Source organism: Hyperolius riggenbachi, chromosome 7 (assembly GCF_040937935.1).
Source record: "Hyperolius riggenbachi isolate aHypRig1 chromosome 7, aHypRig1.pri, whole genome shotgun sequence".
Lineage (NCBI taxonomy): Eukaryota > Metazoa > Chordata > Amphibia > Anura > Hyperoliidae > Hyperolius > Hyperolius riggenbachi.
This window is the reverse complement of record NC_090652.1, coordinates 30,266,160-30,338,248: the sequence shown is the minus strand read 5'-3', so window position 1 is coordinate 30,338,248 and position 72,089 is coordinate 30,266,160. Positions and strand designations below refer to the sequence as shown.

The following is a 72,089-nucleotide window of genomic DNA, read 5'->3' as shown; positions in this document are numbered from 1 at the left end:
TCTCTATCCAGGGATCTTCGGAGACTGGAAGAACCAATTCACGGTGGCCCAGAACGAGATATTTGATCAATATTACAGTAGGGAAATGTCAGACACAGACCTCACCTTCCGCATGTAGCAGTGACCCAAATGGACAACTTCCTAGAACCAGAATCACCTTCACCGGACCTTTCCGCAGCCGTCAGCCGAGCCTTCTCTACAACTGAAGAACATGCTGATGACACAAGTTGTCTTCCTTTATGTTATAAACAACTCCTCTGACGTCTGGGGCTTGTGGGCTCTGACGCAACATCTCCAGGAAGGACTGTGGTGTAAACAAGATCAATAAATTCAGTATAGTGAACGAGAATAGGTCATCATGTTTTGTGTGATATGCTATCTGATAATTTTGCTTAGTCCCTAGTAACAACTGTCTACAAGTATCTCTGTTATCATTTAGATATATTTCCTATACACCCAAGGAAGCCCCTCCTTGGGTTTCCAATGGGGGACAGAATGAGGCACAAAGAGGGACAGAAGGAGGCTCAGGAGCACAGAAAGAGGCACAAAGAGGGGCACAAAGGGACAGAAGGAGGCACAAGGGCCAGAAGAAGGCGCAAAGGAGGACAGAAGGAAGCACAGGGGGGGGGGGGCACAAAGGGGGCAGAAGAAGGCATAATGAGGGACAGAAAGAGGCATAATGGGGGACAGAGGGAGACACAATGGGGGACAAAAGGAGACACAGGAGGACAGAAGGAGGCACAGGGGGATTGAAGGATGCACACTGGGGGACAGAAGGTGGCACAAAGGGGGGGCTGAAGGAGGCACAATGGGGGACAGAATAAGGCACAATGGGGAATAGAAGGAGGCACAGAGAGACAGAAGAAGGCACAAAAGGAGACAGAAGAAGGCAGAGGGGGACTGAAGGGAGACAGAAGGAGGCATAGGGGACAGACGGGTGCATAGGGAGACAGAAGAAAGCACAAAGGGGCACAGAATGAGCCAGAGGGGGACAGAGTTGGCACAGGAGAACTGAAGAGGCACATAGAGACAAAAGGAGGCACAAAGGGAGACAGAAGGAGGCAGAGGGGGACTGAAGGAGGAACGGGGGGGGGGGGATTAGCACAAGGGAACAAAGGAAGGCACAAGGGGACAGAAGGATGCACAGGGGTAAAGAAGGAGGCACAAAGGGGTACAGAAGGAGGCAGAAGTGGCACGGGGAGACTGCAGGAGGCACAAAGGGGGGCAGAAGGAGGCACAGTGGGGGACAGAATAAGGCACATGGAAACAGAAGGAGGCACAAAGGGGGAAAGAAGGCTGCACAAGGGGATAGAGAGATGCACGAGGGAGGGGGAAGGTGGCACATAGGGACACAGTGGCAGCTGTCTGCAACTTATACTAAGCAGATGCAGCAGAAGCAGGTGCCCACCTGTGGGGGGGGAGGGCTTAGTCTGGACCAGGGCTTTGTTCGGGGGTGGGGCTTAATCTGAGGGCATGGCGCCCCCAGGACCAATGGTGCTCCAAGCAATGGCCTGTAATGCCTGTGCCTAAAAATGCCCCTGGTGAATAGCCATACGTACGCTTTATTAAACCTCTGCCCTAAATGACTATGCTGTAAGCGACTCTCGGTTGTTGTCTACAGCTTCTCATAAAGGTACAAAGGATTAATCTTCTGATTGCATAAGGTTATGTTATGAGGCCGTTGCAGATCAGAAGGTCTGGCTGGGAAGGAGATTAGAGTCCTGGCGGTGAAGTGTAGGTGAGAGGTCTTCCTGGAGGTGAAGTGCACAATAGGCTCATTGTTCCTCTGCACTCCTGCACCTCTCTGTCCTGCAGCCACACAGCTTCCTGATTCAGCAGATTTCCTGCAGGGCCTTTGTTACTCCCAGCCAGTGATATTACATACATCAGTGCAGGGAGTCATGGTGCTTCCTCCTGCAACCAGTGCAGAGCCTCTGGAGGGGTTAATAAAGTATCCTCATGAGTCATGACTATTATTAGATACTTCAACTCATTTTTAGATACCTAAATTCCTCTGCCAGGGGCGTAACTAGGAATCACTGGGCTCCCCTGCAAAACTTCGGATGCCCCCCCCCCCCCCCTTCCTTGCTTTCTGCACAGGTAAACTGAGAACAAATGTTCCCCATGTAGATAACAGACAGCAGTGAAGCACTGCATGCATTTTCTCTATCAATTACATTGGCTTCTGTAATAAAATGTGCATGTTTTCACACATACAGACACACATGGTATGCAGAAAACATATACAGAAAACTGACAGACAAGTGTGCTCCCACCCTCAGCTTATTACACTCACTCTGTCCATCTCTGATGGAGCAGAACTGGCTCTGCAGACTCGAGCATCACCACAGTACACAGCACTTGGGGAGGGGTACAGAAGTTGGGGGCTGTACACAAGAGCCTGCTGCACCCCAAATAGGGACTGTCTACAAAACTTTGCATGATTCCTTATCAGTGGCTGAGCAGATGCAGTCATTAGAACAATTGTGCAGAGAGCAGAAAGCTTTTTTCTCTCTGTGCCCTTAGTTGTCAGTTTCTCAGGACAGGAAAAATAAACTTCTCCCCCCAGGGGGCCTCCTGTAGCTTCTGGGCCCCCCTGCGGCTGCATCCCTTCCAGGGGCTATTGCTACGCCACTGTACTCTGCTTATAATACGCTTTTTTATAGCACCTAGCTGTCGATCTATTGCAGAGACAGTCCCTCTTTGGGAACCCAGTCCCTCTGTCCCTCTTTCTTCCTCATGTGTCCCTCTTTCAGGACTGATGTACAGATTTGAGTAAATATATGTATTTTTCTACTGAAAAATGTGTTTAACTGATAGTTACATAGTTACATAGTTATTTTGGTTGAAAAAAGACATACGTCCATCGAGTTCAACCAGTATAAAGTACAACACCAGCCTGCTCCCTCACATATCCCTGTTGATCCAGAGGAAGGCGAAAAAACCCTTACAAGGCATGGTCCAATTAGCCCCTAAAGGGAAAAATTCCTTCCCGACTCCAGATGGCAATCAGATAAAATCCCTGGATCAACATCATTAGGCATTACCTAGTAATTGTAGCCATGGATGTCTTTCAACGCAAGGAAAGCATCTAAGCCCCCTTTAAATGCAGGTATAGAGTTTGCCATAACGACTTCCTGTGGCAATGCATTCCACATCTTAATCACTCTTACTGTAAAGAACCCTTTCCTAAATAAATGGCTAAAACATTTTTCCTCCATGCGCAGATCATGTCCTCTAGTCCTTTGAGAAGGCCTAGGGACAAAAAGCTCATCCGCCAAGGTATTATATTGCCCTCTGATGTATTTATACATGTTAATTAGATCCCCTCTAAGGCGTCTTTTCTCTAGACTAAATAAACCCAGTTTATCTAACCTTTCTCGATAAGTGAGACCTTCCATCCCACGCATCAATTTAGTTGCTCGTCTCTGCACCTGCTCTAAAACTGCAATATCTTTTTTGTAATGTGGTGCCCAGAACTGAATTCCATATTCCAGATGTGGCCTTACTAGAGAGTTAAACAGGGGCAATATTATGCTAGCATCTCGAGTTTTTATTTCCCTTTTAATACATCCCAAAATTTTGTTAGCTTTAGCTGCAGCTGCTTGGCATTGAGTACGATTATTTAACTTGTTGTCAATGAGTACTCCTAAGTCCTTCTCCAAGTTTGATGTCCCCAACTGTATCCCATTTATTTTGTATGGTGCTAGACCATTAGTACGTCCAAAATGCATGACCTTACATTTGTCAACATTGAATTTCATCTGCCATGTATGTGCCCATATAGCCATCCTATCCAGATCCTGTTGCAATATGACACTATCTTCCTGAGAGTTAATGATTCTGCACAATTTTGTATCATCTGCAAAAATAGCAACATTGCTCACTACTGCATCTACTAGGTCATTAATAAATAAATTGAAGAGCACTGGACCCAGAACAGACCCCTGTGGGACCCCACTGCTAACAGTCTCCCATTTTGAGTATGATCCATTGACCACAACTCTTTGTTTTCTGTCCATTAGCCAGTTCCCTATCCATGAACACAGACTCTTCCCCAGTCCTTGCATCCTCAACTTTTGCACCAAACTTTTGTGGGGAACAGTGTCGAAGGCCTTTGCAAAGTCCAAGTATATCACATCTACAGCATTCCCAATATCCATATTAGCATTCACTACCTCATAAAAGCTGAGCATGTTAGTCAAACAGGACCTGTCTTTAGTAAACCCATGTTGATGCTGAGAAATAAGATTATTTTGTACTATGAAGTCATGTATAGTATCTCTTAGTAACCCCTCAAATAGTTTGCATACAACTGATGTTAAACTTACAGGTCTATAATTTCCTGGATCAGATTTTTTGCCCTTCTTAAATAATGGGAAAACGTGGGCTGTACGCCAATCCACTGGGACTCTGCCAGTTGCAAGAGAGTCACAAAAGATAAGATAAAGGGGTTTATCTATAACTGAACTTAATTCCCTTAGGACCCGAGGATGCATGCCATCCGGGCCAGGTGCCTTGTCTATTTTTAATTTATTTAGTCTTGCCTTCACTTCTTCCTGCGTTAAGTATTTAATATTACAGTTAGAAGATTGAGACTCTTCCGCCTCTGTAGTTTGCAACAGTGCTGTTTCTTTTGTGAAGACAGAAGCAAAGAAAGCATTTAATAACTCTGCCTTACCTTGGTCATCCACCATTGAGTTCCCATCCTCATCCTTTAGGAGTCCTATACAGTCAACCTTTCTTTTTTTAGAGTTAATGTACTTGTAAAACTTTTTTGGGTTAGATTTGATATCCTTAGCGATTTGTTTTTCAGCTTCAATCTTTGCCTGCCTAATTTCTTTTTTACAATTTTTATTGCACTCCTTATAATTGCTTAGTGCAGCCTCTGTCCCCTCCTGTTTTAAGACCTTATAGGCATTCTTTTTCCTCTTCATTTTATCTTTAACCTTTCTATTCATCCATAGAGGCCTTTTTTTTATTCCTAGACATTTTGTTTCCATATGGGATATACATACTACAGTATTGATTGAGTATAAGTTTAAAAGCTTGCCATTTCCCTTCAGTGTCTTCCCCTTGTAGTACATTATACCAGTTCACCAAACTTAGTGCCTGCCTAATTTGAGTGAACTTTGCTTTTCTAAAGTTCATAGTTTTAGTGGTCCCGCTGCCCCGTGGCCTATCAGTCACCAGCTCAAACGTTATCATGTTGTGATCACTATTTCCCAAATGTTCTTGAACCTGCACATTTGATACATTATCTGGTCTATTAGAAATGATCAGATCCAGTAACGCATTCCCCCTAGTTGGTTCAGTTACCATTTGAGTCAAGTAATTGTCCTGTAGTGCTGCCAGAAATCTGCTGCTTTTACCAGAATGGGTAGCCTCAATACTCCAGTCAATGTCTGGAAAGTTGAAGTCGCCCATAATTATGACCTCATTTTTACCTGCAGCTTTTTCAATCTGCTGTAGTAATCGCAGTTCTGCAGCTTCATTAATAAGAGGTGGCCTGTAGCATACCCCAATAAGCAATTGGCAACTTTTATTTCCACCATGAATATTTACCCAAACGGACTCCACATCTTCGCAATCTTCCTCCATCTCATCGTTGAGGACAGCTGTAAGAGAATTCTTAACAAAGAGACAAACCCCTCCACCTTTTTTCCCTGTTCTATCCCTCCTAAACACATTGTATCCTTTTAAATTAGCTATCCAGTCATGGCTTTCATCCATCCATGTCTCGGTTATTCCCACAATGTCATAGCCTTTGTCATTCAGAATGAACTCTAGTTCGTCTATTTTATTTGCAAGGCTCCGAGCATTGGTTACCATGCACTTTATATTTTTACCTCCACATTTTCCCAATTTTGTTTACACGAAATGGGCTACTTGAAGTTTTACCAACCTCCTTAATCTTTACACTGTCCCCACCCCCCTCTCCACCCTCCATAATGATAGGTTCCCACTGTCTTTTTACCTCATCTTGTCTATGTATTGAGACTTTATCCTCCCGCCTCCCCCCAGATCCTAGTTTAAAATCTAATGATGCTAAACTTTATTCCAATCCTTTAAATTGATATATACTTATTTACACATGTTAATGTGAGGGAAAATTAACCAGGATAGAAAGGACCAGTGTAGTCTGAATAATAAAACAACATATTTTTCTTATAAAATCTTTATGGTATGCATGACGAGGGGTATGGTGGGGGCGTGATTAGGGGTGTGGCAGGGGTGTGGCTTAAGTGTCCCTCTATCGTATTTCAAAAATTTGGAGGTATACGCCTTTATATGTGGGTGAATTCAGGTTTAATCACACTTGGGGTTGATACACTAAACCGTCCTATGACAAATATCACACCTTATCAAAGATATTATGCCTTATCAAAGTGAACACGCCTTATCAGAGTAGCATAGCGAGCGCTGCGAACCCGCAGCGGCTCAGGGCAGGACGAGTGCCATTGCCAATTACCAGGTATACGTTTGTAGCGCTCGCTATGCTACTCTGATAAGGTGCATTAACTTTGATAAGGTGTGATATCTTTGATAAGGTGTGATATGTGTTATAGCACAGTTTAGTGAATCAACCCCTTGGTGTGTCGTGGTCTGAGCTTAAAGCTAACCTGAGGCTTACTTTTGTTTTGTTTTTTAAAACCATGCTACCTGATCCGGATCAGGTAGCGTCAATTACCTCTACTGTCACCGCTACTTTGTCCCGCAATTGCGGATTTACCGAAAAAACAAAAACCAAACATGGCCACGACCCCTGAGTTCACAAAGCTGCAGCTCTGTGTTCTGTCTCAACACAGAGCAGAGAGGCGGGGGAGCAGCATAGGAGAGGCAGAGCTGCCCAATCAGAGCAGGGGAAGGGGTGTGGCTAACGCCAGAGTGGGTTTCGCCAGTTTCTGGAGGAGGTGATATCGTGGCGCTTGGCAGGCAGAGAGCGGCCTTAGGGGAGGGGGAGAGGAACATAGAGGTATGTCATGCAGCAGGAACATGGTTTGTGTCCATTTGTAAAATGTTAAGAACCTTAAAGGGAACCTAAACTGAGAGGGATATGGATGTTTCCTTTTAAACAATACCAGTTGCCCGGCAGTCCTGCTGATCTCTTTGGCTCCAGCAGTGGCTGAATCACACACCTGAAACAAGCATGCAGCTAATCCAGTCTGACTTCAGTCACATCACCTTATCTGCATGCTTGTTGCGGGGCTGTGGCTAAAAGTATTAGAGACACGTGATCAGCAGGAGAGTCAGGCAACTGGTATTATTTTAAAATGAAAAATTCATAGCCTTCTCAGTTTAGGTTCCCTTTAAGGTGGCTGCTAATGATCCAATTTCGAAAAATCGTTCAAGCGATCAGATAATTCTAATTGGAAGAAAAATCGTTCACTACGCCATCAGCGAGGCAATCTTTGCTTCCTATCTATCACGACTAACAAGAAAATCCAAATTTTGGTTTGATGGTTTGGTTTGATTTGGTCGGATGACTATTTTTATAATCGTTCATAATTGATTGTGCTCATCAACTGAGATTATTTACAACCAATCCGATAAGAATTTTTGATCACTCAAACGATTTTTCGCTAGAAATTTGACTGTTAGTGGCCACCTTTAGTAAGCTGCATGGTCTACAGACTTCTCCAACACTATTAGATCCTGGATATTTTGGAAATGTTTGGGCCCCATATTGGGCAAACCTACTGGATCCCCCTCACAGCAAATCACAATCTTTGATGGCCACTTATCACGTGCTCCCATGGCTGTGATCTTTGCATATGATCAGTTTGTTAAGACTGTAACTGCACTTGCCCAAATCGGTCACAGCTATGGGAACACGATGGAGGAGACCAGTGCATGTGCAGTGGCCCTATCACGCTGGTGTGTGAGAGGTGCTAACGTAGTAATAACAAAATACAATTCTAGAGTGCAAGCGTAGTCAGGATCAGGCCGCAGTCGTACATAAAGTCAGAGGTATCGAAGTATAGAGTAGCTAGGCAATATCGTAGTCAATAAACAGGCAGGGTCATACACATAAGTCAGATGTCAGTCATATTGGACGGATCAAGCAATAGCGAAGTCAGGGACATGCCGAGTCAAACACGTGTATCAGATGGCAGCGGTACAGTAGGACTACACAAGAGCGAGGTCAAGAGGCAGGCAGGAAGTCGGTACACAGATAAATATACAATAAGATGTTACTAAATTATAATATTATGAATATATTTTACTACAAAATAATAGGACTGACTGACTAGAGTACATATATATTGTGTGGAGCGCAATATATAAATATAGCTCTAAAAATCACGAGCTAGGCCAAGAACCAGCGAACTGATTAGTATCAAGGCCAGTGAGCAACTGACTCACTTGGCCTAATATATTCACAGGATGATCCAAGTCCCATCCCCAGGATGACAGACCCCTCCCTCAAACATGCCTTCTCAGCCTATAAAGGCTGCTCTGTTCCCCGCACGTGTGACTGGAGGGTCTGCGCACGTGCACAGCTACCGGAGGGACGCCGGGGATGGCAGAAGATGACTGGGGTGGAAGTCTCGCCGCCGGAGACGCCGCGGGACCCGCCGGTGGAAGGTAAGATCGTTACAGGCCCACAACCCAGCTGGATTGTGTGGACTTCACAGGAGCACAACAGATTGGGGGGAGCTGATGGACGACAGGGAGCTGGAAGGAGGCCCAGGTAAGTAAAAATCCTTTTCCTCCATTCGTCTCAGGTTTGTTTTAATCACTAACTGACTAGGGTAACTACTGGATGAGCCTCCCGGCACCTCTCATCTCATTAATGGGCAGGCCACTGTTCACTGGGCCCCAGATTCACTCGGGCCCCATACAGCAGTCCATGATGCCCTGAAGGCGGCCATGTCCCCCAGGCACCTAGGGATGAGGATTCTGGAAAGATATGTGCTGCCGAACACTGGAGAACTGCACAAAGGGTGTGTCAGTCAAGAGCCTTGAAGGTACTTAAAGAGAAACTCCAACCAAGAATTTAACTTTATCCCACCCCCTTTTACATGAGAAATCTATTGCTTTTCACAAACAGACCATCAGGGGGCGCTGTATGACTGATATTGTGGTGAAACCCCTCCCACAAGAAGCTCTGAGGACCGCGGTACTTTTGACAGTTTGCCACAATGTAACAAGGTTCACAGACAGGAAATAGCTGTTTACAGCTGTCTCCAACGGCCAAAACAGCTAGGAGCAGCTACATAACCTGCCCACAGTAAAAATGTCACCATGTAATAAATGTAAATCGGGGAGAGGAAAGATTTTACAATGAGCAAACACTGACTAAATCATTTATACATAATTATTGTAAAAATGAAGCACTTTTTATTACATTATTTTCACTGGAGTTCCTCTTTAAAGCCCTCTTCTTTACCAAAAGTTTGCAAATTACTTTGATTACAGTAAGACATTCACCCTTATGTATTAATTTTGGAGAACAATGGAGGACAGTAACATTCCTGCATGAGGCAACAAACCAGAAATATATTATTTTTAAAGGGAACTGGAGGTGAGAGGAATAGAGGCTGCCATATTAACTTCCTTTTAAACAATACCAGTTGCCTGGCAGTCCCTTCTGGCCTCAGTAGCGTCCTAATCACACACCTGGACCAGCATGTCGCTTCATTCAGGGTTTGAACACACTAAGGGCGTTTTTGCCCTTTTTTCACTGCGCCAGGTTTTCTCAAAACCAGACTAAAACCGGTTACACCATGCTTTGCTATGGTGTAGTTTACATCTGAGCGGTTAGTTTCCGATCCGCTCAGTAAAGCGTTGCATGGGCCATTTTTGAGGCGATTCCGCCTCCATTGAAGGTATAGGAAAAGCACAAAACGCTCACAAAATCGCTTTGTGCAGTGATTGCATTCGCGTTTATAAGAATAAATACATTGTATTTATTCTTTTCTGGATCAAAGAGTTCACTTCCGGACTTGCGTCAGGGAGTGAATGAAAAAAACGCTCTGGGAAGCGTTTACAAAAACGCTTACTTAAAACTCCCACTGCACAGGAATCGCCAGAAAATGCTTTTGAAAAAGCGTCAACAAACGCCCAAACACGGACGGCCACGCAATTGGAACGCAATGTGAACAAGGCCTTAAAGGACTTACGAGGCGAACACACAAAAAAAAGTTAATAACCTCATGGCCATTGCAGTGCTCCTAGCAGACTATCAGCGCCTGGCCTGTCACTGTGTGGCCCTCTGTTAGCATTATCCAAGCTGTAGTTCAGGCCCCGACCCTGCCCAGGGTCGCCCTATCAATTTACGATCAAAAATGCCGCTTTAAAAAAATCCTGCGTCTGCGCAGTTCTTAGCCACTAGTGCGGCTGCGCAGGTTCTCTGGCCTGTCCCCGCTCCCTTCACTCAGCTCTGTACGTCATGTAGGCGTGCCCGCACGGCCGCCCACATGACTGATTGAGGGACAAGTTACGTCTCCCCACGCTCAGCACTGCTTGTCTCGGCTGAGGGGGCTCGGCTGACTTGTCCCTCAATCAGTCATGTGGGCGGCCGTGCGGGCACGCCCACATGACGTACAGAGCTGAGTGAAGGGAGCAAGGACGGGCCTGGGACAGGCCAGAGAACCTGTGCAGCCGCACTAGTGGCTAAGAACTGCGCAGACGCAGGATTTTTTTAAAGCAGCGTTTTTGATCGCAAATTGATAGGGCGACCCTGGGCAGGGTCGGGGCCTGCACTACAGCTTGGATAATGCTAACAGAGGGCCACACAGTGACAGGCAGGCACTGATAGTCTGCTAGGAGCACTGCAATGGCCATGAGATAATTCACTTTTTTTTTGTGTTCGCCCCGTAAGTCCTTTAATGCAGATGGTAAGGATTTTTCCCTTTTCCTCTTCTCTGGGGCCTCCTGCTACTTGGGTAAACCATTGCCCTGTGTGAAACCTCCACTCTAACATAAAAGACTTCCCTTTCTCCCCTTCTCTGGAACTCCCTTCAGAACTAATATTTATTATTCTACCTTCCAGAGTCTGAGTTTTGATACTCTTAATGAGTGTTGCTCATCACAAGCTCGTGATCACAGGTAGCCAGTGATCATGAGCTGTTTTCCTGATCACGAAGTCGGATTCCGAATTCGTGATCGCCTCTCGATCACAGGTTCAGTTCCAAATGCACCCGTGATCGTGGTCCAAATCCGGCTCGTGATCAAGGATTTAGCAGTGATCACAGCCGTGATTATTACCTAAAAACCTGCCATCTTTAGCAGTTAATAGCAAAGCTACCTTACATGCTAGAAACACCAAATTTGCTAGATATGTTAAGAAGAACAGTGGGAACAATAGGGGAAAAAAATTCAAAAAGACCTTATAGTTTCTGAGAAAATCGATTGTAAAGTTTCAAAGGAAAAAGTATACATTTAAAGAGACACTGAAGTGAAAAAAAAATTATGATATTATGATTTGTATGTGTAGTACAGCTAAGAAATAAAACATTAAGATCAGATACATCAGTCTAATTGTTTCCAGTACAGGAAGAGTTAAGAAACTCCAGTTGTTATCTCTATGCAAACAAGCCATTAACTCTCCGACTAAAGGCCCATACACACGTCGGATTTTTGCGAACGACCCGTCGTTTGCACGTCAAATCCGGAGTGTGCACAGACTATCGTTCGGGTGATAAGACTAGTTTTCACTGAAAACCAGTCTTATCACCCAAACGATAGTCTGTACACACGCCGGATTTGACGTGCGAACGACGGAACGTTCAAACGACGGGTCGTTCGCAAAAATCCGACGTGTGTATGGGCCTTAAGTCTTGTAGAGAGGGCTGTTATCTGACTTTTATTATCTCAACTGTAAGTGAACTGTTTACTTTTTCTCTGCCAGAGGAGAGGTCATTACTATACAGACTGCTCTGAAAGACTCATTTTGAATGCTGAGTGTTGTGTAATCTGCACATATTATAGAGTGATGCAATGTTAGAAAAAAACACTATATACCTTAAAATAAAAGTATGAGAATATTTTCTTTGCTGCTAATCTTCTAGTAATTATTCAAAGTACACAACCAATTCACTATATCATATTTTTTTTTCGCTTCAGTGTCTCTTTAAATGCGGTAAATACATTAACTGTAATTTACCGCATTTGAATGTATACTTTTTTTCCTTTGAAACTTTAAAATTGATTTTCTAAAAAACTATAAGGTCTTTTTTTTTGTAAAAAAAAATTTCCTTCTGTTCCCACTGTTCCTCGTAACATATCTGGCAAATTTGGTGTTTCTAGCATGTAAGGGGGCTTTGGTATTAATAATCGCTATTGTCGGACGTGATCTAGATTTTACAGGCAGTCATGGCGGAAATCAGAATCGAATTCGGAACTCCGCTTCAAATCCGGATCACGATCACTGCATATCCGGATTTGGATACTGCCGTGGTCGGATTTACCCGAATTCGTGATCGGAGGTATCCGAGCACCACTGCACTTGCAATAAATGGTTAAGGAGTCTGGCCAAAGACCCCTAAAATGTTCTGCACACCTTAACATAGCTAATCAGTCATTAACGCTGCATTGTAAGAATCTGCTGCAAATTCCAGCCACACTTTCTCAAGCATTCAGAATACTTCATAAAGGCTTCTCAGAAGCAAAACATAAGCAAATGTGCTAGTCAGAAAAAACATCTGCCACTGCACATGTGCCACGCCTACCATCCGATTGCGCTTCGGTGTATTGGAGCATTCTGCCTACAATCCACAACTGCATATGTGCAGAACACCTGTGTCTATGGGAGCGCAATCAGGGAGTGCGCATGGCCGGAGCCACGCATGCGCCCAGGGCTCAATTGAGACTTTACAGGGCTTATGTGGCACAACTGAGGGGACTGGGAGGACAGCAACAGAGCAGATGGGCGGGGCTGGGAAAATCCCTAGGTAAGTAAAAAGCCTTTTATGTTTTTATGGAAGGTACAAGCTACATACTTATGTCACTAGCTAGTCTCATCCAGATTTTGTAGAAAACCATGTTCAAAAAAGAATCAGATCCTTCATCAGGCCGGCTCACAAGTTAGAAGGCAGTCTTCTCTATGTGACTGATTACTCTGGTCTATGGGGACATCACACCTTCCAAAAACATGTGGCATATGGCAGCCAATGCACAGCTCCTGACCTATTGACCTGCCTCCTTATTACCATCGGGATATCACACCCTCCAACATCATCCTTCATAATGTACCGACTGCTCTTTTCTTGGGCTTGCCAAGTGGGATTGGCTCGGACAAACTGGGGCAACCCTGCTGCCTAAAGGTCATAGAAAGTGGCAACAAAAAATGGCTATTCAAATATTTTTTGGGAACCTAGTAAGGGTTTAATTATGAATAAGTACAGTAGTGCCCTCACCCCTCCACCATTGACTATAACACTTTGGTTGAAGACCTTCTCTTTGAAAAAACAAAATTGAGCCTTAACTACCATAATGAAATCAATGGTATATGTATTGTGTTCCATCACATCCAGTTGTAGAATCCAAGAATGTAACAAACCAGAAATAGCCCCTCAAACAGCATAATTAGGCAGCATGTCTGTCTAAACAACATAAATAACATAAATAATAGTGTTTATCACCAAACAACATAATGCAGCAGCATGTACCTCTACAAAACATAATTACCGGTAGGCAAAATTTCCCCCATCATAAAAAAAAAATATATATATTAGGCAGTGTACCCATCGACCACATGCTCCCCAGAAGCAACATTCTTTTTTTAGGCAGAATTCCCCCACCCTCAAACATAATTAGGAAGCATGTACTCCTCATATAACATAATTAGGAAGCATATACCTCTAAATAGAATAAAAAGTCAGGGTTTGCCCCCAAATATTACAAATAAGTAGATGGTCCCCCAAACAACATAATTAGGCAGCATATATCTCCCAGATGAACTACAGTGACCATGTTAGGTGATATGATGCTGCAAATATCAATCTGCAGCATTCATGGGTGTTGTTTTCTGTGCTGCAAGATTGATGCTGCAATGCCTATTGCCTATTGAAGCATAACTGCTATTATTAGACTTTATTTATAATGTGCTAACATATTACGTAGTGCTGTATATGATAGACATGGAATACATTACAGCATCAAATAATGTTACACAGCGACATGCGTTTTAGCCAGGGCCAGCTCTAGACTTTTTGCCGCCTGAGGCAAACTTGTGAGGATGCCTCAGGAGGATCCCCCTCACCTGGGTCCTTCCTCCGCTCTCCCCCTCCAGCTAATTGCGCAGTGTGTGGGGGAGCAATTACTCACCTCTTCCTTTTGGGTTCCAGCGTGCGTACCACCGCTCGTCATCACTTCCTGCAATGTCGCTCAAGTGGGCAGCATTGCCGGAAGTGACAAACGATGGTACGCACACTGGAACCCGGAAGGAAGAGGTGAGTAATTGCTCCCCAGTCTGCTGCCTGACCACACGCTGCGCAATTAACTGGAGGGGGAGAGTGGACGGGTGAGGACCCAGGTGAGGGAGGGGAGGTCCGACCCCCTTTCCCACCTGGCTGCTACCCCCTCCAGCTTGGCGTCCCCCCCCCCCCCCACACACACACACATACTTTTGCCACCTGAGGAACCTTCCTCATCCCGCCTCATGGGCGGCCCGGGGCTGGTTTTAGCATTCAACAATGGTACACAGTATAGTGATGTAACAATGTAGGCATAAGTATAGCAGATGAGTCACTGTGTCCATATGGTGGGGAAGAAGAGCAAGTGGGAAATACTGCTAAATATTATATCAATGCATATGAAGTCTATGCCTGAACAGGAGCTCTGCTCTGTGCTTTGTTTAGCAGTAGTGATGGGTAAACCATTAGTGTATTTCAGTTTTTAGTTTTGGCAGCTAAAATACGTTTTCCAGGGAAGCCAGTGTTTCAGCTTGATGGTTACATGCAGCCGGGTCACTCTGAGTTCATCTGGGTAATCCGGCGATTGCTCGGTCACCTGATCTGCCTCGTGTTCATTCCTCGTCGAGACCGTGCTGCGAGTACAAAACTTATTTAAAGAGGAACTGTACTACCACTCCAGAGTAGCCAGATGTTCCCCCAGTACAAGTCTGCACCTCTCCCCATAGCCAGATGTCCCAGTATCATACAGCTGTGTCTCAAGAAGCCTCTAGATGGCGTCAGATATGAAACACAGCGATTGCCACATAGGAAGAATCCCCGATCATTGCTCATCTGACATGTTGCTTGCACGCTCCGCTCCACAAGCCAGGGGACACAGGTAGGCTCGAGCAGCGCACTCTGCACACCACGTTGCAGGGGATGGAGGGCACAGACACAGCAGGGAGCCAGCTGGTAAGAGCAGGATCACTAGTGCCAGTAACAAAACCTGCTCCACCATCCGTTCTGCTCCACTGACTCACAAATAAGCCGAGGGGGGTAACTTTTTCAGCACATTTTTCGTGCTGAAAATGTAGGCTTATGTGCGAGTATATAAGGTAGTCAGTGTTTGACCATTGTAAGATCTTTCCTGTTCCTGATTAACATTCTGAAATGCATCACTGGTGGTGACATCTTTAGTCCTGTCAAGTGATCTGTATGGAATGTTTGTTCCGAAGAAAATCCAAAATATGCCTGGTCCTCCAGAGAGCTGGGGGGAGTGGGGGGGGGGGGCTTGGTTCCACATAGTTAATCAGCCTAAGCTAAACATCACTGGGTGAGCGGGGCTACATAACAATATGCAGCAAGATAAAGGAAGAGTTTCTGATGCAGAAACCAGGTAAATTACAAGTGGGACCTTAAAAGTTGCTCTATACTAGTGGCTTCACTGACCCTTCTTGAGCCCACTGCTGGGCCAGAGAATTCCCTGAGCAGAGGTAAGTATAGCAGTTTTGGGAATTTGTTTTGCTTCAAGTACACTTTAAAGTGGACAGGACGGAAGGAAAACAGAGAGAAATGTACCCTGTATGTATTTAGAGAGTTAAGCCTGTCTAATTCCTCCTCATTTGTCTCTAATCACAAATCGAACTTGTAATTTGATCTTACAGCAGCTTGCATTCCCTGCACAACAACAGAGCGGCAATCCATGATCAGCCTTCCAGCCACAATTGGAGCTGGCAGGCTGAATTAAAGAAAAAAAAAAGCTAATTACATTCGTACAGCACTGCGATCTAGCGCAGCGCTGTGCAGGGGACAGCCTAGTCACTTAACTGTCCCCAGGAGTGGCTCACAATCTAATCCTCTAATAGGCTGATGCCTATGAGAGGGTACTGTAGTGTATGGATCACAGCCAGGGCCAATTTAGGGTGGAGGGAGGGAAATAAAAAAGGTTTTTTTATTAAAAACAAAAAAAATCTTTTAAAATAAAAAAATAAAAAATGGCAGCAGCAATCAGAGACCACCAAAAAATGCTCTATTAGTGGCAAGAAAAGGAGGTAAAATTAATTTGGGTGGTAAGTTGTATGACCGAGCAACAAATAGCTAAAGTGGCGAAGTGCTGAATTGTAAAAAAAAAATCACCTGGTCACTAGGGGGTAGAGACCTCTGGTCCTCAAATTGTTAAAAGGTTATTATGCTGTTGCTTGTCTTTTAAAGACGAACTCCAGTGAAAATAATGTAATAAAAAAGTGCTTAATTTTTACAATAATTATGTATAAATGATTTAGTCAGTGTTTGCCCATCGTAAAATCTTTCCTCTCCCTGATTTACATTCTCACATTTATCACATGGTGACATTTTTACTGCTGGCAGGTGATGTCACTGAAAGGAGATGCGGCTTGCTTTTTTTGGCAGTTATTTCCCAGAATGCAACGAGGTTCACAGACAGGAAACTGCCAGGACCATGGTCCTCACAGTTTCCTGTGGGAGGGGTTTCACCACAATATCAGCTATACAGAGCCCCCTGATGATCCGTTTGTGAAAAGGAAAAGATTTCTCATGGGAAAGGGGGTATCAGCTACTGACTGGGATGAAGTTCAATTCTTGGTCGGAGTTTCTCTTTAAAGCAGAGAGGAAGTTCTGAGTTCAGGTCTGCTTTAAAGCTGATATACCACATAGGCTACAAGTAGGTGAGCACAGCCTGTTCAGCCAAAGTCTTGTAAGTGTCTTGGTGATGATGAGCCAGAAACAAATTCATTTTGTCCTTTTTTTTGGAACTAGCGACGTTCAATTCCGATGACATTTTGCTCACTGACTTTCCTTTCTGTTCAAAGCACAATTTCCCCAGTGTCCCAATCGCACTACTAGACAAAGTACAAAAGGTCTGATAGCTGGGCCAAAGATCAAACCAGGGACCTTGTATGCATGTGCGCCTGCCATACCGATCACATACATGCTGCTTACTGAAACCCGATACCAACACAAGGAGGAGGCTGCAGGTAAGACCACTGTCACTGTCATATCTGATGCTTAGATCTGTGAATTATTGGCTCCGCTACACCCACAGCAGCCACGGCAGATGTCATGGGGCCTTAGAGTGGGGAAGGTAGACAGAGCAGGATCATCCACCAGGCAACCTAGGCAGGTGCCTGGGGCCTAATGGGTGGCAAAGGGACCACCTGCCACCTTCTCTAACCTCTCTCCACTTCAGCTTATCAAAATGACCACAAAGGGGTGCAAAATCTACTACTAGGCCACCATTACAGGCGTGTCAAACTGAAATAAAAAAGTGGGCCGGAATTGAACACTGAGATCAAGTCACAGGTCAACCTCAATGTTTAGTGCCCCCCTCCCTCCCCTATACAGTTTCCTGCTGTCTTGTAACCACCCTCCCCCCCATATACAGCTCCCTGGTGTCTAGTGCTTCCCCCCTCCATCCCCAATATGGCTTCCTTGTTGATCAAGGGCTTTATCTCCAATATGGCATTCTTGGTGGTCTAGAGTGGGTCAAACATAATGCAAAGTGAGGACACCACTTGGGGGCCAAATTTGATGGCTCTGAGGGCCATATTTGGCCTGCGGGCCAGAGGCTAGGGTTTGACATGTATGGCTTAATGCATCTCTGAAGGTCGTCCTTGTTGCGTGAACTGAGGCCCTCCACAAACTATGGCACAGCATGTTCACCTGTCTATGTCCAACAGACATAGCACAAATCAGAAACCCAATTCATGTCCGAGGGGCAGGGGAAGCTGCCACTGCTTAAAGAGAACCTGAGGTGTGTTTAAAGAATGTTATCTGCATACAGAGGCTGGATCTGCCTATACAGCCCTGCCTCTGTTGCTATCCCAAACCCCACTAAGGTCCCCCTGCACTCTGCAATCCCTCATAAATCACAACCGTGCTGTGAGGCTGTGTTTACATCTGTAGTGTCAGTCTCAGCTGCTCCCCCACCTCCTGCATAGCTCCAGTCCCTGCCAATCAGCAGGGAGGGAAGGGCTGCAGGCGGGGACTGGAGTTCTGCAGGAGGCGGGGAGAGCAGCAGACTGACACTATAGAGATAAACACAGCCAGCTCTGACAAGCTGTTTGTCAGCAGCGTGGCTGTGATTTATGAGGGATTGCAGAGTTCAGGGGGACCTTGGGGGGGTTTGGGATAGCAACAGAGGCTGGGCTGTATAGGCAGATCCAGCCTCTGTATGCAGATAATATTCTTCAAACCCACCTCGGGTTCTCTTTTAGTCTGGGATCTCCATTTTGATAAGCGCCAAATTGATCCTCAACTATTGCATTATCAATCATTTCCAGGACAAATGAAATGAGAGAGGTATGTGGAGGCTGCCATATTTATTTCCTTTTAAGCAATACCAGTTGCCTGGCAGCCCTGCTGATCCTCTGCCCCCAATTCTTTTAGCCATAAGCCCTGAACAAGCATGCAGCAAATCAGGTGTTTCTGACATTATTGTCAGATCTAACAAGATTAGCTGCATGCTTGTTTCTGGTGTGATTCAGACACGACTGCAGCCAAAAAGATCAGCAGGGCTGCCAGGCAACTGATATTGTTAAAAAATGAAATAAATATGGCAGCCTCCATATTCTTCTCACTTCAGTTGTCCTTTAAAGGGAGTCTGAAGCCATTCAAAACCTCCCCACAAAATCAGATACTCACCTAAGGAGAGGGGAGGCTCTGGGTCCTATACAGCCTTCCTGTTCCACTGGTCCCTGCATTCCAGCGCACGATCCCCCGGTAGCAGTCTATGACCGATGGGACGGAGACTGCTCTTTGCTGCTGTGGGAGGCTTCGGCCCGAGTGCTCCTGAAGACGGGTGCTCTGTTTTGTGTATGCACTTGCACGCATTCCCGCGTGCTCCCGCATGTACAGTATGGAGCCGCCCCTCTCCTGGAACATTCGGACCCCCAAAGATGGAGAAGCCGGGGATTTGAAAGGGAAATCCTGCGCTGGAAAGAGCGGACCATGAGAGGAGCGGGAAGGCTCTATAGGAACCAGAGCCTTCCTTCTCCTTAGGCAAGTACTGTATCTCTTTGTTTGTTTGTTTTCTATTGGCTTCAGACTCTCTTTAACCACTTTCCCTCCCCCGGCATGAGTATCTACGTCCCCGTTTAGTAAAAACAATACTGCTGCGCGCTCCCGCTCGCCCTCCTGCGTGCTCCCGCACTTGTTACCGCCACCGTTCATTAGCCAGGAGATCAATGAATGGGAGCACAGTTCCCATTAATTGATCTAAGTCCCCATCCATGAGGCGGTGCTGCCATTCACAAAGACCGTCCATGCATCACTTCCTCTTAGCGTAGTAATACTACGCATAAGGAAGTGGGCGGCGAGGACATCTTGTGGCCAAAAAGTAAAATTACATCTACATATTTTTTTCAATAATATACATATGTTTAACATTTTAACTTAACCCCTGACCTCCCACACTCCCCAATAGTTACCCCAAAAAATGTTGCCGGGGGCCTACTCTTAGTCGGCCGAAAACGAAACTAACCCATGGCGAGGACCGGAGGACACTCAAGGAGCTGCGAGGGCACAAGACGGCTGCAGGGGGCTGGGAAAGCCACAGGTAAGTGAAAAAAAATTCCCCTGGGTTAAGGTTCACTTTAAGGGGAAAAACCTTGGAGGTGATAGGTTAAAGGGTTACATAATAAATTCAGTTTAACTTACCTGGTGCTTCTTGCAGCCCCCTGGGTCATCCTGTGCCCGTGCCATTCTTCCGCAACCCTCCAGCAAGCAGCGGAGACCCCCTGAAAGCTGGTCGGTCATGGCCAGCCGGAGGCTACTGCGCATGCAAGGCCCAGAGCTGCGCATCACCTCATAGTGTTCCCATTGCCGTGAGCGTTCTGCGCATGCGCCGTAGCGATTTCTTGTAATGCACACACACAGAATGCTGCCATACACGGGGACACAACGAGGAGGCGTGTGACTGGCGGCCAGCTTTCAGCCGGTCAATGCTGCTGCCTGGAGGGTCTTGGATGAACGGCATGGGCACAGGATGAGTGCGGGGGGGGGGGGGGGGGGGGTTAGGATAGTTGCAAGAGGCCCCAGGTAAGGTAAACTGTTTTTTTTTTTCTAGCTCTAAATTTGAAGTGAGAGACATTCGGAGGCTGCCATGGTGTTGCTTGCGAATTTTTGCCAAAGTCATCTTGACATGGAAAATTCTATTTTGTTCATGGAAAACAAATTTTCTTTCTGATGTGAAAAATCGTTATTTTACCATGAAAATTTGTGAAAAGTGTGAAACAATTGAATTAAATGTTATTTTCACGAAAATGAATGAGAAAGGAATATCGTAATTTTCACTCATCACTGGTCACTCGCCTGAGTAGGATCTGCGTCGGAAATTATGTACCAGGATTCCTTCAGATAGTTAAACACCACCCCCCCCTCCCCCCAGGACCCCTGAGACTTCAGACATATGGTGTACATGTGCGTTGTTTGTATTTCCAGTCAGCCCACTGCGCTGGGCCCCCATCTTGCATTGTTCTGTGAGATTCATAAAGTTGAGGATGTGACCTGGCGGACTATTCCCCCGACTCCCTGAGAACCGGTCTGCAGCATACAATGAGGGCCTACAGCTCCCTGCTGGGTATCCATAGCAACCCACCGCACTGTACCTCTCAGGGTATGACCTCTTTATATTGTAGGCGGATTACTGTGAGATGAATAGCTGCACTGCACAATGTACAGAGAACATGCCTCAGCTTAAAGTGACAGTGTACTCGCACACAAAGGACCACTACCGCCAAAATTGTAAAAAAAAAACACATACAAATAAGAAGTCGGTTTCTTCCAGAGTAAAATGAGCCATACATTACTTTTCTCCTATTTTCCAGTCACTTACAGTAAGTAGTAAAAATCTGATGGAACCGACAGGTTTTGGACTAGTTTATCTATTCATGGGGGATTCTCAGGGTTTTGTTCATTTTGAAAAGCACTTAGTGAATGGCAGTTAATTCGTCCAATGGTCAAAAAAGTGTGCAGCGAGCAGGGAAGCTGGCCAGCAGCATTGTTTAAATCCTTTTTAGTGAATATCTTTATAAAGAATAAAAGCCTTGCGGAGAATCCCCCATGAAGAGATGGACTAGCCCAAAGCTTGTTGGTTCTGTTGGATTCCTACTACCTACTGTAAGTGACAGCAACATAGGAGAGAAGTAATTTATGGCTCATTTTACTCTGAAAAAAACATACTACTTGTTTGTTTGTTTACAAGTATTTTAAATTGTACGATTTTCGCGATAGTGGTCCAACTTCACTCCAGGAATAAACTCTTCTTAGATCTGTGCTTTTACTGTCTGTACAGTAAGGGAAACAAGTATTTAATCGCCTGCTGGTTTTGCTAGTTTGACCCCTGACCAAGAAGGGACCAGTCTATAATTGTAATAGTAGTTTTGGGGTGGCCATACATCAGGTGACTTGGTGGCCAATCGACCAACCGATTTGATTATTATAATCGGATCAGATGAAAATTGGTGCTGCCAAGAGCAAGCCCGATCAACGATGCAAACAATTTCAGGCTGAATCATTATTTCTTAGGTTTCAGCCATTAGAGTTTTAAAATAAAATGTGCTATTGTAGATAAAACTCACATATTTTATTTGGCCATTTGTCCCGGTTATTACAACATTTAAATTTTGTCCCTAGTACAATGCATGGCGACAATATTTTATTTGGAAATAAAGGTGTATTTTATAGTACAGCTCCACAGAAGATGATAGCACTATATAAACAGGGTCGGTTGTAGACTTTTTGCTCCCTGAGGCAAACTTGTGAGGATGCAAGCCCCTATCCTCCCCCCCCCCCCCCCCCCCCCACCCCAATTTGGAATGATCGCACAGCATCCAACAATCAGAGGCGTATCTAGAGGGGTGCAGGCATGGCTCATGCCATGGGCGCCACAGCCCCATGGGCACCATGCCTGCCCCTGTGCTGTGCTGCCATGCTTGCCCCATGCCTCCCCATTACTCAGACTTCAGATCAGATTAATTCTGTATTTGGGGCACACTTGGCTTAGTGTTAGAAAAGAGGGCAGAGAGGGAATAAGAAGTGATATTTCCAAACAAGAAACTTCAGCAATATCGGAGCCAAAAAACACAGGCAACCATAACACATGCATGCGAGAAAGGATGCTGTTTTAAAAGGATTAAGGGGGCTCTGAACGGGAGGTGTGGGGGGGGGGGATGTGCAATGTAAGTGTTTGACATAGGCTCTATATTACCAGGAGTGCCCCTGCCAACAATTTACTCTGCTTCATTTAATGTTCTCACATGACATACTGCAGCTCAACACAATAGCACACTGGCTGGCTGTGAGTCTGTGACAAACATACTGCTCACCCTCAGACACTCCATTCCTCCTCAGTCAGGACATCAGTGCCGCCTCCTCCCTTCTGCTGTGCAAGTTAAATGAAGCACTGCTGCTCTCCCCCTCCTTACTCACTGTCAGACTCCTCACTCAGCACAACAAGCTGCTTTTCCCCAATGATGATCTCTTCACCTCCTCTGACTGCATGTTGTTAGTGTAAACACAGTACAAACATGCCGCACCTGATGCAAATGTTTCACCTTGCTTCATGAGAGAAACCGGCCCTGTATATAAAGCCGCAGCAATAATAATAATAGTAAATAATATGGTAGAGTCTCAGTTAAACGGCACCTTTCTGGTTGCTCAAGACTCAATGTTAAAAATAGGCCCAACAAATACAGCACTATACTCCACTCTATACACATACTATGAACTCCATGTTAAACGTTAAAATATAGTAAAGTATATTTACCTTGGGGACCCTTGGAACCCAGTCTTTAACCGCTTCTTGACCGTGTTGGTTGAAATCTATGTCCTGCTGGTGGCTGCGTGGTTCTGACAGGACATAGATTTCAACTTCCCCGCCCGTGCACACCTGCCGCTACCGCCGATTGCGCCACTTTCTCCCCGCCGCAGTTCACTCTTCTTGCCATCTATATAACACTGACACACATTGATGGACAGGGTCAGGAGCCAATGAAAGCAGCTCCTGACCGGTGCACTGACCTTTGCCGCCATAGCGACGGCAGAGAGAGGGGCCTGTGGCAATGGGAGAACTGCGTTACCGGCCAAAGTGGACTGTATGTGCGGCGATTCATCGGTAAGCGCCGTTTTGTGGTACCAGCAGTCTCTGGTCCTTAAAGAGGAACTCCAGTGAAAATAATGTAATAAAAAAAGTGCTTCATTTTTACAATAATTATGTATAAATGATTTAGTCAGTGTTTGCGCATTGTAAAATCTTTCCTTTCCTTGATTTACATTCTGACATTTATCACATGGTGACATTTTCATTGCTGGCAGGTGATGTAGCTGCTGCATGATTTTTTAGCAGTTGGAAACAGCTGTAAACAGCTTTTATCTCCCACAATGCAACAAGGTTCACAGACAGGAAACTGTCAGGAGTACCACGGTCCTCAGAGTTTCTTGTGGGAGGGGTTTCACCACAATATCAGTCATACAGCGCCCCCTGATGGTCTGTTTGTGAAAAGGAATAGATTTCTCATGTGAAAGGGGGTATCAGCTACTGATTGGGATAAAGTTAAATTCTTGGTCGGAGTTTTTCTTTAAGGCCAGAGACTGCTGGAACGCAAGGGGTTAAGCACAGCAGAGCCCACAAACAGCCTAAGAAGTCGGCCATCACCACTGTGTGTACTGCTGGTGAATTTTGCTGGTTGGTTGAGACTTCTGGTTAGCTGAGTTTCGAATAACCTGGACGCTACTGTAATCAGTTATAGTCACTGATGTTCTCCTCAGATCAGTAAGCTCGGCATGACCAGTAAGAAACTTTTGGAAAGTTAGATTAGATTCACACCGGTGTTAAAACCCAACATTCCTTCGCTCCTCTCCCTAGGAAAATGCCAGGAAACACCGGGTAAAATACCTTACTATATACGGTGGCGTTGGTACTCAACAGACAATCAGCTCAGCATCACTTCTGGTGCAACGTCTTACACCAGTACCTTGAGCTCAAGCCCTATAATTGGTGTATGTATAGGTACACTGCTGGACATAGGGTGGTCTGAATGAAGCCGAATACTATTCCCCCTAGGAGTTGCTACGGATGAACTCCGAATAACCCTTACGCGCCCTGCGCACTATCGCAATACTGCTATAGTGGTGCCCAGCTTCGGCGCTCAGCGCTGAGCACTGAAACCGCCTGTATTTGGCCTTGATGATAACACCCCACGAGTTTCAAACAATATAACAATGAGTGGATAATGTGCTCCCAACACGCTCACAACAGGAAATGGCCCAGACTGCACCTTGAAAGGTCATGGATCCATATTCTGGACTTCACTGGGCATCTCCTGGCGCAAAACAGCGCCACGACAATCTCAACAAATGCTATCTGACATGGAAGTCGAACACTCGGTAAAACACCAACAACAACAACAAAATTTGAAAGCACTTTTCTCCAGTAGGATCTAAAGCATCAACATGGCCTAACATAGGGTTCTATTTTTTCAGTTTTTAGACACTAATGCATCTTACAGAGTCTTAATGACCAGAGTCTTGAAATAAAGAGATTATGAAAATTGAAGGAAGTGGATAATAAGGAAAAAGGTTTCAGTTCTCTGTGAATTTTGGCAAAGACTGTCTAAATCATTAAAACACTTGTCCCTAAACACCTAAAACATGAATCTGCTGGAAGATTACATAACATTACATCCGAGCCAGTAGAGTAGGTGGGAGGGAGAGCATACAATGAGAGAGAGAGAGGGCTTAGGGAACTGCAGGACTTCTGTTCCTTCACTTGCTTTGCTGGGATAGAATGTGTTGCATCAGAATGAGAGGGCCGAAGGGAGAAATAAAGTAGGTTTTGTTTGCCAAGCGTTGCACACGGCTAGGATTGAGCTGCAGGCTGTGAAGTCCTGCTATCGGACAAATAAACTTGGGCGGATATAACCTGCTTGGCCGAAAAGCTTCTGTGCCACAGGTGACTGTAGGATGGGCACAGAGTAGGCAAGACACGAACCTATGAGGTCCACCCTGAACCTCAGCAAAGTATCTCAGGAACTTGTCTCGTTCTGCGCAGGTCACAAGGATGGATCTCACCTCAGAATGGATTCGGAGAGACTGGGTTAAAGTGCGAGGTGTGCCAATCATCTATGCTTTCGCTCAAAACTGGGATCACATCGATAACTTCCAGGCAAGAGAAGATGATGTTCTAGTGGCCACCTACCCCAAATCAGGTATCTAGAGGTCTGGGTGACTTGTGGTCAATGGATGATGAAATGGTTTTGGCCTGACTCTGGTCCATGCGTTCTTCCACCCAGGTACAACATGGATGAGTGAGATCGTGGACCTCATCCTGAACGATGGGGATGTTGAGAAGAGCCGGAGACAGGCCATACACATGAAGGTTCCAATGCTGGAGTTCTGCGTCCCGGGAGTGGTGCCTCCAGGTATGTCCAGAAAATGTACTTTGGGCTTTATTACAGTGTTTTTAAAGCAAACTTGCACTAATCTGTTATGTTCTAAAGCAAAATAACATTGTCTTGCTAATACAGCTAATACAACAATACAATAGACCCAAATACAAATTGATTAGCACTCAAAATTATCCCTACTGGAGGATTACTATTTACAGGTGCATACACACCAAACAACTGATGTCTCCCATCAGGGATCAGAACCCCATCTTCTTTGACGTCACCGTTGGGCTGGCCTGTACAGCTGTGTAGCTGACATGCGTACTGTTGCTGTGCGGCAGTGGAGGGATGACGAAGCAATGCATGTGTGGTGGTGGTGGTGGAGCAGCGTGTTTAAAAAAGTTGGCCACTGATCACCCAAGTTGATCCGCTGGGCTTGTCGCTTACCAAGCATTTGTTGCTGGTCGTTGGCCTCTGTACACACATGTGACTATCGGCTGAATCTATCGATATCAGCCGGCTTGGCAAACTGTAGTCGGGCATGTTTACAAGGCTTAAAGGGGCAAAAATAGAAAAAATAAATAAAACAAAACGATACTTAAGGAGAGCTAAGGCTCTGGGTCCTATAGAGCCTTCCCACTCCTCTCCTCGTCCCGTCGTTCCTGCGCTGGCTCCTTCGTTAGCCATGGGTCGGAGACTGCTCGCTTATGCTGCAGGTGGGCTTTCGAAGTCTTTGGGAGCACTTGGGCTCCTAAAGACAGGCCACTTCATACTGCGCACGCGTGACCGCCCTCTCCTGCGCACTCGCATGTGTGCAGTACACAGCTCCCCATCTTTGGGAGCACTTGGGCTAGTGAAGACTTCCGAAACCTCCTGCAGTGGGAGATTTGAACGGATGAGCCTGCGGGGGAATGAGAGGATGAGGAACGGGAAGATTCTATAGGACCCAGAGCCTTCCCTCTCCTTAGGTATCTGGTTTTTTTTTACTTTTGGCTTCAGACTTGCTGTAAAACGTAGCTTTTAAAATAATCATTAAAAAATTGAAGGCTAGCACCAACGGGTAGAAAATATTGCTCCCACTAGCATGGTGTAGGAAGCATGTGACCATTTTTATCAGTTAATAGATTTTTAAGCCTCCGGTTTGCTGGTTGTGATCATGTGTCAAAGCAGGAAGTGATCACAGCAAATCAGAGCCTTGCAAACAGGGCCGGATTTAAGTCAAGGCCACATAGGCCATGGCCTAGGGCACCGCAGGACAAAGGGCGGGTGGGCAGCAGGCTACACTAGAGGAAAGGGTCACCTGGCTACACTGGAGGGAGGATGGTCATCAGGCAATCCATACGGAAGGGAGGGATGGTCATCTGGCTTCTTATACTGGAGGGGGGAGGAGTCATCAGGATACCTATACTGGAGGGGGTCGGCTGCTGATAGGCCTTGGGCGGTAAAGAGTACAAATCCGGCCCTGCTTGCAAATATATCAGCTGATTAAATTGATCACATGCTCCATGAGTGCTCTAGTTATAAATATCACTATCTCCTGAAAACAAGTTGGATTGTACAAACAACCGGTATGTGTGGAATTGTCCTTGTGTGAGGAACTTATAAGCTTAAAGGACACCTGAAGCGAGAGGGATACCATTAAACAATACCAGTTGCCTGGCAGTCCTGCTGATCCTCTGCCTCTAATACTTTTTAGCCATAAACCCTGAACAAGCATGTAGCAGGTCAGGTGTTTCTGACGTTATTGTCAGATTTGAGTGGATTGGATGCATGCTTGTTTCTGGTGTTATTAAGCACATGTATCCGGCATCAGGTGACCCCCGCCGGTGCCGGGGACTGCTAATCAAAACAGAGGAGACACACAATAGGCATAGACATGCAGGGTATTTATTATCGTTCTTGGATGTTGTGTTGTATATACCCTTATGATTCCACACAGAGTAACCTCTTCTCCCCTTGCAGGCTCTCAGATACTCGACTCTCTGCCTTCTCCAAGAATAATCAAGACCCACCTCCCGATATCCCTCCTTCCAAAGTCCTTGCTGGAAAAGAACGTCAAGGTATGGGCAAGGTTGCTGTTTATCAGGTCAGGTGAAAATGCCTGAGTCAAATAGGTGATAGGAGTTAATCAAAGATCCCTATGGCAAACAGATTAATTCTACCAGAGAGGTGGGACAATCCTGCTCTTATCAGGCGTCAACTCCCACCTGCGGGCCAAATCAGGCCCTCAGAGCCATTACATTTGACTCTCAAGTGGTTTCCCCACTTTGCATTACGTTTGGCCCACTGTAGACCACCAGGGAAACTATATTGGAGGTGAAGGCCTAGAACACCAGAGAAGCCATATGGGGGAGGTGGGGGGAAAGCACTAAACACTAGGGAACTGTATAGGGGAGGGTGGGGGCCTCTATACACCAGGGTGTAGGGAGGGAGGAAGGCCACTAGACCCTATACAGTTGTATAGGGGTTGGAGGAGGGCCATTAGACACCAGGGAACTTTATAAGAGAGGAAGGTGGCCAGTAGACATTGAGGTTGTCCCGCAAATATGTCCCAGTGTACAATTTCGGACCACTTTGTATTTGAGTATGACAACCCCTACCTTAAGGTGCATATCTGCTGATATACTACTATGACATAACCCCTCCCTACTTTTACACAGAACCCTCCCTGTTGGTGCCTAACCTTAACCGCCCCGCCCCCCCGCCCCCCCACACACACACACACAGTTGGTCTTTCCTAACCTTAACTTGCCCCTGGTGCCCAACCTTAACCCCTCCGTGGGAGCCTAACCTTAACACCCTTCCAGCCCCCCTGTGGGCAATTAACCTTATTCTACCCCCTGCCCCCAACCGTATCCAACAAGCTACTTTTTACACCTCCAAAGGGAATACTTCTACTTACATGCTCAGTTTTGGGTCTGTTTGGGCTTTAAAAGGGAATTACATGTGTTATTTGTATGTATTAAAATGTTTCTAATATGTAGCTGCAAAACTTGTGACTAGATTTCAGCCTCTGTCTTTAGTTAAACTAATGCTTAGAAGTTCAGTGGAGAGAAAAACAAAAAGAGAAAAATACTTGAGTCACCTTGAGGAAGAATAGATTGGCTGGGTTCCACTTGGGAAAACAGCAGCAGCGTTTACACTCTCAGGCACAAACACAAACTTTTCATGGGCTGATAAAGTAGTTATGAAAATTCTTTCAAAGTGATCTATAAACAAAGGGATGAAAAAATGCATAAATGAATTTCTCCAGCAGCTTATTTAACTTGGGGCAAAATACAAGAGAAGCAAATGCTCACTCCCAGCCAGCAATCTGCCATTCCATATAGCCTACAGACAGCCTGTCAGCCAATCAAGTGTAATTATATACATCTGTGTCTGTAGTACCAAATCTAGCAGGAATTGCATAGATTCAGCAAAAACCAGGTGAGAGATTTGGTCGGACATATTTATTATTTAGTATTTATATAACACCGCCATCTTACGCAGCGCTGTACAGAGTATGGGCTTCATTCACAAAGCGGTGCTAACTGTTAGCACGCCTGTGAAAACCCCCTTAGCACGTCTAAACAAGCTTTTCGCGCGTAAAACTTTACGCGCGCAGGGCGCTCCGCGCAAAGTGCCCATTAAAGCCTATGGGACTTGGAGCGCGCATAGGACTTTGCGCGCGTAAAACTTTGCGCGCAATCTGATTGAGAAATCCGATGCTAACCTACTTAGCACCCTGGTTAGCACGTCTAAAGACTTTAGACGTGCTAAGTAGGTTAGCACCGCATAGTGAATCAAGCCCCATATTGTCAGTTAACTGTCCCTCAGAGGGGCTTACAATGTAGTCCCTACCATAGTCATATGTCTATGTATGCATCATGTAGTGTATGTATCATAGTCCGGGGCCAAGTTAGGGGGAAGCCAATTAATTTATCTGTATGTTTTGGGATGTGGGAGGAAACCGTTGTAATTGTAGACTATGGGCCTGATTCACAAAGCGGTGCAAAGTTTTTCGCGGACTTTTGCGTGCGCAAAGTGCCGCGATTCGCGCGATCGCGGACTTTTGCACGCGCAATTTGCGGCAAATTGCGCGCAAAAGTCCGCGATCGCGCGAATTGCGGCACTTTGCACGCGCAAAAGTCCGCGAAAAAGTTTGCACCGCTTTGTGAATCAGGCCCTATGTGTCCAGCAGGGGGCACCACGTCAGCCCGTCAGCCAATGAAGTGCAATGCAGTACCAAATCTAGCAGGAATTGTATAGTTTCAGCATGCAATGCTGTCGACCAGAGGATTGTACACAATTCCCATAAGTTGACTTAGCTTAAAGGATACCTGAGGTGACATGTGACATGATGAGATAGACATGTGTATGTACAGTGCCTAGCACACTAATAACTGTGCTGTGTTCCTCTTTTTCTTTCTCTGCCTGAAAGAGTTAAACATCAGGTATGTAAGTGACAGTTCCTGTCTGAGTCAGGACTTATGCTGGGAATACACCATACGTTTTTCCGCTCAGTAGATGGGCTCGATAGATAATTTCTGACATGTCCGATATTCCTTCTGATCGTTTTTTGGGTCGATTTCTCATAGAAGTGAATGGAAAAAGATAAGAAAAAGGAGCGGAAGATAAGAGAATCGAGCGTAAAAAACTATCGGATAAAAAATCGAGCGGAAAAACATTAGTTTTACCTGCCAGATAGAATTTTTTTTCAACATGTTAAAAAAAAAAATCTATCTGGCAGGTAAATCTAACAGAACATCTAACAGAAAATTGTATGGTGTGTACCTAGCATAGAACACTTTCGTAGCAGAAAATGGCTTCTGAGAACAGGAAAGAGATAAAAAGGGTCAATGGGGGTGATTCACTATAACAAATAGCGTGGCCTATCAGAGATAACATGCCTTATCGGCGTTACCATGCCTTATCAGAGTTAGCATTCCTTATCAGAGTAGCATAGGGAGCTCTATGAAGTTATGCCTGCAAATTGGCAATGATCAGAGCTCCACTCGTCCTGCCCTGAGCCCCTGTGCGTCCAATCACTTTGATTGGCCCAATAGGCTGCCTGTCAAGTTTCCTGTCAAGTGGCAGCCTATTGGGCCAATCAAAGTGCGGGGATAATGTCATTTAAAGTGATTGGACGCACAGGGGCTCAGGGCAGGACGAGTGGAACTCTCGTCATTGCCAATTAGCAGGCATAAGTTTGAAGCGCTCTCTAGGCTACTCTGATAAGGCATGTTAACTCTGATGATAAGGCACGATATTAGTTATAGGGAATCAACCCCTATAGTTCATAGATTTTAGCTCTGGCATACTTCAATGAATGTGTCATTGAGCAAAGACAATAAAACAGTAAAAACTTAAAAAGTAGATTTAAATATAAAATAAAACTGTGGAATATCTTAAAAAGGGTCTACATGAAAAGGGCGCCGGTAAAAAAGGGCGCCTGGTGGAGCCCATATATATACCAACTTCGGCTACAAAAAAGGCGCCTGGTGTAGCCCATATAAACTTCGGCTACAAAAAAAGACGCTTGGTGTAGCCCATATAAAAACTTGGGCTACAAAAAAGAAAGGCGCCTGGTGTAGCCCATATAAAAACTTCGGCTGCAAAAAAACTCCGGGATGTGTTAATTACTATTCCCCCTCCAGGCCGCCATGGATAGTGGGGTAGTGAAATAATTCGGCTTACAGTGCTTGTAGCCCATATAAAAACTTAGGCTACAAAAAAAAGGCAATAATATGGGCTACAGAGAGGCACCTTACTGTAGCCGAAAAAAATACGGGCTACAAAGGGGAGCCCGCTTGTAGCCGAAAACCTTGTAGCCGAAAAAAAAATATGGGCTACAAAGGGGAGCCCGCTTGTAGCCTATATCAAAACTCGGGCGCCCTTTTCTACACCTTGTAGCCCATATTTCCAGAAATAACATTGATGTCTATGGCGGCGCCCTTTTCATACAGGCACCTCGGGCGCCCTTTTCAACCGATCCCCTTAAAAAGTCATTTTTTAGAAGAAGGAGGATAGATACAATTGTTTATTCCATTAGTTTATTTTCACCTTGGGTGTCCTTTAACATGGACCCAGACTCCCAGAGAACATGACCTGTCTGGCTCTTCCTGCAGGTGATCTATGTGGCGAGGAATCCTAAAGACGTGGTCGTGTCCTACTATCACTTCGATAAGATGAACCAGCTGCATCCTGATCCAGGGACCTGGGCGGACTACCTGGAGAGGTTCATGCAAGGAAATGGTGAGACATCTACAAGACCATGCTTTACTGGTGGCCGGTGTTGTTGTGCGCTCAATAATCTGCCTCCCGTCTCTCCTAGCTGGGTTTGGTTCCTGGTGGACCCATGTGAGAGAGTGGTGGGACCTGAGACACCAGCCAAACGTCCTGTATGCCTTCTATGAGGACATGTTAGAGGTGAGGCATCTGGGTCTACATACAAAACTTAGAAGAGGGTGGGGCTTAACCAGTTTTCCGGTAATGAAAATCCCTTTTTTCTTTTTGTTTACCAATTTGATATCAGTAGTTTTGGGCATATCATATTCAAGCATGTAACTAGAATGCATGGGGCCCCCCAGCGTACCTCCCAACTTTTTGAGATGAGAGAGACACTTAAAGAGGAACTCCAGTGAAAATAATGTAATTAAAAAAGTGCTTTATTTTTTCAATAATTATGCATAAATGATTTAGTCAGTGTTTGCCCATTGTAAAATCTTTTAAATCCCTGATTTACATTCTGACATTTATTACGTGGTGACATTTTTACTGTTGGCAGGTGAAGTAGCTGCTGCATGCTTTTTTGGCAGTTGGAAACAGCTGTAAACAGCTATTTCCCACAATGCAGCAAGGTTCACAGACAGGAAACTGCCAGAAGTACCACGGTCCTCAGAGTTTCTTGTGGGAGGGGTTTCACCACAATATCCGTCATACAGCGCCCCCTGATGGTCTGTTTGTGAAAAGGAATAGATTTCTCATGTAAAAAGGGGTATCAGCTACTGATTGGGATAAAGTTCAATTCTTGTTTCTCTTTAAGCCAATGCCTCTGACACACCCCTAATCACACCCCAACACACCCCTAGTCACGCATACCATAAAGATTTTATAAGAAAAATATGTTGTTTTATAATTCAAACCACACTGGTCCTTTCTATCCTGGTTCATTTTTTCCTTCATATTAACATTTTAAAATTAGTAATATAGTAATTTAAAGGATAGGAATAAAGTTTAGAGTCAATCAATCACGTTTTTTAGTAGAGAAATATATATATTTACATAGAAAGAGGGACAAAGTCCTGATAGAGGGACACGTGAGGAAGAAAGAGGGACAGAGGGACAGGGCTCCCAAAGATAGACTGTCCCTCCGAAAGAGGGACAGTTGGGAGCTATGCCCCAGGTCCATAGGCCCCTCAATATCCCCCCCCCCCCCCCCCCCTACAGAAGTGCAGCCTGCCAATAAAGAAAAATGCTTCATGCTTCACAGCCACACTCTCACACATTATGTGACTCCCATCAGTCATGTGACCAGGAGCTAACGAATGGCAGCAGAGAGTGTGCGGCTGTGAAGCATGGAGGACTGCAATCCTCTACATGTGGGTGGAGAGAGGGGGAGGAGTGAGCCCCCACAGCCTCCAGGGCCCCCCTGTGATCCTAGGGGTAATAAGGGCTATTTATACACCCCTTTGTCATATTTTTAAGATTACGAACAGCCCTGTTCTCATTACCTTGTTGGTGGGGTACACCTGTGTAAGGGGGAGCATTGAGGATTTCTCAGCACTTTTGGTGTAAATCTCCATATTTTTTTACAGTCAAGATGGAATTTGATTGGCCCATTTGGAAGCTGAATAAAAGTGCTTACAAAATGTGCATAATCCTGCATAAATTTGAAATTATTTGCATCTCATTGACCATCCTTAAAGGGAACTAAGCACCCATTTTTGGTGGAATTTCTCCTGGTTTCTAATAGCTAGGGGAGCTGCCAAGTTCTCCCCTCCCCTTCTAGCTGTCCTTGTTTACAGAAGTCACAGATATTATCTTCTCATCTTTCCTCTGGATAAACTCTTTGAAGAAGTTGTCCTAATTGCCCACCCCCCTCGGTTGATTAAAGGTATTGTTTACTTCTTGCTAATGTGTGAAATAAAACAATTACTTAGCTGCCCGAAACCTCTGTGGTCGACCAGACCAGCTAAAGTAGGCCAATAAAAAGGGAAAATTGATTTTTTTTTGTAATAATGAGACACATTATTGGCATGCATTTTTTATGTGCTATTGAGCTGCCCTGGGTGCTAAAAAATGGTGGTCGGTTGACCTTAATATGTATAGCGAAAAATTAGTAATGAAACCACTAGAATTGAAACTAGAATTGAAAACCCTTTTCTCTGAAATAGGGAGTCTCAAAATACTTAGAAAAAAAACTCTCTTCCTCTATTCTTTTGTACTGAATTTGGGCTATGGCTACATATGATATTGCTTCTACAAATAAAGGTTTAACAGAGTCTCTAGAACTTACTCAGAAACGGCATGTATCAACAAAGGTAGTTCTGCAGATTGAAATGCTGAGAGAAGTCAGAGAAAAATGGCCAGACTGATTTCAGCTGACAGAAGGGCTTCAATAACCCATCGTACCATGTTGAGATCCCCTCCTGTCAGCCAAGAAGATATATCTAAGGCTGCTGTGTGTTCAGAATCACCAAAACTGTATGGCTAAAGACTGGAAAATGTGGCCTGATCTGATGTATATGGATTTCTGCTGAGACCACACATAGTGGGGTGAGAATTGGTCCAGAGTGGGGGTGGTTTGGAATTTTGGAATGCAGTAGCATAGGGGATTCACAGAAAAGGTCAACAGAGTCACTGAGCCAATGAGATTCTAATATTTTTAGCTACCGTGCAATTATAATGGAACTGGGCCAAACCAAATCAACAGGAAGTGGATCTAATTTGCCCCAACTGATGTGGTCTGTACACAGAGATAGGCACCCAGTATAACACAAGTTAGAACTCTTTACTGAAGAAAAACACGCAGAGATATATCATACACCACCATCAGGTAATGCAACTTACTTACAACAGAGAGAATACAGGAAACAGCAATCCCATAAAGATCACCATCACATTTTACACGAAGTGACATCGTGTGGTTGTTTTACTATACTGCAGTTTAAAGTAATTATGTTCAAACTACCAACACCAATTCCGAAGTGAATACAATTGACATAAAACTTGCATGCAAGAAAGAATTAAAAGTATCCCATTGGACAGCTCTAGTCATCAGTGATATGCTAATAATGTAAAGTTGGCCCAAATGTTATGTTAACGATAGGCAGATGTTTGCAGATCTGCAGAACTTAGGTGATGTCATCATGTCAGGGCGTGGCAGAATCTCGAGGGAATGTTCCCAGCATCTTGCAGAATACAGGCCATGAAGAATCAAAGTGAGGTTCTACCCAATACACTGCCTTACCATCCCTAATACAGTACAACACGTAAGTGTAAGGTATATAACTAACTTGCTTCATTTTCCGTTTTCTAGGACCCGAAACGGGAAGTTCGAAAAGTGGTGAGGTTTCTGGGTAAAGATCTCTCGGAGGAGGTTGTGGAGAGGATTTGTCAGCACACCTCCTTCAAGGCCATGAAAGAGAATCCTCTGACAAACTACACTGCTGTCCCCTCCTCTGTTATGGACCAATCAGTCTCCCCATTCATGAGAAAAGGTACCATACTGCCACCTGTCAGCTATAAATGGAACTGCCTGTCATCTTTCTTTTGAGGACAGTTTTACACCTGGCCAGTGCGATTGCAGTGCAATGCTCCGCCCATCGCATTGCAAAAAAAGTCAAATGACCCTGTGGCATGTGCCGACAGGGTAATATTCATATTGACACCTCCCCCCCCCCCCCCCCCCTCGCCCAGTGAACTACTCCCTTCTGGACAGATAGGACATCAAACCTTCGGCGGTAAGGGGGATTGTGTGGGAGGGGGGCACATCTATGTAACATATTAGAGTGGGAGAAGGAGGGGTTGAGGGATGGGGACCCATCTAACTGAGGTGGGAGGTGGGGGCACATCAAGCTTCTATTCTGGGGTGGAAGAGGGTTGAGGGAGGGGGGCACATCTGGCTACCATACTGGGGAGGGGGGCGTGGTTAGCAGGGGTCCTCTCCTCCTCCTCTTCTGTAGACTAAGCGCAGCACAGAAGTGTAATATGTGCCTGCTCCAGTGCTGTGTTGGGTCTTCTCTTCCTCCCAGCAGCTGCACGCTCTGTGCTGCTCTCCTCTCAATGTCATGTGATTGGAAGCCAGAGGATGGCAGCATAGGGCGTGCACAGGGCTGGCTCTAGACTAATTGCTGCCTGAGGCAAACTTGTAAGGATGTGTATCCCCTAATCCAACGCCCCCCCCCTCCCCCCCCTCCCCCGCCCCTCCCCCGCTGCCAATTTGGAATGATTGCACAGCACCCAACAATTTACTCTACTTTATTTATGTTCTCACATGACATGCTGCAGCTCAACACATAAGCACACTGGCTGGCTGTGAGTCTGTGACAAACACACTGCTCACCCTCAGCCATCCTCCATTCCTCCTCAGGAAGGTACACACAGTACAAAAATGCTGTCCCTGAAATCTCTGCGCCTGATGCAAATGTTTCACCTTGCTTCATGAGAGAACCGGCCCTGGGCGTGTAGCTGCAGGGAAGAAAAGACCCAACACATCACTGGAGCGGGTAAACATTGTGCCTAATCTACAAGGAGAGGAAGGTGTGTGCGACTGGCCACAACGTGGGGTGGGGGGAGGTGTCGGGGGTCCACACCCCAAGAAAAAATGTTTAGGAGCCAGGAGTTGTTTTCTACTCCCGATTCCCACTATTTCTGTGAGTGTGTAATACCCCGTTGCAAACACACAATATATTGTATTTCTCTGTCCCATCATTGGATTCACTTCTCGCTGGTTCTCTCCCCAGGAATATCTGGCGACTGGAAGAACCATTTCACAGTGGCTCAAAGCAAGAGATTCGATGAGTATTATAAGAATGAGATGTCTGGGACCGACCTGACCTTCCGCTTCTAGGACTTCCGTTACCGGTTCTCTGTGATGAACCAACGCCAGGATTCAGCCCAGCGGTGACACTGCCGGAATAGGGGGAACCATGGCAGCATGGACACAGGGACATAACAAGATTAACCAGACCCAGGGCATTGGAGGATTCTGAGCTGGGACAAGGTCCTCCAGCACCCAAGGCTGAGACACCAAAGTGCGCCCCTCCATCCCTCCCACCCCAGTCGTCACATAATGATTACTATTAGACTAAGAGGCGCCCCAGGGCCCCTAAGACCCTAATCTCTACTTATCTGGCTTGCAGTCACAGCCATGTATGCCCTTTTGTTATTTCTTTCTGCTTCAAACAAAATAGGTGAATGATAGCAGAGGGAGTTGTGCGCCCCCTCCTACACTGCGCCCTGAGGCTGGAGCCTCTCTCGCCTCTGCCTCGGCCCTGCGCCCCCTCCTACACTGCGCCCTGAGGCTGGAGCCTCTCTTGCCTCTGCCTTGGCCCTGGGAGGATTTTTTGTAGTGTTAACCTGGCAGCCCTGTAATAATAATACTGCAAAGAGTAGGATTACTGCCCCCAAAAGTGATCACTTCCTGTCCAGTCTGTAACTGGAACATATCCATGACCTTTTTATCTCACACAGCCTCACCTTTTTTGGAGTAACTGAAACATGGTTACTTCATGGTTGCCCTTCACTGGCTGCCAATTACACAAAGGATACAATTTAAAATTCTTGCTAACAATATTCTCCTGTCTTCCTCTCTGGTCACCTCTTACAAGACTTCTCTCAATCCTCTCCTCTCCTCTGGAACACCCTCCCTCAACACATCCACCACTCACCCACACTTACTCTTTTTAACAAATCAGTTTTATTTTAAAAATAAACAAGATATAGATACAGATACAGAAATGACAGCACAGTTCTCCAATATGAGAGAGTTAATGCATAACAAAACATCATGGCAACAGCATATAATCATATTGTATGTACATAAAATGGTTTAGAAGATAAATAGCTGTACATAGTAGTAAATATATGTATAAATGGATACATCAAGGCAGGGGTGTAACAATAGACCCTGCAAGGGATGCAGCCGCAGGGGGGCCCAGAAGCCACAGGGGGCCTTGCCCTGAGAGACTGACAACTGAGGGCAAGGAGAGAAAAAACTTTCTGCTCTCTGCACAATTGTTCTATTGACTGCATCTGCTCAGACAAAGATTTGTAGACAGTGCCTATTCAGTGTGTAGGGGAGGGGGCCCCATCCAAAGTTTTGCAGGGGGGCCCTTTGATTTCTAGTTATGCCCCTGCATCAAGGTTGCATGTAGTTACGGATAATAATGTACATGTCTGTAGTAACGAGTGACGCTGGTAAAAAAGACTAGAGAGGTGTAAGAGAGAAAGGAGAAGGTATAGGAAAGGAAAGAGAAGGAAGAGAAGAAGGGAAAGAGAATGGCTCTTGGGCCCGCCTCCAGACCACCCCCAAAGATCAGCCACCAGCAGTAAGTATTTCAAATCGGTTAACAATCAGGGTTGGAACCAGCAGTTGTAATATTATTGTACCACGGTGCCCAGATTTTATCAAATCGCTGCGGACAATTACGATTTTTGTAAGTCATTCCATAGAGCGGAAGGGCTGTGTTTATTGTACGTTTCCAGAACTTTATTCATGGCAGGTTAACAACTTTCCATACACGTAGTATTTCCTTTCGGGCATAATAGCATAGTATACGTATCAAGTATTGGGTACGCTTGCTGCAAGAGGGTTCAGTAAATAGTCCTAACAGTGCTAGTTTGGGTGTACAGAGGAATTGGGAGTCCAAAATGTCATTTATGATATTAATATTTCGTTCCAAAATGGTTTTAGTTTGTAGCAGCTCCAGAACACACTTACTCTTTTTAGGCGCAATCTGAAAACTCGCCTGTTCAGGCAAGCATACTCTCCTACCTCGGACTCTTCAGCCACTGACCACCATTTCTACCACCTCATACACAGCTTACCTTTACCTATTGTCCTGTACCTTATCTCTACCCCTTTTGTCTCACAATGCTGTGTTATAAGTAAAGTGTGGTCCGGTGTTAGTCGAGGAGCAGAATTGCAGACATTAAACACTTTGGCAAATGGAACGCAACGCGACGCAATTCATCGTGATGCAACTCAACACAACGCATTAAGTGTAAAAGGACCCTTAAAGTGAACCTCCAGAGTAAAAATCGACTCAGCAGCACTGAAAAGGCTCGGTGTTTCTTTACCAGTTTCACAGCATCAGAACTTTGTCTTTATTACCTAAGCCTAATTATTAGCTGCACAGATGCTAAGCTCCGCCCCATCAAAGATGAATGATGGATGAATTAGCGGAAGAGTCTGACACTTTGAGACTGAGTCTAGAATATGGAACCTTTTCACAATATTCTAATGGTCTGAGATTTTGGGGTTCTCATAAGCTGTGAGCCATAATCATCAACATTATAACAAACAAAGACTTGAAATATCTCGCTTTGCATGTAATGAGTCTATTTCATAAATTAGTTTCACCTTTTAAGTTGTATTACTGAAATAAATGGACTTTTGCACCATATTCTAATTTTTCTAAGTTTCACCTGTACAAGTACATGACACTCACCCAAGCCTAAGGATATAGAGACTTGTGTCTGTGGCAACGCGTCTGAGTATATGGAAATATCCTGTGACTGCTGCGCTCACTAAAATAACACTGTAGACTGTACATACCTCCCAACTTTTTGAGATGAGAAAGAGGGATGCTTAAGCCACGCCCCTGCTACACCCCCGTCACGCATACAATAAAAAGTTAATGAGAAAAATATGTTTTATAATTCAAACGACACTGGTCCTTTCTATCCTGGCTCATTTTCCTTCATTTTAACATTTTAAAATTAATAATGTATCAATTTAAAGGATGGGAATAAAGTTTAGAGTCAAACACACTTTTTAGTAGAGAAATATATATCTTTACATAGAAAGTGGGAAAAGTCCTGAAAGAGGGACAAATGAGGAGGAAAGAGGGACAGAGGGACAGGGCTCCTAAAGAGGGACTGTCCCTCTAAAAAAGGGACAGTTGGGAGCTATGTAGACATGTGACAGATAGTTATGACAACTATACATAATACAGAAAATGTATTGTGGGAAAGCAGAAAAAGACTAAATAAAGACAAATGTCCAAGACGAATCAACATTGTACTGGCTCCATCTAGTGGTCAAAGATGATATAACTTCTAACAAACATAAGGATGGATAGTTGAGCAGACCTAAAAAAAAAAAGCATACACAAATAAATGTGATTCTGACTCCACCTGGTGGTCAAGAAAGAGAATTACGAGAATTCATTTTCGCTATAAATATTGTAACAATAAATCACATTGTTATAGACTGACCATGAGGCTCATGGTGAACCAGAACTCCTAGGAGTGTGTAAGGGGCTGAAAAGGACCAAAAAGCTTCCTTACTAAAAAAAAAAAAAAAAAAAAAAAAAAAAAAAATGCTGTGCAAAACAGAAATTTGCTTTCTCAAAAAAAAGGTGTTTGCCATAATTCAGGTTGGAGTGAGCATATGATGTCTCCCAGAGCATCACTGCTGAATATGCAAATCATCCCTTTGTTGTCCATGATAGCTAAACACACCTCCAAATTCGCTGGAATGCAATAATGGGTCAGCTTGTTCATTTTACAGAGCCACAATAATTTCTGTTTTCAATAAATCACATGTGATGTAAAAAAATGGCCATCCTATATAATAAAACTTAAAGGGACACTTAAGTCAAACAAAAAAATTGAGTTTTACTCACCTGGGGCTTCCAATAGCCCGCTGCAGCTGTCCGGTGCCCTCGCCATCTTCCTCCGATCCTCCTGGGCCCGCCGGCAGCCACTTCCTGTTTCGGTGACAGGAGCTGACAGGCTGGGGACGCGAGTGATTCTTCGCGTTCCTGGCCACAATAGCGCCATCTATGCTGCTATAGCATATATCATATACCATATAGCAGCATAGAGGGTGCTAATGTGTCTGGGAACGCGAAGAATCACTCGCGTCCCCAGCCTGTCAGCTCCTGTCACCGAAACAGGAAGTGGCTGCTGGTGGGGCCAGGAGGATCGGAGGAAGACGGCGAGGGCACCGGACAGCTGCAGGGGGCTATTGGAAGCCCTAGGTGAGTAAAACTCATTTTTTTTGTTTGACTTAAGTGTCCTTTTAAGGCCTTGTTCACATCATACGCGCTTCCGTGCAAACGCAGGAACAGCAGAAGGGCATTGACTGCCCTTCCACCGTTCACATCTACTGCGCTGCGTACTGCTGCCTGCATTTTGCCCGGAAGCGCAGAGCTGATCCCATCACTGTCAATGGATGGGATCAGCGGGCAGCGGCGCAGATGGCGTGCGATCGGATGCGCTGCGTTCAGATCGCACGGCCATCTGCGCTAGGTAGATGTGAACGAAGCCTTAGTCTCCCTGCGTCATCCTGTCCATGTGTCCGTGCGTTTGCGCTACTGTGCATGTGCAGCACGGACAGCCATTGGGACGTGGCCAGGGAGTAAAAATACTTTATTTAGGAAAGTGAAGAGTTGAGGCCTCTAAGAGATGGAGTAAGTATTAGTAAGTATTCCAGGTGCCAAAGTAACAACGCAAAGGTACAGCATGAGCGAGTTACTAAGACCAACTCCCACTAAGGGAGTTTTGCAAATGCTGGGGGCCTTTGGGGGTCTATATGCGTGCCTCCATCTTGGCTGTGCCTGTGCTGCAGTATACTGTATATTATCAATAAATTGAGCATTAACTAACCCCCTTGTCAGGGGTGTTGGTAGGATACTAAGAGATCCGGGGCACTTTTGGGCACTCCAGCCCAAAAATGGGTGTGACCATGCATCAGAATGTGGGTGTGGTCATGGGTGGAGCCAAATTTACATGAACTTAAAGGACAACTGAAGTGAGAAGAATATAGAGGCTTCCATATTTGTTTTCTTTTAAACAATACCGGTTGCCTGGGTGACGTCCAGGGCACCTCAGAATAGATCTGGGGCACGTGCCACTGATCTTTGGGGCTAGCGACGTCCCTGCCCCTTGTAATTTATGATGGTCACCCTAAGGGGAGCTCACCTGTGGATGTATCAACCTGACCACAAAATCAATTCGCCACAGACAGTGGTGTAACTACAATTGATGGGGCCCCCAAATATTCTCACCTCTTCCCTTGCCTCTCCTGGTCACACTCACAGCCTGAGGGCCCATCTCACAAGGGTCATAAAACAAGTGTGGTCATCCTGATCTTCACACCCATAACAAGTGTATCCAGAAAGCACCTGATCTGGAGTATCGTGCCCTGTATCGGAGGAAGGCATAGCTCCCAAGTGTCCCTCTGGGAGCCCTGTCACTCTGTCCCTCTGTCCTCCTCATTTGTCCCTCTTTCAGGACTTTGTCCCTCTTTCTATGTAAATATATATATTCCTCTACTAAAAATGTGTTTCATTGACTCTAAACTTTATTCCCATCCTTTAAATTGATATATTACTAATTGTAAAATGTTACTATGAAGGAAAATGGACCAGGATAGAAAGGACCAATGGGGTTTGAAGTATAAAACAACATATTTTTCTAATGAAATCTTTATGATATGCGTGACTAGGGGGTGTGATGGGGGCGTGGTCAGGGGTATGGCAGGGGCGTGGCTTAAGTTTCCCTCTTTCTCATCTCAAAAAGTTGGGAGATATGGGAAGGGAAGGTTAGTCGTTGGGGCCGAAAACAGCTATCCCCCCCCCCCCCCCCACAGGTGTCTCACATCCATATAATCCATATGTATCATTTTAAAGCAAACCTGTGCAATTGTTTGGAGACTATTACCCCTTGCCCCTCAACGTTCCAGCACTGGTCACATGGGAAGCCACCGGGTAACGTTGTTGTTGTTGTGCTCGCAGGTTTGTTTTAAAATAAAATAAGAGACATATGGAGGCTGCCATATTTTTTGCTTTTAAAGTGGACCTGAACTCTTGCACAGGACAGAAGGAAAACATAGATAAATGCAACCTGTATGTATTTAGAGAGTTTAGCCTGTCTAATCACCCCTCATCTGTGACTAATCACAAATTGTAATTTGATCTCTTCCCTGTGTCACCTGACTGCCACGGCAGATAAGCTCATTTGAAGGCACAGGATGTTAATATGTCTGCTTCCATGAAAGCAGGAAGTAGACACACTGTAGATTTATTGCATGATTTGTTTCAGCTGTAACAAAGAAATGTTTTTCTTCAAAAGTTATTATGCTGTTGCTTATCTTTTAGAGTAGAGAGGAAGTTCTGAGTTCAGGGCTGAGAATAGTAGGAGGACATCTGCTGGTAGGTGGTGGAAGTCCAGACTAGTTGTAACTCCAGTACCGCCTGCAGGTGGAGGAGGGAACTGCGAGCCAATTGTTCCATAAACAGTGCCACCTGCAGGTAAGGCAAAGCACCCCACACATCAGTTGCGGTGCATGTGCTGTAAACGTTGCAAGTGCAACCCACCCGTGAACGTTCCTCTCCATTGCGTTGCAATCCTACTTTTACAGGATGTACAACACAACGTCCCCTTGTGAAATTCTAGAGATGGGAAGTTCAGATCTTTTCAATGATTCAGATGATTCGAATCGGATCATTGAAAAGATCCGGATCTTTGATCCGAATCTCGGATCATTTTACTACCGAAGCATTCGGGGTGAGATGACTAGCAGGACAGGTCTTTCCGTGCTGTGGACAGGAGAAGGGGAGGGGGGTGGACACACAGAGAAGGGGAGAAGATGGACAGAGGGCAGGGAGTGGACAGAGAAGGGAGGAGGGACAAGCAGAGAGCAGAAATGTTTGCACGTAATACCCACATGCTGCAATCATATGCTTTACATAGATTTCACCTACATGCTCATCTGTACACTTTGAATGCAAACGTCGCACAGTGAAAGAAGCATTCCCAGAAGTGAAGTCAGGGGCGTAGGGATCACCATAGCAGTTGCTATGGGGCCCTTAGCTGCCCTAACCAGGGGGGGCCCGGGGCCCCAGAGCTGGCTCTAGCATGGGAAATATCCTGCCCCCTCACAGCCAACCATCTGGCATTATGACAACAGTGTTGCCAAGCATCTACGGTCTCCAGGAAATGATCTCCCCTCCCCCCAGCTGAAAAAAGAATCAGGACTCCTCTTTCCCTCCCTCCAATCAGGCAGACTCTTTTTGTGGCTGTCGCCTCTCTCTAGCGAATGAAAATGAGAGAGACAGCCAAAGGAGCCCACCCCCACAACACCGCTATCCAATCAGAGAAGCAGATGGGCTGTGCAGGAGAAGTGTGTTGTGGGTCCGCATGTGAGTCCAGGAGCTGCAGGATACCTGTGGTGAAATTTTTTGCAACTTTATCAGATTTTGCAACCGGTTGCATTTATTTATAGGTATAGCTATCAGAAAGTGCAACCTAACCATTGACTTTAACCTATCTGTATCAGAAAATGCAACCCAACCAAACCCTATTCTCACACAGAACCCTCCCCTCTTGCTCAACTAATAACCCCCCCTGGAGGGAACAATCCCCCCTCTTGCTCAACTAATAACCCCCCCTGGAGGGAACAAGCCCCCCTCTTCCTCAACTAATAACCCCCCCCCCCCAGGGAACAATCCCCCCCTCTTGCTCAACTAATAACCCCCCCTGGAGGGAATAATCCCCCTTCTAGCTCAATGGGATCTGTGGTTGCAAAAAATTACAGGCGTGTTAACAGAGAGGAGCCACGCCTACACAGTCATACACTGTCCTCTATGGCAAGTTGCAAAATATGATGGGTAGCAAAATTTTTCACTACACCGGTGACGTAGCTCTTGCTTGATCCCAATGCCTGATCTGCACTCCTTACACAGCCAAGGTAACTTTACAAACTGCAGCGACAGACAGTACAGCTGCAGGACTTAGGTTGTGACACAATAGGAACAAAGCAGCCGTTCTCCAGGGAGGGCATCACCAGCAATCCTCACGTGTCACTACACACTTTAGATTAGAACCTGTGCACTGCTGACAAGTTGCACTCTGCACACACACACAGCTCTGGGGTGAGCTCTTCATGCATTCCTCCTGCTTCTGGCTGCTCTCCTCCGGGGGATGGGACACTTAACCCTTTCTGCTGTCTTACTTGCAAGGCTCTGGCTGCTGGCATTTACCATCAAGTGCACTATGCACATCAGTGATTTATGCACTATTTCTGTAATAGCCACACATTTTCTTGCCCACAGAGATTCTCCTTTTTTATATGTATATTTTTTTCCCACAAATAATTATTTTTGCTGTTTTCCTTTTAGTTAGAGCTGATATCTTCCGCAGTGCTTTGCAGAGTACATAGTCCTGTCACTGACTGTCCTCAGGAGCTCACACTCTAATCCTGCCATAGTCATAGCCTAATGTTCTACCATATTATTATTATTATGTATTTATATAGCACTGACATCTACTGCAGCACTTTACAGAGCACATAGTCATGTCACTGACTGTCCTCAGAGGAGCTCACACTCTAATCCTACCATAGTCATAGTCTAATGTTCTACCATATTATTATTATTATGTATTTATATAGCACTGACATCTTCCGCAGCTCTTTGCGGAGTACATAGACCTGGGTTCTTTTCTGTTAGCCGGGCGCATCCTCTAGGTGGCGATAGAACTCCAGCAGAGTTACATCTTTCCCTACTATCCATGGCGGCCTGGAGGGGGAATAGTAATTATCGCCACCTAGAGGATGCGCCCGGCTAACGGATAAGTACCTAGACCTGTCACTGACTGTCCTCAGAGGAGCTCACAATCTAATCCTACCATAGTCATAGTGTAATGTCCTACCATATTATTATTATGTATTTATATCGCACTGACATCTTCCGCAGCATTTTGCAGAGTACATAGTGATACATGTGATCTGATACCTGATCATTTTACGATTATTTTATGGTGAAACGCAGGCCGCATTACGATTATTTTATGGTGAAACACTGCTGCACTGCTTGCATTTCATGTGTCAAAGGTAATGGTTGTTGCATTTTTACGTGTTGGAGGTAATGGTTCTTGCATTTCATGTGTCAGAGATAACGGTTGTTGCATTTTACGTGTTGGAGGTAATGGTTCTTGCATTTCATGTGTCGGAAGTAAGGGTTCTTGCATTGCCGCCTCAATATTGCACGTTACATTACAGTTAGCCCGGCCCACATGATGTCATAACTACGCCAATTTTTTGCCGTGGCAACAATAATATTCACTTAATTATTTATTTACTGTGTGGGGGGGAGGGGGGGTAATTTACAGTGTGCGTGTGGGGGGCCCATAAGAAAAAATTGCTATGGGGCCCAGTCATTTCTAGCTACGCCCCTGAGTGAAGTGCAGCTGTTTAGAGCAGTGCAGGAGGATCATATTGCACAGAAATCACAGTGCCTGTGCTCCAACACTTTATCAAACTCGACATGTAGGTTATCACGTCGGAACACCTGCCCTTCTAGCCCAGCATGCTGCCTACAAAGTTACTGAGCTGTGCTTCTGGGCCAAAAGTTTCCCATTTGCTCACTGTGCGCAACTACAGAACAGACACACAGCCTATAATGAGCAGCACATTATAGCCAGTATGTGTGCTCTACACATATCTGGAAGTGGCTCCGATGTCCCCTCTCTCTGATCTACCTGTCTCCCTGCAAGGCTGGCTCCCATCCAAAAGAGCGATCCATCTCTGCTCTGCTTCCAGGACCCCGCTGCCCGCTGAGAGGGGGGCGTGCCGCTCCTGGCCCCGCCCCCTTTGCAATCCGAATCTCTCATTTTGATGATTCGGATGATTCGACTCACAAAAGAGATTCGGATCAAAGATCCGAATCGTTCATGATCCGGACAACACTACTAGCTTCCGCCTCCGTATTGCAGGTTGGTAAAAGTATGAAGAATGCTGCTGAAGAATGTCAGAGTGAGAAAACCTGCTTAACCAAACACTAGTGCTCCCAGGCAGGTGCTGAAAGATCTCTCTGCAGGTAAAGCCGTGGAGTTCGGAGAGCAGCACAGGCCGGAGGGGGGACATGGGCTGGCATTCATTCTCTCTCCCTAGCGACAGAACCAGCTTGTCACATTACGAGGGACAGAGAGGCAGCCAGACGCACTGAGGGCAGCCAGCTTGGAGTGGCTCTGGCTGAGGAGTGACGCTTGTCTTGTGAGTCCTGGCTCTTAAAGAGAACCCGAGGTGGCATTTCATTACGTTAGTGGAGCACAGAGGCTGGTTGGGCACACTAACACCAGCCTCTGTTGCCCCATCGTGTGCCTCAAAGACCCCCCTGCTCGCCGCTATACCCCTGCAGTGCTGGCGACACGCAGCGTGTCGCCAGCACAATGTTTACCTAAGCGCTGTCTGTCAGCGCCGCTCCCCCACCTCCTCCGCATTGCCGCTACCAGCCCGCGTCCCTTCCCTCCCGCTGATTGGAGGGAAGGGACGCGGGTGGGTAGCGGCGAGGTGGGGGAGCGGCGCTGACAGACAGCGCTTAGGTAAACATTGTGCTGGCGAAACGCTGCATGTCGCCAGCACTGCAGGGGTATAGCGGCGAGCAGGGGGGTCTTTGAGGCACACGATGGGGCAACAGAGGCTGGTGTTAGTGTGCCCAACCAGCCTCTGTGCCCCACTAACGTAATGAAATGCCACCTTGGGTTCTCTTTAAGCAATGACTGTGGTGAAAGCATAACTTACCCAAATAAACTGGGCTTAAATTAACTGCCAAACTGACTCTGTGGACTGATCACGCAAAAAAAAACGTCTTTCAGATCACCGAGATGGACGCAGCATCCAATTGGACCAGAAGAGAGCTGGGTGAGGTACGTGGTGTGCCGCTTCTCTGCCCCTTCACCCAAGGCTGGGATCGAATTGATGGTTTTCAGGCAAGAGACGAAGATATCCTCATAACTACCTACCCGAAATCAGGTATCTAGCGGTACTGATAAGATAACTCTGTAATAGGGTCATGTGGTTTTAGCCTGATTCTGGTCAACCCCGAAACAGGAAAAGAAAGGCACCACCACTCGCGGCAATGGTTAAAGCCACGATTAGCGCCATGAGAATCAGAATCATCTTTATTTGCTGAGTACAACGATTGTTGTACCCGGAATTATTTCTGGTTCACACGGCATTGGCAGAAGGACATATACAGACATTGGATTGACAGACATGGGAGATATACAAGCATTGAGACAGCACAGGAAGAATAGAGTAGACTAGAGCATGGGAGACCTGCGATTAAGCACCCAGGAATAACTAGGATGTGGAGACCGTACTACACAGTTGGCGGCTAGGGAATTCAGCGGTCTAGAGAACTAAAGTGCCGCAGGGAGGCAGACCTGGCAAAGGGGGGGTGCGCCGGGAATTCAGCAGAAGGACTGCTTGGGGGAAGAAGGTGCTTCTGTGCTCGGTGGTTCCGGAGGAACCATTAGACGAAAACTTGGGCGCCAGATAGCAGGCATCAGGGCTATTGTGATGATAATAAGTGGATGCTATGCTTTATGCCCAATTTTACTGCCGCACTTTGCCTAGAGGGCGCCCCAAATTTCACCCTATTGCTGCTAATTGCAGCTTTGCAGCAAGGGATGGGGTTAAAGGTTAGGCTTCATGGGGTGGGGGGTTGGGGTGGTTAAAGGGGGAGGAGGTGGTTAAGGATTAGACATCAGCAGAGGGAGGGCTCTGTATGAAAGCAGGGTTAGGTTACGTCATTGTAAAATGTCAGTAAACACTTATGTTACTACTGGAATTAAAGAGGAACTCCAGTGAAAACAATGTAGTAAAAAAAGTGCCTCATTTTTACAATAATTATGTATAAATGATTTAGTCAGTGTTTGCCCATTGTAAAATCTTCCCTCTCCCTGATTTACATTCTGACATTTATCACATGGTGACATTTTTACTGCTGGCAGGTGATGTCAGTGGAAGGAAATGCTGCTTGCTTTTTTTTGGCAGTTGGACCATGCTGTAAACAGCTGTTCTTTTCCACAATGCAATGAGGTTCACAGACAGGAAACTGTCAGGACCATGGTCCTGACATCACACTGTAGGAGGGGTTTCAACAATATCAGCCATACAGCGCTCCCTGATGGTCTGTTTGTGAAAAGGAAAAGATTTCTCATGTAAAAGGGGGTATCAGCTACTGATTGGGATGAAGTTCAATTATTGGTCACGGTTTCTCTTTAAAGCGGTTTAAAACCCAAACATAATATTCAATAAAAACATGTTTCCTACTTTTTATATGCCATACGGTTATCATATTTGCATTTGTGCATAAGTATTATTACTCATTTATAATTTATAGCTTCCCAAAAGTACATTTTTTTGCTTTATGAGCTGACTTTGCATTTTATTAATAACTGCTTTTATTCATTCATTCAGTTAGGCAGACATGGCTTGACTCTCTCTCTGTGTCCTCCAGCTCCTGCACAGTCATAGAATGTGTCACATTCCACACTTGATACATTTAAGTAAACACAAGATTACATTGTTTAAAGGATACCCGAACTGAAATGTGACATAATGATATAGACATGTGTATGTACAGTGCCTAGCACACAACTAACTATGCTGTGTTCTTTTTTTTCTTTCTCTGCCTGAAAGAGTTAAATATCAGGTATGTAAGTGGCTGACTCAGTCCTGACTCAGACAGGAAGTGACTATAGTGTGACCCTCACAGATAAGAAATTCCAACTATAAAACACTTTCCTAGCAGAAAATTGCTTCTGAGAGCAAGAAAGAGGTAAAAAAGGGGAATTTCTTATCAGTGAGGGTCACACTGTAGTCACTTCCTCAGTCAGGACTGAGTCAGCCACTCACATACCTGATATTTAACTCTTTCAGGAAGAGAAAGTGAAAAAAAGAAACATAGCATAGTTATTTGTGTGCTAGGCAATGTACATACACATGTCTAACTCATTATGTCACATTTCAGTTCGGGTATCCTTTAACTTTCAGAAGCGGCTAGCTCTGAAGGCATTGAAGCTTCTAAAGCCTGTGTTAACCCTTTGAATTATGTTCTAGTGAAAAAAAATGTTGGTTGTATATAATATGCTGTGAATAATCTGTTAGAGCAAAGAAGAAATTTTGGGTTATATTCCGCTTTAAGTAGTAGAATATTGGTAATTTTACCAATATTCGACTAGCAGCAATATCTGGCGTCCTTTTTTTCCACATGCCTTTATTAAATGTACGCAGTCAACCATGTTCTTCCTTGCAGGTACAACATGGATGTGCGAGGTGGTGGACCTTATTCTTCATGATGGAGACCTCCAGATGAGCCAGAGAGGACCCATATCCAGCAGAGTTTTTATGTTGGAGTTCTACGCTCCGGGACTGTTACCCAACCGTAAGTCTTACCGATCTTTACGGCTCATTAGTAAGGATTTTATTCTGACACCGTACATGTAGGCACAGCTGCCATCTGCTTGTGTCTCCTGGGATTAGCTTGTAATATGCAACCTTAAAGCGGTATCGTCACCATAAAAAACATAAAAATCAAATTTCAACAGCAACTGGTCTGAGTGTATTAAGTGATAAAGATGCTAAGCCTGCATTCAAAACTTTCAAAACTTTTTCTGCTGTTATGATTTGGAGTTATCACATACTTAAAGAGGAACTCCAGTGAAAATAATGTAATAAAAAAGTGCTTAATTTTTACAATAATTATGTATAAATGATTTAGTCAGTGATTGCTCATTGTAAAATCTTTCCTCTCCCAGATTCACATTCTGACATGTATTACATGGTGACATTGTTACTGTGGGCAGGTTATGTAGCTGTTTCTAGCTGTTCTGGCTGTTACAGACAGCTGTAAACAGTCATTTCCTGTCTGTGAACATTGTTACATTGTGGCAGTTTGCCCAGAGTACCACGGTCCCAGAGCTTCTTGTGGAAGGGTTTCACCACAATATCAGTCATACAGCGCCCGCTGATGGTCTGTTTGTGAAATGCAATAGATTTGTCATGTAAAAGGGGGTATCAGCTACTGATTGGGATAAAGTTAAATTCTTGGTTGGAGTTTCTCTTTAAGGAACAATGGCCCTTTAGTAGTCCGTGCCAAAGAATTGCATGCTGGGGGTTCTTTTTATCTATAATCTATTCCTCCTCTTCCCTTTATTTCCCTGTCTGCTGCTTATCTGAAACCTAATCCCCTACTCACTTGTGTTTACAAGCAAGGCTGAGGCGACTCGGCGATTGGAGGAGATAAGAAAAAAAGTAAAGGGCAGAAATTACATCACGAGTTAGCCTTAACTGTGGGCAAAAGACATGGCCCCCACCACTAACAGAATTCTCGTCATTTACTATATAACATTCACTGAAATCAAAACGTGGACAGTACAATACATGTGTTATGTAAGTAGATCAAGTATTTATCTAGTTATATATGTGTTTTTTTTCCCTGGCATAGTATGGCTGATCCTACTGCTTTAAGCATTTCAGCCCGCGGGGAATTTTTCACCTTATGCATCAGTGCAATTTTCACCTCCCATTCATTCGCCAATAACTTTATCACTAATTATCACAATGAATTGATCTATATCTTTTTGTTTTTTCCGCCACCTATTAGGCTTTCTTTGGGTGGTACATTTTGCTAAGAATTATTTTTTTTATTAATGCATTTTATATTTGTAAAAGGAAAATAATGGAAAAAAAATCATTATTTCTCAGTTTTCAGCCGTTATAGCTTTAACACAATACATGCTACCATAATTAAAACCTATGTATTTTATTTGCCCATTTGTCCCGGTTATTACACCATTTAAATGATGTCCCTATCACAATGTAAAGCACCAATATTTTATCTGGAAATAAAGATTTTTCAGATTTGCGTCCATCACTATTTACAAGCTTATAATTAAAAAAATGTTCGAAATATACCCTCTTCACAAGCATATATAAAAAGTTCAGACCCTTAGGTAACTATTTATGTTTGGTTTTTTTTTTGTAATTTTTTCATTAAAAATTGGATTTGGGTAATTTTTGGTGTGCAAAGTAAACAGTTAATTTTAACCTCCTGGACGATAATCCCGAGCTCAGCTCGGGCTACACCGCCGCGGAGGATTTCTCAGGCCCTGCTGGGCCGATTTGCATATTTTTTTCTTTGTTACACGCAGCTAGCACTTTGCTAGCTGCATGTAACAACCGCTCGCCGCCGATCCGTTGCTACCCGCCGCGTTATAGGGCGCCCCCCCCCCTGAGATCCCTTGCGCAGCCTGGCCAATCAGTGCCAGGCAGCGCTGAGGGGTGGATCGGGACTCCCTTTGACGCCACGACATCGATGACGTCATCGCGATCGTCGCCATGGCAATGGGGGAAGCCAAACAGAAAATCCCGTTCTGAACGGGATTTCCTGTTTGCTCTGATCGCCGGAGATGATCGAAAGGGGTGGGGGGATGCCGCTGCACAGCGGCCATCATGTAGCTAGTGCTAGGCTAGCTACATGATTAAATAAAAAAAAAAATTAAAGTGCTGCGCCCCCCCCCCGGCGATGTTATTGTATCGCCCAGGATGTTAAATGTAATAATATGGGGTTATTTCAATAAAAAGCGTATGTAGATGTAGTATTACTATTTGGCCACAAGATGGCCACAGTGAGCATTTTTTTACTTTTTTTTTAGTCCTGGAAGCGAGATCTCGCTTTCAGGATGTACTAGGGGGACAGGAAACTTTTTTTTTTTTTTCTTCAGAAAGATGGCGGTTTCTGAAAAGAAGCCATCGGTCTTCCTAGCGGGGACTTAGATCGATGAATGGGAATTATATTCCCATTCATTGATCGCTGGGCTAATGGGGTGCACCACAAGCACCGCGGGAGCGCGCATGCGCACAGCAGCAGGTGCCTGGACGTGAGCATCATGTCCAGGCGGCATAAATGATTAAATGACATCCGAGGTGACATGATGAGATAGACATGTGTATGTACAGTGCCAAACACACAAATAACTAGGCTATGTTACTTTTTTCATTCTCTGCCTAAAAGAGTTAAACATTAGGTATGCAAGTGACAGTTTCTCTCCAGGTCGGGACTGGGACGGACTGTAGCATAGCCCTCATACATAATTACAGCCATAAAACACTTTCCTGTCAGTAAATGGCTTCTGAGAGCAGGAAAAAGATAAAACGGGACAATAGTTCATAGATTTGAGCTTTGGCATACTTCAATGAAAGTTTCATTGAGCAGAAACAATGAAAGAGTGAAAACTTAAAAACTAGGTTTAAATAATAATACAAGTAAGGGGATAGATACATTAGCCTCAATTCACTAAGATCATGCTGGAGATAAGGCAAGAGAAAACTTACCTCCACACAGTGAGAGAGTTATCTTATCTCTTCATTCCTTACGTTACCTCCTCTGTAGTTAATTTACCTCCTCTGTAATTAATTTACCTCCTCTGTAGTAATTTTCACACCCAGTTAATTAACAACCTGTCTTTAACTCTGGAGTTATTTTAAGGATTGGAGAGTTAACTTAACCCCCCTGGCGGTATGAAAAATTCCGCCAGGGGGCAGCGCAGCCGTTTTTTTTGTTTTGTTTTGTTTTTTAAATCATGTAGCGAGCCCAGGGCTCGCTACATGATAGCCGCAGCTCAGCGGCATCCCCCCGCCCGCTTCGATCGCCTTCGGCGATCTCCGATCAGGAAATCCCGTTCAAAGAACGGGACTTCCTGGAGGGCTTCCCCCGTCGCCATGGCGACGGGGCGGGATGACGTCACCGACGTCGGGACGTCATTGGGAGTCCCGAACCACCCCTCGGCGCTGATTGGCCAGGCAGCGCACGGGGTCTGGGGGGGGGGGGGGCGCGCGCCGCATCAGATAGCGGCGATCGGGCGGGGGCCGGCGGCGATCAGAGTGCTGGCGCAGCTAGCAAAGCGCTAGCTGCGTCCAGCAAAAAAAAAATTATGAAAATCAGCCCAGCAGGGCCTGAGCGGCACCCTCCGGCGGCTTACCCCGTGTCCAGCACGGGGTTACCGCTAAGGAGGTTAAAGCAGTAGGATCAGCCATACACAATGGCCTCAATTCACTAAGATCATGCTGGAGATAATAAGGCAAGAGAAAACTTACCTCCACACAGTAAGAGAGTTATCTTATCTCGTCATGCTTTACGTTACATCTTCTGTAGTTAATTTACCTCCTCTGTAGTTAAGTTACCTCCTCTGTAGTTATTTTCACACGCAGTTAATGAACAGCCTGTCTTTAACTCTGGAGTTATTTTAAGGATTAAAGAGTTAACTTAAAGACAGAAGAGTTAACTTTAGGTTTGCCTGAGGTAAAATGTTTCCTGAATACTACATGCCTTATCACCATGGTAACAACTCTAGAAGAGTTATTAAAGACAGGAGATAAGCTTCGTGAATTGAGGCCTATGTCAGGGAAAAAAAACACATATATTAGTAGATAAATACTTGATCTACTTACATAACACATGTATTATACTGTCCACGTTTTGATTTCAGTGAATGTTATATAGTAAATGACGAGAATTCTGTTCCTGGTGGGGGCCATGTCTTTTGCCCATAGTTAAGGCTAACTCGTGATGTCATTTCTGCCCTTTACTTTTTTTCTTGTCTCCTCCAATCGCTGAGTCACCTTAGCCTTGCTTGTAAACACAAGTGAGTAGGGGATTAGGTTTCAGATAAGCAGCTGGCAAGGAAATAAAGGGAAGAGGAGGAATACATTATAGATAAAAAGAACCCCCAGCATGCAATTATTTGCCACAGAATACTAAAGGGCCAGAGCCTGTGATAACTCCAAATCATAACAGCAGAAACAGTTTTGAAAGTTTTGAATGCAGGATTAGCATCTTTATCACTTAATACACTCAGACCAGTTGCTGTTAAAATTTGATTTTTATGGTGACGATACCGCTTTAAAGACAGAAGAGTTAACTTTGGGTTTGCCTGAGGTAAAATGCTTCCTGAATACTACATGCCTTATCACCATGGTAACAACTCTAGAACCGTTATTAAAGACAGGAGATAAGCTTAGTGAATTGAGGCCAATGTTTTCTCATCAGTTTATTTTCACCTCTGATGTCCTTTAGGCTGTATTCACAGTGGGACGTTGCGCTTTAATGCGACGTTAAAGTCGCAATGAGTTTGCGTTAAGAGGTAACGCACTGCAAGCAGTGAGTTACCACAACGCAACATTTTTAATGTGACTTTAACCACTTCGGGACCACAGTCTTTTCGCCCCTTAAGGACCAGAGCCTTTTTCTCCATTCAGACCACTGCAGCTTTCACGGTTTATTGCTCGGTCATAAAACCTACCACCTAAATGAATTTTACCTCCTTTTCTTGTCACTAATACAGCTTTCTTTTGATGCTATTTGATTGCTGCTGCGAGTTTTACTTTTTATTATATTCATCAAAAAAGACATGAATTTTGTCAAAAAAATGACTTTTTTAACTTTCTGTGCTGACATTTTTCAAATAAAGTAAAATTTCCTATACATTTGAGCGCGAAAGTTATTCTGCTACATGTCTTTGATAAAAAAAAAAACATTCAGTGTATATTTATTGGATTGGGTAAAAGTTATAGCGTTTACAAACTATGGTGCCAAAAGTGAATTTTCCCATTTTCAAGCATCTCTGACTTTTCTGCGCACCTGTCATGTTTCATGAGGGGCTAAAATTCCAGGATAGTACAAATACCCCCCAAATGACCCCATTTTGGAAAGAAGACATCCCAAAGTATTCAGTGAGAGGCATGGTGAGTTCATAGAAGATTTTATTTTTTGTCACAAGTTAGCGGAAAATGACAGTTTGTGACAAAAAAAAAAAAAAAAAAAAGTTTCCATTTCTTCTAACTTGCGACAAAAAAAAATGAAATCTGCCACGGACTCACTATGCTCCTCTCTGAATACCTTGAAGTGTCTACTTTCCAGAATGGGGTCATTTGTGGGGTGTGTTTACTGTCCTGGCATTTGGGGGGTGCCTAATTGTAAGCACCCCTGTAAAGCCTAAAGATGCTCATTGGACTTTGGGCCCCTTAGCGCAGTTAGGCCGCAAAAAAGTGCCACACATGTTGTATTGCCGTACTCAGGAAAAGTAGTATAATGTGTTTTGGGGTGTATTTTTACACATACACATGCTGGGTGGGAGAAATATCTCCGTAAATGACAATTTTTTTATTTTTTTTACACACAATTGTCTATTTATAGAGATATTTCTCCCACTCAGCATGGGTATGTGGAAAAATACACCCCAAAACACATTATACTACTTCTCCTGAGTACGGCGATACCACATGTGTGGCACTTTTTTGCACCCTAACTGCGCTAAGGGGCCCAAAGTCCAATGAGTACCTTTAGGATTTCACAGGTCATTTTGAGAAATTTCGTTTCAAGACTACTCCTCACGGTTTAGGGCCCCTAAAATGCCAGGACAGTATAGGAACCCCACAAATTACCCCATTTTAGAAAGAAGACACCCCAAGGTATTCCGTTAGATGTATGGTGAGTTCATAGAAGATTTTTTTTTTTTGTCACAAGTTAGCGGAAATTGATTGTAATTGTTTTTTTTCACAAAGTGTCATTTTCCGCTAACTTGTGACAAAAAATAAAATCTTCTATGAACTCGCCATTCTCCTAACGGAATACCTTGGGGTGTCTTCTTTCTAAAATGGAGTCATTTGTGGGGTTCCTATACTGCCCTGGCATTTTAGGGGCCCTAAACCGTGAGGAGTAGTCTTGAAACCAAATGTGGCAAAATGACCTGTGAAATCCTAAAGGTACTCATTGGACTTTGGGCCCCTTAGCGCACTTAGGGTGCAAAAAAGTGCCACACATGTGGTACCGCCGTACTCAGGAGAAGTAGTATAATGTGTTTTGGGGTGTATTTTTACACATACCCATGCTGGGTGGGAGAAATATCTCTGTAAATGACAATTATTTGATTTTTTTTACACACAATTGTCCATTTACAGAGAGATTTCTCCCACCCAGCATGGGTATGTATAAAAATACACCCCAAAACACATTATACTACTTCTTCTGAGTACGGCGATACCACATGTGTGACACTTTTTTGCAACCTAGGTGCGCTAAGGGGCCTAACGTCCTATTCACAGGTCATTTTGAGGCATTTGGATTCTAGACTACTCCTCACGGTTTAGGGCCCCTAAAATGCCAGGGCAGTATAGGAACCCCACAAGTGACCCCATTTTAGAAAGAAGACACCCCAAGGTATTCTGTTAGGAGTATGGTGAGTTCATAGAAGATTTTTTTTTTGTCACAAGTTAGCGGAAAATGACACTTTGTGAAAAAAAAAACAATACATATCAATTTCCGCTAACTTGTGACAAAAAATAAAATCTTCTATGAACTCATCATACACCTAAAAGAATACCTTGGGGTGTCTTCTTTCTAAAATGGGGTCACTTGTGGGGTTCCTATACTGCCCTGGCATTTTAGGGGCCCTAAACCGTGAGGAGTAGTCTTGAACCCAAATGTCTCAAAATGACCTGTGAAATCCTAAAGGTACTCATTGGACTTTGGGCCCCTTAGCACAGTTAGGCTGCAAAAAAGTGTCACACATGTGGTATCGCCGTACTCAGAAGAAGTAGTATAATGTGTTTTGTGGTGTATTTTTACATATAACCATGCTGGGTGGGAGAAATATCTCTGTAAATGACACATTTTTGATTTTTTTTACACACAATTGTCCATTTACAGAGAGATTTCTCCCACCCAGCATGGGTATGTGTAAAAATACACCACAAAACACATTATACTACTTCTCCTGAGTATGGCGATACCACATGTGTGACACTTTTTTGCAGCCTAGGTGCGCTAAGGGGCCCAACGTCCTATTCACAGGTCATTTTGAGGCATTTGTTTTCTAGACTACTCCTCACGGTTTAGGGCCCCTAAAATGCCAGGGCAGTATAGGAACCCCACAAGTGACCCCATTTTAGAAAGAAGACACCCCAAGGTATTCCGTTAGGGGTATGGTGAGTTCATAGAAGATTTTATTTTTTCTCACAAGTTAGTGAAAAATGACACTTTGTGAAAAAAACAATAACAATCCAATTTCCGCTAACTTTTGACAAAAAATAAAATATTCTATGAACTCATCATACACCTAACAGAATACCTTGGGGTGTCTTCTTTCTAAAATGGGGTCACTTGTGGGGTTCCTATACTGCCCTGGCATTTTACGGGCCCAAAACTGTGAGTAGTCTGGAAACCAAATTTCTCAAAATGACTGTTCAGGGGTATAAGCATCTGCAAATTTTGATGACAGGTGGTCTATGAGGGGGCAAATTTTGTGGAATCGGTCATAAGCAGGGTGGCCTCTTAGATGACAGGATGTATTGGGCCTGATCTGATGGATAGGAGTGCTAGGGGGGTGACAGGAGGTGATTGATGGGTGTCTCAGGGGGCGGTTAGAGGGGAAAATAGATGCAATCAATGCACTGGGGAGGTGATCGGAAGGGGGTCTGAGGGGGATCTGAGGGTTTGGCCGAGTGATCAGGAGCCCACACGGGGCAAATTAGGGCCTGATCTGATGGGTAGGTGTGCTAGGGGGTGACAGGAGGTGATTGATGGGTGTCTCAAGGTGTGATTAGAGGGGGGAAATAGATGCAAGCAATGCACTGGCGAGGTGATCAGGGCTGGGGTCTGAGGGCGTTCTGAGGTGTGGGCGGGTGATTGGGTGCCCGCAAGGGGCAGATTAGGGTCTAATCTGATGGGTAACAGTGACAGGTGGTGATAGGGGGTGATTGATGGGTAATTAGTGGGTGTTTAGAGGAGAGAATAGATGTAAACAATGGATTTGGGAGGTGATCTGATGTCGGATCTGCGGGCGATCTATTGCTGTGGGTGGGTGATCAGATTGCCCGCAAGGGGCAGGTTAGGGGCTGATTGATGGGTGGCAGTGACAGGGGGTGATTGATGGGTGGCAGTGACAGGGGGTGATTGATGGGTGATTGACAGGTAATCAGTGGGTTATTACAGGGGAGAACAGATGTAAATATTGCACGGGCGAATTGATAAGGGGGGGGTCTGAGGGCAATCTGAGCGTGTGGGCAGGTGATTGGGTGCCCGCAAGGGGCAGATTAGGGTCTAATCTGATGGGTAACAGTGACAGGTGGTGATAGGGGGTGATTGATGGGTAATTAGTGGGTGTTTAGAGGAGAGAATAGATGTAAACAATGGATTTGGGAGGTGATCTGATGTCGGATCTGCGGGCGATCTATTGGTGTGGGTGGGTGATCAGATTGCCCGCAAGGGGCAGGTTAGGGGCTGATTGATGGGTGGCAGTGACAGGGGGTGATTGATGGGTGGCAGTGACAGGGGGTGATTGATGGGTGATTGACAGGTAATCAGTGGGTTATTACAGGGGAGAACAGATGTAAATATTGCACGGGCGAATTGATAAGGGGGGGGTCTGAGGGCAATCTGAGCGTGTGGGCAGGTGATTGGGTGCCCGCAAGGGGCAGATTAGGGTCTAATCTGATGGGTAACAGTGACAGGTGGTGATAGGGGGTGATTGATGGGTAATTAGTGGGTGTTTAGAGGAGAGAATAGATGTAAACAATGGATTTGGGAGGTGATCTGATGTCGGATCTGCGGGCGATCTATTGGTGTGGGGGGGTGATCAGATTGCCCGCAAGGGGCAGATCAGGGGCTGATTGATGGGTGGCAGTGACAGGGGGTGATTGACGGGTGATTGACAGGTGATTGACAGGTGATTGACAGGTGATTGACAGGTGATCAGGGGGGATAGATGCATACAGTACACGGGGGGGGGGGGTCTGGGGGGGGTCTGGGGAGAATCTGAGGGGTGGGGGGGTGATCAGGAGGGAGTAGGGGGCAGATTAGGGACTTAAAAAAAAAATAGCGTTGACAGATAGTGACAGGGAGTGATTGATGGGTGATTAGGAGGGTGACTGGGTGCAAACAGTGGTCTGGGGGGTGGGCAGGGGGGGGTCTGAGGGGTGCTGTGGGCGATCAGGGGGCAGGGGGGGGGGAAATCAGTGTGTTTGGTGCAGACTAGGGTGGCTGCAGCCTGCCCTGGTGGTCCCTCGGACACTGGGACCACCAGGGCAGGAGGCAGCCAGTATAATAGGCTTTGTATACATTACAAAGCCTATTATACACTGTTGCAGCGGCGATCCGGATGCCAGTAACCCGCCGGCGCTTCCGAACGGCCGGCGGGTTACGGCGAACGGGGGGCGGAGCCAGTCCCCGGCGGCTGATCGCGTCACGAATGACGCGATCGCCGCATAGCCACTCCCGCAGCCGCCCCCGCCGATGGGCGTATTGCGGTCGTTTGGGCCCAGACTTTGCCGCCGCCCATCGGCTGGGGGCGGTCGTTATGTGGTTAACGTTGCACTGTGAACGGCCCTTAGGATTAGCATTGCAATGCGGTAAGCTGCGTTATAAGACTTTATAACGTGCGCTCATAATATCCCACTGTGAATGCGACCTTAACCGGTTCACCCCCAAGGGATCAGAGCAATTTTTACCTGTCATTGCGCCTCCCTTTTATTCCCTAATAACTTTATTACTACTTATCACAACAAAATGATCTATACCTCATTTTGTTCGCCACCAATTAGGCTTTCTGTGGGTAATACATTTTGCTAAGAATTTGTTTTATTCTAAATGCGTTTTTAATGGGAAAAATAAGAAAATAATGGAAAACCATCATTATTTCTCAGTTTTCGGCCATTATAGTTTTAAAAGTAAACGTTCTCCTGTCGATAAAACAAGACACATTTTATTTGCCCAGTTGTTCCGATTATTAAACCGTTTAAATGATGTCCCTATCACAATGTATGGCAACAATATATTATTTTGAAATATAGGTGTTGTTTATTATCCTGGTTTTTTTTTTGTCCGGTCCGTAATTACAAGCCCCTATGTAGTAAAGTAAAAGTAATTTTCCATCATAAAATATGGATTAAAAAAGCTGAGTCTGTTTTTTTTTGGGGGGGGGGGGGAGGGGTTGGAAGTGTAAGTTATTAATTTTCTTAATATTGTGTATGTACTGTATGTATGTGTCTGTGTAATTTTACTTTTTGGCCACAAGATGGCACTAGTAAACACTCTCCCGTTATAGCAGGTGTTCACTTTTTTTTTTTTTTTTTACATTTATCTACACTGTGACTGTTTCCTGTTTTATGAATGGACGTGACCACTCATTGTGGTCACGTCCATTCATTCCAGGCATTGAGATTGGGTAGAGGACTGCTCGGTCCTCTTCCCCAATCACTGAACACAGGGACCCGATGGAAACGGCGGAGGGAGCGGCACGCACACGTGCGGAGTGGCGGCGGGAACGATCAACGTACTAAAAGGCTCAAACAGGACGTTTTAAAACGATACATTGTCATTAAGTGGTTAAAGTAAACCAGAGCTGAACGAAATTAAAAAAATCGAGGTAAGTCCAGGTGAGCCCCGGGTAAGAATGGATTTGTTAATTCATTCAGCTCTGGTACACTTAAAGGTGCCCACACATCACTCGGTTTGCAGGTTTTCCGATTGACCGCCCGGTTCGATAATTTTATTGCATTGCCAGAAAATCGGTGCCACAACATCAGTTGAAAGTGAAAGGATTGATTAGGAATGTTGCTAAAATCTCAGTTGCAAATGCATGATCGGGTGCGCGGTGGTAACCGGGTTCAATATTTATTGTTATTTAGTATTTACATACAGTAGTGCCAACATCCTCTGTAGCGCTGCACAAAGTACATAGTCTTGTCACTAAGCTGTCCGTCAGAGGAGCTCACAATCGAATCCTACCATAGTCATACTTCCATCGTAGTCTAAGGCAGGGGTGTACCTAGAAATCCCCGGGCCCCCCTGCAAAAAAAAATCCCCCCCCCCTCTTAGGGCCCACTCAGGGACTGTAGGGGGGCAGGAGGGGTCACAGCATAAGAGGAGAGTGTGGCAGATCAGTGGGGAGGGAGGACATCCCCCTCCCCCTCACCTCGGGCTCTCCTCTCAGCGCTCCCCCTCCTGCAATCATTAGTGCCGGCGGCAGGCTGAGCACATTACCTCCTTCTCGCTGGAGGTCTTCCGTTCTCTAAGTGCAACTTCCTGTTTACACAGGAAGTTGCTCTTAGAGAACGGAAGACCTCCAGCGAGAAGGAGGTAATGTGTTATCCTGCCGCCACCGCCACTATTGATTGCATGAGGGGGAGCGCTGAGAGGAGAGCCCGAGGTGAGGGGGAGGGGGATGTCCCCCCTCCCCACCGATCTGCCACACTCTCCTCTTATGCTGTGACCCCTCCTGCCCCCCTAAAGTCCCTGAGTGGGCCCCCCCTGCGACGGCAGGGGTTGCATCCCCTATTGTTACGCCAGTGGTCTAAGGCCAAATTAGGGGGAAGCCAATTAATTTATCTGTAGGGGGGGGGGGTTGTTTTGTTTTGTTTTTTATTACAAAATGAAAATGTTATTTAAATGTATTTAAATATTTTAAAAAGATGTTGAAAAATTATCTCCTAGGAGAAAACTTAGATGAAAAAGTGAATTGCATTTGCCCCCATGGGCTCATACGCAATTCACTTTTCCTCCTGAGTTTTCTCCTAGGAGATATTTTCAAACTTGTCAATAAAATGCCTTTTAAACCACCAGCAAGCAAGAAAATACTTAATAAAATAGTTTTGATAGCACTTCACTTACTTTTTTGGTACTTTTTCAATTGCAAAGTGCTGAAAAGTTATTCTAAATAAAAGATGAGAAATTCTCTCCTAGGAGAAAACTCAGGAGAAAAAGTTACCGTATATACTCGCAAGCAAGCCGAATTTTTGACCCCCCAAAAGTGGGCCAAAAGTTGGGGGGTCTGCTTGCTTGCGAGTCATGTCGGCTGCCGCTGCTATTACCTTACCTTTTCATCTTCCTATTACCTAATATTCCCATCTCCGTCTCTCCGTGCAGGCATGTAGATAGTACGCAGCAGCTCGCCCTACGGCGGCAGCTGTGTGATGACGGAGGAAGCGTAGAGAGAGCGGTTCCCATAGTAACGGCGATGCATATCGCCGCTACAGGAAGCCGCTCTCTACGCTTCCTCCGTCATCACACAGCAATCGCCGTAGGGCGAGCTGCTGCGAACTATCTACATGCCTGCACGGAGAGACGGAGATGGGAATATTAGAGGCCGCCGGTAAGGTAATAGCGGTGGCGGCGGCCGGGGGGGGGGGGAGGGGGAACTACCTACCTACCTAGAGCACTATCTACCTATACTGGGGCACTATGCTGGCTATACTGGGGCACTATGCTGGCTATACTGGGGCACTATGCTGGCTATACTGGGGCACTATGCTGGCTATACTGGGGCACTATGCTGGCTATACTGGGGCACTATGCTGGCTATACTGGGGCACTATGCTGGCTATACTGGGGCACTATGCTGGCTATATTGGGGCACTATGCTGGCTATACTGGGGCACTATGCTGGCTATACTGGGGCACTATGCTGGCTATACTGGGGCACTATGCTGGCTATACTGGGGCACTATGCTGGCTATACTGGGGCACTATGCTGGCTATACTGGGGCACTATGCTGGCTATACTGGGGCACTATGCTGGCTATACTGGGGCACTATGCTGGCTATACTGGGGCACTATGCTGGCTATACTGGGGCACTATGCTGGCTATACTGGGGCACTATGCTGGCTATACTGGGGCACTATGCTGGCTATACTGGGGCACTATGCTGGCTATACTGGGGCACTATGCTGACTATACTGGGGCACTATGCTGGCTATACTGGGGCACTATGCTGGCTATACTGGGGCACTATACTGGCTATATTGGGGCACTATGCTGGCTATACTGGGGCACTATGCTGGCTATACTGGGGCACTATGCTGGCTATACTGGGGCACTATGCTGGCTATACTGGGGCACTATGCTGGCTATACTGGGGCACTATGCTGGCTATACTGGGGCACTATGCTGGCTATACTGGGGCACTATGCTGGCTATACTGGGGCACTATGCTGGCTATATTGGGGCACTATGCTGGCTATACTGGGGCACTATGCTAGCTATACTGGCACTATACTACCTATACTGAGCACTATGCTAGCTATACTGGGGCACTATGTTAGCTATACTGGGGCACTATGCTAGCTATACTGGGCACTATACTACCTATATTGAGCACTATTCTAGCTATACTGTGGCACTATGCTAGCTATACTGGGCACTATACTAGCTATACTGGACACTTTACTAGCTATACTGGACACTATACTAGCTATACTGGGCACTATACTAGCTATACTGAGCACTATACTGGCTATACTGAGCACTATACTGGCTATACTGGGCACTATACTAGCTATACTGAGCACTATACTAGCTATACTGGGGCATTTTACTAGCTATACTGGGGCATTTTACTAGCTATACTGGGCACTTTACTAGCTATACTGAGCACTACCTACCTATACTGGGCACTATACTAGCTGTACTGGGCACTATACTAGCTATACTGAGGCACTACCTACCCATACTGGGCACTATACTAGCTATACTGGGACACACTAGGGGGATCACGCGGCCAGCATTTCCTACCCCCGGCTTATATGAGGGTCAATCATTTTTTCCTGTTTTTTGGGGTAAAAGTGGGGAAGTCGGCTTATATGTGGGTCGGCTTGCTTGCGAGTATATACGGTAATTGCATGTGGGCCCATATGCAAAAAAAAAAAGTGGACATCCCTGGAAAATTCATGCTTTTTTTATTTTTTGGGTAAATTTGTATGTGTAAAACAAAGGTCTGTATTGGAGATGAGGCCTAAAACGAAATCTGAAATTCAGCATTTGATTCAAGACACGCTTCTTATTAGCGCCATTCAATCTTTTCTATCTTTCCAGAGGCGGCGCTATTGCAATCTGTTCCTTCTCCGAGAGTGATTAAGACCCATCTACCTGTATCCCTCCTACCCAAATCCTTCTGGGAGAAGAAGGCCAAGGTAAGGTTATGTGCTAGTCAGAAAGTGTGCTAATGGGGGTAAAACTTACAATCGCAAACAAGAAAGAAGTTTACCTCAGAACTGCAATACATTCTAAAGGGAACTCTTTTAGTTTCCTCTCCTCACAATACTCTACAAAAAAGTCCAACAAAACCATTGAAAAATGTAGACAATTACTGGATGACTATCAAGCAAGCCTGCATGTTGCTGATACTACTGCATTGCATGAAATGCCACGCCCTCAGACCTAGGCACATTTTCAGGCAGTAAGGTAAGGGGAAGGCTTGGTGTGGTATTCCCTCCTGTCTCCCTCCCATTTCTTCCTCTTCTGAAGTGAACCAAGCACCATTTTTAAACCCCCAGGGCACCTCAATAGCACATTAAAAATACATGCCGACAACGTGGCTCATTATTAAAAAGCTTTCATTTTACATCTTCTGTTTACATTTAAAAGTCTAGCAGAGGCCTTTATTAGCCTACTTCCAAGGCCAGAAAAGGCTGATGTAATTATTTTATTGCATACCAAAGCAGAGAGCAAACAAGCTTTCATCAAAGGTGTGTGTGTGTGTGTGGGGGGGGGGGGGGGTAGGAGGTTGGGGTAGAGTGATAGGACACTGTACTTCAAAAATCTTAGAGAAGTCACATGCCTTCCCCTGTATAAATAATGGGCCCACTCTAGACCCCAGGGAAGCTATATGGGAGGTAAAGCCCTAGATCACCAGGAAAGCCATGTGTGGAGGGAGGGGGAAAGCACTAGACACCAGTGAACTGTATAGGGGAGGGAGGGGGGATCAATAGACACCAGGGAACTACAAAGAGGAGGGAGGACCAATAGACACCAGGGAACTGTTTCCTAACTCCCTGTCTACAGTGGCTTGCAAAAGTATTCGACCCCCTTGAAGTTTTCCACATTTTGTCACATTACTGCCACAAACATGAATCAATTTTATTGGAATTCCACATGAAAGACCAATACAATGTGGTGTACACGTGAGAAGTGGAACGAAATTAATCATACATGATTCCAAACATTTAAAAAAAAAAAAAACTGCAAAGTGGGGTGTGCCTAATTATTCATCCCCCTGAGTCAATACTTTGTAGAAGCACCTTTTGCTGCAATTACAGCTGTCAGTCTTTTAGGGTATGTCTCTACCAGCTTTGTACATCTAGAGACTGAAATCCTTGCCCATTCTTCTTTGCAAAACAGCTCCAGCTCGGTCAGATTAGATAGACAGCGTTTGTGAACAGCAGTTTTCAGATCTTGCCACAGATTCTCGATTGGATTTAGATCTGGACTTTGACTGGGCCATTCTAACACATGGATATGTTTTGTTTTAAACCATTCCATTGTTGCCCTGGCTTTATGTTCAGGGTCATTGTCCTGCTGGAAAGTGAACCTCCACCCCAGTCTCAAGTCTTTTGCAGACTCCAAGAGGTTTTCTTCCAAGATTGCCCTGAATTTGGCTCCATCCATCTTCCCATCAACTCTGACCAGCTTCCCTGTCCCTGCTGAAGAGATGTACCCCACGAGCATGATGCTGCCACCACCATATTTGACAGTGGGGATGGTGTGTTCAGAGTGATGTGCAGTGTTAGCTTTCCGCCACACATAGCATTTTGCATTTTCGCCAAAAAGTTCCATTTTGGTCTCATCTGACCAGAGCACCTTCTTCCACATGTTTGCTGTGTCCCCCACATGGCTTGTGGCAAACTGCAAACGGGACTTCTTATGCTTTTCTGTTAACAATGGCTTTCTTCTTGCCACTCTTCCATAAAGGCCAACTTTTGTACAGTGCATGACTAATAGTTGTCCTATGGACAGATTCTCCCACCTGTGCTGTAGATCTCTGCAGCTCGTCCAGAGTCACCATGGGCCTCTTGACTGCATTTCTAATCAGCGCTCTCCTTGTTTGGCCTGTGAGTTTAGGTGGACGGCCTTGTCTTGGTAGGTTTACAGTTGTGCCATACTCCTTCCATTTCTGAATGATCGCTTGAACAGTGCTCCGTGGGATGTTCAAGGCTTTGGAAATCTTTTTGTAGCCTAAGCCGGCTTTAAATTTCTCAATAACATTATCCCTGACCTGTCTGGTGTGTTCTTTGGACTTCATGGTGTTGTTGCTCCCAATATTCTCTTAGACAACCTCTGAGGCCGTCACAGAGCAGCTGTATTTGTACTGACATTAGATTACACACAGGTGCACTCTATTTAGTCATTAGCACTCATCAGGCAATGTCTATGGGCAACTGACTGCACTCAGACCAAAGGGGGCTGAATAATTACGCACACCGCCCTTTGCAGTTATTTATTTTTAAAAAATGTTCGGAATCATGTATGATTTTCGTTTCCACTTCTCACGTGTACACCACTTTGTGTTGGTCTTTCACGTGGAATTCCAATAAAATTGATTCATGTTTGTGGCAGTAATGTGACAAAATGTGGAAAACTTCAAGGGGGCCGAATACTTTTGCAAGCCACTGTATATGCGCTCCTCTAGATTCTCCAGGTAGGCACACAGCTGCAGCAGTTTGAAGTTCCTGCTGCAGTGGTGTTGTGCGTTCCTGGCTGCTGCAATGCATGGAAGGAGATGTAGACCTTTGATGCGAATACAGGTACTCATAGATTGTGGCTGTTAGGGATGCGTGACGACAGGAGCCCGAGACTGCACCAGTGGATCTCCATGGAGAAGACGATGGAGTGCATGCAAACAAGGGGCTAGGAAGCAGCCCCCTAAACATAAGTAATGTCTGTCACCCCTTCCCCTATGACCCACTCTATTTATGGACCTCCCACAGGGGAAGGTTTTCATAAATTTTGTAAAATAGGTACTTGGCTGCCTTTGGTTGCTCTTCCATTTATGCCTCTTGTTAACCTCCTCTTTTTATCACAACTTGCCTTTGGTCCACCCTACCCATGGTTACGGCAGCACGGTGGCATAGAGGTTAGCGCTCTTGCCTTGCATCACTGGGTCCCTCGTTTGAATCCCAACCAGGTCAACATCTGCAAGGAGTTTGTATGTTCTCCCCGTATCTGCATGGGTTTCCTCTGAACACTCTAGTATAGATAAGGTAATTGGCATCCCCCTTAATTGGCCCCAGACTATGATACATGCACTAGACCAGATGATACATACATAGAGATATGACTATGGTAGGGACCAGATTGTGAGACCCTCTGAGGAACAGTTAGTGACAAGACAACATACTCTCTGTACAGCGCTGCGTAATGTGTTGGCGCTATATAAATGCTTAAAAAAATTTAATAGTTAAGTTCCATACTTTGAGTTTAGCAAAGCGTAAAGCGCTTGAGACATGTTCAGTGTCTTGTTATCATCAGATGATCTACATGGTGAGGAATCCTAAAGACGTTGCCGTATCCTTCTACTATTTTGATAAGATGAACCAGCTGCATCCTGAGCCGGGGGCCTTCGGGGACTACCTGGAGAGGTTCATGCAAGGAAATGGTGAGACAACTACGAGATATAGACTTCCTCTGATTTTATTTGCCATTTCCTGACACTCATGTTTCTTGTAGTTGGCTATGGCCCTTGGGGAACTCATGTAAAGGAGTGGTGGAATTGCAGACAGCAGAATAATATCCTGTACATATTCTACGAGGACATGCTAGAAGTAAGTCCTCCGAGAGCTTCTCTGGAGGTAGTCCTTTATTACGGTGCAGCAAACGAAGAATGATTCTGTTTCTCTTCATTAGGACCCAAGACGTGAGATCCGAAAAGTGATGACATTCCTGGGGAAAGATCTCTCTGATGAAATTCTAGAGCTGATCGTTCAACATACCTCCTTCACAGCTATGAAACAGAATCCTCTGACTAATTACACAGTTGCCCCTGCTTCCCTCATGGACCATTCCATCTCTCCATTCATGAGAAAAGGTACAACACTGCCACCTGTCACCAAGACTTTATAAAGCTTGCTGGTCCCAGCACTGGTTAATAGGCATGGCTGACCACAATGACTTAAGGAGAACCTGAGGCAAAGTTCAGCTTCAGAAACACATACTTAAAGTGTACCTGAGATGGTGCAGGAGAAAAAAAATTATACATACCTGTGGCTTCCTCCTGCCCCCTTCAGGCTGATTGCTCCCTCGTTGTCCTCTGCCGGTGCCTGGATGCTCTGCAATTTGTCCCAAAAAGTGCTCCAGTCGGGGCCAGTCTGGCTCGCACACGATGCACTAAAACGCTCCGTGACGGAAGCGCGTGGAGATATGCAGCCAGACAGCACTTGTGCCGACAGGACCTTCCGGGGCCAATTGCGGAGAATCCAGGCGGTGGCTGAGGACGACAAGGGAGCAATCAGCCTGGAGGGGGCTGGAGGAAACCCCAAGTATGTATACATTTTTCTCCTGTCCCATCTCAGGTTTACTTTAGGGAGAGGAAAGGCTCTGGATCCTCCTCAATGCTGTCCTCTGGTCCTCCAACACTGCCCGAGACCTTCCTGCTGATTGGGGCAACGCTCCTCTGGCACTAGCGGCTCTGGCTTACTGCACAGATGCGGCCACACTCATGCTTGAAGCGGGGCGCGGCGTCGATCAGAATATCAACAAGCACTTGTCGGCAATCTTTGGAGGGTTCGCTCTTACCAAAGTGGGACCAGCAGACAGTATGGGAAGCCTCTATAGGATCCAGAGGCTCAGTCGGGAGAGGCAACATATGGTGGGTAGCATAATAAATGTGGGTAGATGAAAGTCAGGAGAGGTGGAAGAATAGATGAGAGGAGAGGAGTGCATGGGGGGGGGGGCAGATTAGGTGCAGCTGGGTAATTGAGAGTCAGGAGAGGTGGCATGGAGATGGAAGAATAGGTGAGGGGGGATGGGGCGGAGATTAGGTGCAGATGGGTAATGGAGTGTCAGGAGAGGTGGCATGGAGGTGGAAGAATAGGTGAGAGGTGAGGGGTGCATGGGAGGGGGGCAGATGGGTAATGGAGGGTAAGAAGAGGTGGCATGGAGGTGGAAGAATAGGTAAAGGGTGATGGTGGGGTATATTAGGTACAGATGAGGGTCAGTAGAGGTGACTTTGGGGTAGTGATGGCAACGTCCAGAACTCACAGGGAATCATGGGATTTGTTTGATCAGCTGATAGACTTGCAAAGCTCTGATTTGCATGTGATCACATCCTGTGTTAGCACATGATCATGAATAGCAAATCAGAGACTTACATATCTATCACCTGACCAAACTAATCACATGCTTCTCTGTAAGTTTTGGTAGACATGACCATCACTACTTTGGGGTTGTAAGATCAGATGTGAGGATCAAGAGAGCTGATCTGTGGATTGTAAGGACAGGTGTAGTGTAGGAAGGTGAAAGCAAAGACCATTAGGGGGTGGGGGGTAAGAGAGTGAAGCCAATTGGAGTTGGGGCAGTGTCATGGGGCTGGAGGGACAATTACTATTACTTTACTGTTGTGTCTGCTCCTCTCTCCAGGGACCTGTGGTGACTGGAAGAACCATTTCACGGCTGCTCAGAGTGAGAAGTTCGATGAGTATTATCGGAGAGAGATGTCTGGAACGGACTTGTTCCCGGTCGTAAGATACACACTGGATTCTGACACATCACCAGTGGACTAGAGGAGAGACTGTTCTTACACACAGCTGCTGGGGTGGAGAGATTTTTCTCACAGAAGATAGCAGTATGACTGTTATACACCTCAAGCCGTCAAGGCCACATAGGCCCAAATGGAAGAGGGGCTGAAAACAAATGGAAAGGGTGGGCAGGGAGAGAGGGGAGGAGACGGTATATAGAAGATTCTGCCCAAGCAGGGGCTACACATGTGAGGGTTACACAGAAAGGGCTACAGAGGAAAGCTGATCTAGTGAGGCAGAATAAATACATCCAGTCCAGCATTGTACATCCTGCGAAAGCGCAGTATATATTCAGGAACAGGAAGTGGTTTATCACACAATGAAGTCACTGGACCCCTTTCTCTTATGGGCCCTAATACTACTGTGCCACCTTCTCTGGTCGCACGTTTAGCTACGCAGTGTCGTGGGAACATATATGGGCTTCCATATTTGTCATTATCCATCTACTACTGTCCAATAAAATCATAGAGGAACTTAAAATCAGCCATAAAATCAAATTCCATTTACCAATTGCTCTGTGTTTATTATGTAGTCTGCATCCTGACTCTGCATTGCAAGCATTCCAATATAATCATAAATGTTTCTGCTGTAATGAATCTCATCTCAGTCAGCCTGGCTCTATTCTGGTACATTGCCGGAGAGAGGGCAGTTTGTTATCTTCCCTCCCACATTCCTGCACTTCACTAATTGGCTGAGGGCAGTTCAGTGTGACACAAGGCTGAAAAGGGAAATACACCTCACCTTTTAAGAAATCCAATTTACTTCATCTGCCCAGCCCCTTTTATTCCTCTACAGGCAGAGAAATCTTTTTACAGTGGGCAGGGATTAGATTCTAGGCTTCTCTGAGGACAGTTAGTGACATGATGGCAGGGATGATATTGTAAGCTTCTTGGTGACCATCACGTTCGGTGAGCGTCAGGCAGCTCAGAGATCACTGTAAGTGCCAGTTCGCTGCCCCTACATCCCCCCAGTGCAATATTCACCTGTTACTAGCCACCCATCGCTATGTGCAAACTCTGTATAGCAGGATGAATGTTCGGCAGGCTCTTATTACAACCCTGCTGCCCACAGCCTGCCCCTTGCTTTCCTGGTGCCCTAGGCCATGGCCTATGTGGCCTTGCCTGAAATACACCCATGCAGATAGCCAGGTATAGGTCCCCGTCCCAAGTATAGCCAGGTATAGGTGCCCGCCCCCAGTATAGCCAGATACAGGTGCGGGCAGGTACTATAGCCAGGTATTAGTGCCCCCAGTGGCCCACCTCCCCGCCGCTGTGTGAGGGCATCGCTTCCCCCTCATGCGTGAATCCTCTCCTGGCTCCTGCCCGCCAAAATGGCCCTGGGCAGGCCCCCCTCCCCCCCCCCCCGAGGCTGCATCCCTTGCAGCCCCTATTGTTACACCCCTGTGCTCTAGCGTTTTTTAGAGCGATTTTCCACTTTTCCTATACTTGACATTGAGGCTTAATCGCCTCAGAAATGCTGCAGGACCCACGTAAGAAGAAAAAAAAAAAAAAAATCAAATCGCTCTGGTGTGATTCTTCCCATTCAAATACATTAGCCAAGTGCTTTTCACAGCGCTGGCGTTTTGTGAGCAACCATCGCCACCTTGTGGTAAGCAGGAAAAATGACATGCTAGCACAGTTGTATCTGAAGTAAGATAATTATAATTACCTTTATTCACCAAGTATGACGGGGTTGCACTGGGAATAATTTCTGGTACACATGGGCTTGGCAATAGTACAATTAACTGACATAAACATGAATTCAATAATAAAGGTCGTAA

The 72,089-nt window shown here is 45.4% G+C and overlaps 2 protein-coding genes across 3 annotated transcripts in view; both read left to right on the top strand.

Moving 5' to 3' along the window:
• Positions 1-349, top strand: part of LOC137524218 (sulfotransferase 1 family member D1-like) — a 27,218-nt gene extending 26,869 nt beyond the window's left edge. For both annotated transcript variants that reach the window (XM_068243833.1, XM_068243834.1), the window contains exon 8: positions 12-349. In XM_068243833.1, the coding sequence (XP_068099934.1) occupies positions 12-118 (107 nt within the window). In that variant the 3' untranslated portion in view covers positions 119-349. The remainder of the gene's footprint in view (positions 1-11) is intronic.
• A 16,880-nt stretch (positions 350-17,229) lies between these two features.
• LOC137525962 (uncharacterized) lies at positions 17,230-70,815 on the top strand. The gene is made up of 16 exons (XM_068247172.1): positions 17,230-17,335; positions 25,408-25,564; positions 25,649-25,777; positions 27,707-27,804; positions 31,852-31,978; positions 32,058-32,152; positions 35,265-35,445; positions 36,691-36,789; positions 44,009-44,100; positions 47,555-47,711; positions 50,002-50,130; positions 64,614-64,711; positions 68,046-68,172; positions 68,244-68,338; positions 68,421-68,601; positions 70,152-70,815. The coding sequence occupies exons 1-16, from the start codon at positions 17,258-17,260 to the stop codon at positions 70,292-70,294; spliced, it is 1,986 nt and encodes a 661-aa protein (XP_068103273.1). The 5' UTR covers positions 17,230-17,257; the 3' UTR covers positions 70,295-70,815.
• The last annotated feature ends 1,274 nt before the right edge of the window (positions 70,816-72,089 follow it).

Coding starts and splice junctions, on each gene's coding strand:
- LOC137525962 (XM_068247172.1), top strand. CDS start 17,258: ATGCATGTGCGCCTGCCATACCGATCACATACATGCTGCTTACTGAAA. Junction 25,565..25,648: donor GGCCACCTACCCCAAATCAG/GTATCTAGAGGT, acceptor TCTTCCACCCAG/GTACAACATGGATGAGTGAG. Junction 35,446..36,690: donor CTCCCCATTCATGAGAAAAG/GTACCATACTGC, acceptor TTCTCTCCCCAG/GAATATCTGGCGACTGGAAG.